This window comes from Spermophilus citellus (assembly GCF_964194105.1).
Source record: "Spermophilus citellus genome assembly, chromosome: 10".
Taxonomy (NCBI): domain Eukaryota; kingdom Metazoa; phylum Chordata; class Mammalia; order Rodentia; family Sciuridae; genus Spermophilus; species Spermophilus citellus.
In genome coordinates this window covers 1299422-1371510 of record NC_138197.1, presented here as the reverse complement: position 1 = coordinate 1371510, position 72089 = coordinate 1299422, and the positions used below count along the sequence as shown (strand labels likewise).

Here is a 72089-nt window from a genome sequence, read left to right as displayed (position 1 = left end):
ATTTGTTAAGCATTTTAACTAGTAAAATGCTTTTTCTTTGTCTATATCTACAGATGACTTTTGACTAGGATATTTCCCTAGAGATTTTTTTTTTTTTTGAGGAAAAAAAAGTGTCACCTGAATATCTATCAGAAACCACTTCATGGGGCTGGGGATGTGGCTCAAGCGGTAGCGCGCTCGCCTGGCATGCGTGTGGCCCGGGTTCGATCCTCAGCACCACATACCAACAAAGATGTTGTGTCTGCCGAGAACTAAAAAAAAAAAATAAATATTAAAAATTCTCTCTCTCTCTCTCCTCTCTCACTCTCTCTTTTAAAAAAAAAGAAAAAAGAAACCACTTCACAAATGTGACAATTTTAATGTTGTAATTTGCCAAGATGTATTTTCTTAGTTTAACATTACACATTTGTTTTGAATGCTAGACTATCAAGTAAATAGCAAATCTTTAAAACTCCTTTTAGTATTAAAACCAAGTAACTCTTGCATCAGTTGTCAGTAATGTGCTGTGCATTACTGGGAATCTCCATTGCAGCATGTTTATAAAAAGCAAGGCAAAAGATGATGCTCAGGTCTGTGGTGTAAGAACACATACATCTGAAACCAAGGTAAATCAATTCAGATATTGCAATCTTTAATAGCAAAACAAGAAAGGCAGATTACCCTTGTACCCTTTCATTCTTTACTTTTATAGGTAATTTAAAATATCTTGTATTTTTAAAGTATGGGCTAAATGGTACATGTCAGGTAAGATTATTACCAAGATTAAGGCTTAGTGTAGAGTTCACATGCATATTAGTGCTGGTAGGTAATTCAGATCCATTTCAAGCAGCCAGTTTCTGCTTAGTACTTACCAAAAATTATTTTCAGTAAAGCATATGATGTTGCAGACCCAACATAGATTTCTATTAACAATAATCAATTTGTAAGCTGATCAATGTGAGATTGACTATCTAAGGCATTTCAATATGTTATGCTTTCATGCCTCTTGATATTATCACTAGAAAATGTCTTGGATTTATTTCCTTGATGATCATTGCAACAGTCTCTAGAAAGCATAGCTCATTGAATGGTTTTAAATTTCGTCCCTTAATTCAGTTTATGGGGCCTCACCTTCAAAGTTTTTACATTCCCTTAAGACATATTTGTGCTCATCTTTCTTTTTGATGGAGTTGTAATTAGTCCTGGGGAGCAGTTGTTTCCAATTAAGCAGGAGGAGAAAATCACGACTGAAGTTCTATAACAAATCATTAGGCATTCTGATATCAGATCAGTGTATTTTGAATTTTTGTGATAAAACTCTGTATTTAAAAAAATAATTCTGCCCATTTTTATTTGTTCTAAGCACATTTTTGCACTTATTGGCATTTCCTGAGAAGATGGGTATCTTTTGGGGGCTTCCCATAGAGAAAGGTTTTTAACATACAAACGCACAGCATTTTGATGTAATTCATTTTATGCCACATAAACAATACAATGCAAAATATCTTTTCTAACATTACAGCTTGTAGTAAATGATCGCAGTATTAATTTAACAAATTTTGAAATGAAGAAAATCTAAGTCCTCTTTTAAAAACATGAAGTGAGTCTTTTAATGAAATAAGTGTTTGCATCTCATGATTGATGACTTCATGTTATACTTTTAGTAGTGCCCCTATTACTGAACCTAATTTATGAAAATAAATTTTTTATAATTACAAAAGTTTTAGATTCTTACATCTAGAATTATGACATTTATTTTTGTGTGTATTATTCACTCTCTAAATGACAAAATGTTCTTTGAAGATATCAGTAAAATATCCAAGTAAAAATATGTAAAAACTTATCTTTGATAATAATAGATTCTTTAAGGAGATGAAAAATGAAAATTGCTATATAGCATGAAATAGTTTTTGATAAGACACTGCAGGATATACAGAGTGTGGCTGCAGATTATTCATTTTCTGTAGTTAAAAATATAGATGCCCATGCACACAAACAGATGTAGACAATATATACGATGTGTAGCTCACATTGATACTAATGGAACATACATAGGCATGTCAAGATCTAAAAGGTGCCCCTCGGGTTTTAAAAAATTCTGCTAATGCTGGAAAGGGAAGCTAATGTTTCCTTGACCTTTGAAATCAGTTCTGACTTTTATAGTGTCAAGAGCCAGCAATATGTAAAGAAAATACATCTGAAAAGTTTATCAATAGGCATGTATTTTTTATATTCAAATTCCAAGTAAAATCCAAACAGTCTTTGGCTGAAGAAAATGGATGTATTCTGTACCTTCTAAGGAACACTGCAAACTATCAAACAATTTCTTTGCTATTTGGAAACAATATAAAAAGTTTTGTAGAGCTTGTTAATAATTGTGTGTGTGTGTGTGTGTGTATGTGTATGTGTGTGTATGTGTGTGTGTGTATGTTTCTATGTGCATGCATGTGTATCTGGGGATGTAGTTGAAAAATATGGTAGAAGGAGTTGTCAATCAACTGATTTTGCAACATGCCTATATGATAAAAAAATGTAGAATGTTACACTGTTGTTTTTCAGATATATCTCCCTTCCAGATGCAGCAAAAAAGTTTTCTTGGTGTCTAATCAAGCAATGCTGCTTTTTCAGATTTGAAGGAGAACTCAGAAAGTTAGTTTTTGTATTCTTCTTCATTTAAGTATTATTTTTTAATTGCAGCATATTAAACATAAAATCTGGTACAATCTTTAAAAATAAATAGGACCTAACTATAAATGGGCTCTGTTGTGTTTTTATCTTTGACAAGCAAGTAATTGCTTCTCAAATTTATCAGTTTGTTTATGCAAAAAACATTTACCAAGCCTAGCTCAAAAGCATCAATTTCATCATTATCATCTTATTAATTTAGCCAAGCTATAACACAGCTGATTATTCCTGAGTAATATCCTCTGCAGCACATCATGTGTGGCAAAACCATCTGTACAGTACCTATTTAATAAATAAACCCTCGGCTAAATGTCTCTGTTTATTGAGAACTAATGTTTATAGAAAATATAATGGAACTCAATAAATAACTCAGCTTCATCAACCTGCATATGAATCAGTGCGAAGAACGCTGACATCATCACCTTTCAAGTACCAGAGAAAGCAAAATTACCCAAAAGAGCTATAGAGTCAATATTAAGGCATTAAAACTGCAATGAAGGCATATCAATGCTTAAAACTTCATTGTTGGCAGTGGAACTGGCACAATGGACATATTTTATAACTCTAGGAATACTTAGGCTTTATGGCTGCTTCTTTGTTGACTGCCTTGCACTTAATGTAGTTTTCCACTTTAAATAAAAAAAAACCCTCAAGATCTTAAAAAAAAAAAGAAAATTGCTGATTTTGGCATTCATTTTTAAAATAATGCAAACTGCTGATTCCAATTGTTCAGATTTAAGGGAAAAAAAAGGCCAACTTCTTTAACTCCATGCTTCCTGAATTCATATTAGTAGTATCTAGATATTTTAAGACAAAGGTTTTTTTTAAAAAGTCACAGGTTTCTTTTTTTTCTTTTTTTCTTTTTTTTAAGAGATTATTCTGTGTGACATCATTAGTACTGAGAATGATTTGATCATTTTGCAAAGAAAATTCAACCTATCCTGTTTTGAACCATGGTTAATATTTAAAGATGCATGACTGTTTAACATATTCACATTGATTCTCATCAGTAAGCTTTTAAAAATGTTAGATTAATAACTCCATCATGCTAATATAAATTGAAAGAAAGCAAAGTCTCTTGAAAGGGATGAGAAAAATGGGTTCATTTCCTATAACTTGTTTTTTAAGTCTATCTGCTCACATTTTGCTTTCCAAAAACAAAAGTTCACTGGAAATATCAAAAATCATTTTTTTTTTTCATATCCCAGGAACAGCCCTCACTGATCTCTGAATGCAATTTTACTTTGGAGAATCAGTACAGTCTACTTCTACCTTGGTGCCTCCTTATTAAATAGCTTAAAAATCTTCCCTTCCCCAGTGCTCACAGGACTTCAGATTTAGCTAAGGTCAAGCCCTGGCCCTGATGTAGTTGTTAAGGGAGGGAGGTAGCAGGCTCTGACAAGTTGCTAGGGGCTCCTCTGCCTCACCAGGCTTTGTCTCAACCTCATCTTGTGCAGCTCTGAGACTCATGTGGCTTACTTTTCTCCAGGTGACCACTTTGAAGACTTTTCTCCAGGGTCTCAAGGTCTTGTGTAGTTTGCATGATCAGAGCAGGGAGTTGCTGATAAAACCTTTCAAATGTCTATCTAAAAGCAGGGTACTTTTTGTTTTGTTTGCTGCTATTGTTCAAAATAATTATTTTAAAGTCTCACAAAAGAAGTGGCAAAGTGTGATAAACCAAGAAGGTAAGGTCCTATAATCTGTAGACATTAGCTTTTCTCCCATTGTATCCATTATGCTAAATGTACAGGGGTTTTTGTTTGTTTGTTTTTGTTTTTTAGTTTTTCAATGTATGCAGTGAGCTCTGTGGTTTGCACAAAGACTATCCATTCCCTAAACTTAGGAGGGCTTGGGGATAATTCTAACAGAATCCCTGTATTGCCTAAATTAGGCAAATGCCTTAAGTGAAATGAACACCACATCAAAGAGCAGAAAGATAGTGAAATGGTGCCAGTAATTGCCTTGTGGGGCAACTCAGCTTAAACAATTTAAAGCTTGCAAACACTGCACCCACACTACCAAGAAGAATACTTTTGTTCGAGGGTTTAAATTGCAAACTAGGGAGCCAACAATTTGAAAAACCCATTTGGGAGCCAGAGCACACATTGTGCCTCTGACATGTGTCTATAAGTAAACCTACATCTGGCGTGCCAGCAGTTTGAATAGCTTGGGTTTGGTGACCAAAGTCAACTTCCCACATATTTTGTCACAATGAAGCCCAGATCAGCAAATAGGCTGTTGGATTGACTAACTGGGTATATCTACTTTAAGATGACCCCTGGTTTAAAAGAGTTAAAGTGGAAGAATGCCAGAGAACAAGCTGTGTGCTGTCAAGTGGCTCGCACCCAGAGGACTCCTGAGATTACGCAAAGTGAATTTTAATCTATTTGTTCTGAGTCCACTTCAGTGTCTGGCCTGCCATTGTGTAATCCATAAAGTCACTTTCATCCCATTTTAAGAAATCAATTTTAGATATTTCTGATGGGAGGTGATGTCAGGCCTTACCATTTTGAGTCAAATCAAAATACCAATTCCAGTCAGCCACCTTGAGATGGGTAACAGCGAGGCGAATGTCTTTCTGATGCACAGAAAAGAGGGAGAGTGTGCCTCCCATAAGACTTGAGTAATTTGGAAAATTTTGAATATATTGGCTGGACACAGATATTAAATAAATCTGCCTTGGATCCATTTTTAAAGGAATAGAAATTTAGCTTCTATCTGTTAAGTGGTCCCATTACTAGGGACTACTGAATACCGTAGATAACAATTCAAGGTTTACAATGCCAAGCCATGGATGCAAAATGGGCCTTTCTCATAGGCTGGGCATATTCTTGGAAAAATCAGGAATTGGCAAATCTGGTATATATCTGTAGGAGATTTGGGTTTAAGGAGAAAAAATTTGACATAGGTGACCATATTTTGGCTTTCCTTCATTTTGTGGTAGAAACATCTTTAAGAAGAGACATTACAATGAATACCAGTTAGAAGATGGTCATTTTAGTTGGGTAATTTTAGCCATAGTAAAATATATTCATTTGTTCATTCATCTTACCATGCAGTTATATTTACCAGGTACGTACATTGTACTAGGTATTGGGATGCTATAATGAACATAGGATATGCATCCCAGTTCTACAGATTGTACAATCTGGTGGGGAATTGAAAGATCATAGAAATGAATGCAAAATTCAACTATGAGAGGGTTATAAAGGACAGACATGAAGTGAAGGTATTGAGAATATTTCAGTAAATGAAATAGGTCCTTAAAAAAAGGGAACCATGATGCATGCAAGGACCTGAAAAAATAGTGTGATTAGATAATGGCGAGCAAATGAAATCTTGTGCAAAATGCTAGGGTTTGATGTTAACAACTCTTTTTTTTTAACCTGTGTTCTTTTTCTTTTTCTCTTTTAGTTGTAGCTGGACACAATATCTTTATTTATTTATCTTAATGTGGTGCTGAGGACCGAACCCGGGAGCCCACACATGCCAGCCGAGCGCTCTACCGCTGAGGCTGAGCCACAATCCCAGCCCTAATGTTAACTCTTTAGAGCAATGTTACAGTTAACCTATATCATCTTTGGTTCTATTATTCATTGTTTAGGGAACTTGCTACTGAGACCCCTGTCAGAAAATATTTTTTTTTCATCAGCCAGTATTAAAATATTATTCACTACCTCAACTGATATTTTATTAAATACCCGCTCCATGCCTCATATAGGCCTTGGAAGTACATAGGCATGGTTTCTGCTCTCATGAACTTTCAATCTTTCAGAAAAGATAATCTTTAAATAAATTCAAGGGTGACAAGTGTTATAAAAGTGTTATGTAGGTGTGATAAGGGAGCCATTGAGGTTGTGAGTCAGGGATGCTCTCTACAGAAATGATTGAAGCTGACATCTGAAGGGTGTAAGATGTCCACTAAATACTGAAGGAGAAAATGGTAGGAGGTGATTTAGAGAGAATTCAGAGCTTAAAGCCTTAGTAGTTACTATATTTTTGGTTGAAAATAAAAACTAATTTGATTTTTTTAAATCCTGGACATAACAGTTGCTCTTTTCACATTTTCATTCTGAACCTTCAGGAATACACAAGCTTTGAGGAGTGAGGATGTTTTCATGAATTAGCCTGTCCTAGTACATACAGTTTAATTTCAGTCAGGTTCCTAAAGCATGCTGCTTGCTATGCAAGGGTCATTCTCATCCCTCTCATCCCTCTTACCAGACCCAAGAGTAGGCTCTTACTTCATAAGCTCTCTTTTGTATTTGGATCCCAATTAAAACAGTTGCACACTGCCTCTGGAGTCAGGATTATCTAAGCTGAGAAAAGAATGGGGCAGATGTTTATGACTACCTCTTTTTTCCTCCTTTGTTCTTATCATTTGTCTTTTAGGGAAGCTCGCATAAAATATATGAAATCTCTTTCCCCCATTATCCTCTAAGGGAGAAAAGGGAAAAGAGATGTTGGGAATCCTGAGCTGAAGCAGACAGAATGGTGAACTGAGCTGAAATAGGACCCACCATGGTTTATAGACTTCCAGAATTTTGTCCTGTTCTTTTTACCATCTGATAAGCAGCAAACTGCCCTGAACGTCCCCACAATCTCCATTTCTGGGCTGTAGCTCCTTTTTATACCAGTGCTCAAACCAAAAACAGAAACTAGAGGGAGAGGTATTAGAAAATCCTGAAAATCCAATAATGGAGAATTCTAAGCAATTTATGTATGATGTGGCTCAGACACCACTATATCAAACTCAGGGGTTTTTCTTGTGTTTGCATCATCCTTTGAAGGAGAATAATGCTATGTTTCACACATGGACATGCGTGTGGCCTAAAATGTCATATCATCCTAGGCTTGTGTTTTAATATATTACATGTTCAGCATTCTACTCCTTATATAGAGAGGGATAGCTATATCAAAACATGTAGTCAGTTAGTTGTGGCCTAGGAAATTAGAACTCTTAAAAATAATTTAAAGAAGAGTCCCCACATTTTATAATTTTTTTTTCCTATATTCAAGACCCCTTAGTCGAGGAAAAGCTTCTTAGTATTTCTAGTTTTTTCCATTTCTTAGAACTGTTCATACTGCTGAGTCAAGTAATATGGATGTCAATTTTCTTGCAAAAAAAAGGAAGAAAATAAGATTTACAAATATTCACTGCCATTTTTGGTAAAATTTACAACACAGTTTAGTCCAAGGAGGCATTTCCTATTTAATGCATTTTAATTATTTGTGTTTATTTTAACCTCTTTCCTACAAATCTGCAGTCACTCTGGCAAGCTAAATCATGGGGAATTCTGGTGACTCAGTGAAGGCAGAGACAGATTTGACTAGACGGGAGGGCTCAGGTGAGGGGGGCCTTTCCATCTACAGCGGTGGTGTTCCCACAGCACACTGATGAAAAGCTTGTTGGAAATATACTAGGATATCCCTTCGTATCACTCAGTGTCCTCAGTGTCATTTTTGTCTCTTCATTTGTTGGTAGAATGTATCTAGTAATGCTAACGATGGGTTATTCCTACTGGTCCCGAATTTGCAAAACATAAGAGCTATATCAGGTGCCATTGTTTCGCTACCAAGGTAAGTCAGAGTAGGATAATTGTTTAAAGATTTTACAACCATGATCTGTCACATAAAAAAGGTAGAACTTTTCTAGTGTCCCTGTGATTTGGAATTCCAGCAAAGGAAAGGGCTCCTAAAGTCTAGAATTGTTATTGCTTTTTTAATAGAATCTGAGTAATTGTCATTTCTTTAACTTTGTCCTTTAAGAAAAGATCAAGAATGCCTCTATGTGTGGGATAAAGCTCATCTACCTTAAAAAAATATTTTTTGCTTGCTTCTGTTTAAATAGGGAGCTCTAGATAATCTAGCTCCATTTATATAGATAGTATAATTTGTGTTTGTGTGTGTGTGTGTGTGCGCGTGCGCGCTCATGTTGTGTAGTAATGGGGATCAAACCCAGGGGCCTTCTACATCTGAGCTACATCCCTGGCCCTTTGTATTTTATTTTTGAGGCAGGGTCTTACTAAATTGTAGAGTCTGTCCTCAAACTTGGATACTCCTCCCTCAGCCTCCCTGTCACTGGGATTATGGGCATGCTCCACTGCCCTGGACTCTGGCAGTTTAAATTTTTTAAAAGTCATTTAGAGAATGGTCACCATCTGGTTGGTTAGACTGTTCTCAGGGTGATGGAGTAAGCACTAACTACAGCCAACTCACTGACAAACCACAAAACATTTTGTTCACCTATATTACAGAGACATAATATTAAATATAGATTACTAATACATGCATCTGAAAACTGTGGAAATTTTATTGAGTAAAGAGAAATTTACCACATAATAAGGAGGTCCTTTGTGAAATTATATTGCTTAATCCCATTAAGCTTCCAATATTTGAATCTCCAAATTAGTATTAAAATATTTGCCAGGTCAGTGGTTTTTAACCATATTGGACCCAACACACTTTTTTTAAAGAGAGAGAGAGAGAGAGAGAGAGAGAGAGAGAGAGAGAGAGAAAATCTTTTTTGTAGATGGACACAACACAATGCTTTTTTATTTTTATGTGGTGCTGAGAATAGAACCTGGGTCGCCCCCGTGCTGGGGGGGGGCGGGGGGGGAGGACTCGGGGGCGGGGGGGGGCGCTCTACTGCTGAGCCACAATCCCAGCCCCCAACACACCTTTTTGATAACATATGTTTTGTGATGCCTAATTTAGTAATCTTAAATGAAAGTCAGAAAATATCTACTTATACACACCATTAAAATTCTAATGCTATTATATACAATAAATATAAAAGGAAAGGGTAAATATACATATACATGTACAATATATTACATATTTAAAAGGGAAGTATATGTAGTGTATAAATATATAATATATAAACATATATTTATATATATATTAAGTAATTTGTAAATGCTCTGCCATCAGTACTTTAGTAGACAAAACACACAACAAAAAGTCCAAACCATCCTTTAAGTACCGGGCTCCTCCCTCATGAAAATCATTCTTTGAGGGGTTTCAAGTGGTCTAGGAACACCCTGTTTTATTCTTTACACCATACCTGGTCCTAAACATGGAATTTGGCATGAAGGAAATCTCCAATAAAATGTTTACACAATGAACATTGAAAGAAAAACAACAAAATTTTTTCAGGAAATTATCACCTGGTTGACAGGTTAGTTTGGTAACACATGAAATGAGGTGTCAGTCCCCACCCTTCCCAAGAACTGGATGCTCTGTGCCCTCCATGGGAAGGATACTTGAGGACATAAGTACCTGCCCTGCGCACCTACCTACTGTGATGGACTGCTATGGGTCCTAAAATGTCAGGGCAGAGGATCAGTCATGCATTTTATTCGCTCTCTGTCAGCCTCCCTCTGCTCTGGATGCAGCTCCAGGTGCAGAGAACCAAAAGGTTAAGGAGGCCCTGTGCTTCTGAAGCAGCCAAGATAGGGTGCTTCCAACTTCCCTGGGTGCCAGAAGTCCTGGAGAAATGGTTAAATGCATGTTCCCAGGCCAGCCTTTGAGATCGTGATCTACATTTTAAGCAAGTTTTGGAGATAAATTCTCAAGTGGTTTGTGAGTCCCACTATAGGAAACACCAGACAAGGACAGAGAACCTAATGTGCTTCTCCTGAGAACTGTCATTATTTGGAATATGAATGGTAACCCTTATGTGAATTTTGAGAAGCATCATGAAAGGGAATTTCTTATATTCATTTTATAAATACGGTGCATACAAAGGATGAGAGTGCATACTTTTAAGACTTCATTTATAAGACATGCTGCTTGTAAAATAGTATTGTTTTAACATTCATGTGACAGTAAAAATAATCTTGATTATAGGTGGTGCAATTGTATTTGTTTTCTTTTGCGAGTATTGCAAATTGGAATGTATTGAAGATGGAAATATGCTGAGGAGAATAAAAAGTTGTTCTGCCGGTGAAAGATGAGTTGTTTGTGTGGGGGGAGATCTTTAAATATCTAATATCAATTTTATTTTTTTCTTTGTTTCTTATTTTCTGCTATATTTAGAAAAGCTATTTTGAATCAGTGATGTGAGGTATAATATAATAAAATAAATTATGCCTTTCATCAGAAACTCTAAAAGTTGTCTTATTAACACCATCATATACTAAAACTATTTCTAAGCACTGTTATTATTATTATTTTGCAGTGCTGGGGATTGAACTCAGGGCCATGTATGCTAAATATGTGTTCTACCACTGAGGCACATCCCCAATCCACTGGGTATTATTTTAAAATAAACTTATAATTGCTTTTTGAGAACACAGGATTATTAACCAAAAGTGCTCATAGTTTTCTCATCAGATTAATAGTTTATTTTTATGCCATATCTGAATTTTTAACAATTAAAATTATAATGCCTCTCATAATATATGCCCCTTTTAGTAGTATACATCTGACAAAATTTTAGAGTGGCTAACCTAGTTAAAAGTGGAGATGCTAACTTCTCAATATATCAAAAACTAATTCAAGTTTTTCTCCCTATATACTTTACCTTACTTTTTAAAAAGATACAAAATAAAAAACTTTTATTTTTTTAAATAAAAAAGTTTTATTTTAATATATTACATAGCTCAAAATAAAGGGGAGAATGGGCAGTTATTCTGGTAAATGAAAATCTACAGCTCTGGATAATTCTATTATTTCTTTCTCTGGGCAAAGGGGCCCCTATCCCTGTAACTGTTGAAGTCCACTCACCCCCAAACCTAATCTTCTTGAAGATGAATCAAGCAATACAACCCTAATTTTGAATTACAGAACATCATCATTGTTTATAACCATACCCAAATTAATCATAAATTTACGAACTACATAAAGCAACCAATTGATAGCTCAATTAGTATCTCTGTCTGCATGATGGAAAATAATGGGTTTTATTAATTTTACTGAACCTACCTACCTTCCTACCTTCCTTCCTTCCCCAGTTCTAGTGCTATGACTACCCAGGCTTTACTTATTTATTTTAATTAAGAGGATTTACAGAGCCCTGAAGATTAGTTTCCATTTAAAATTAGTTATTCTCTTAGCATATTAAAAATAAAAAGAATGATTGAAAAAAAATCAATGTTCAATTTATTGTGTTACGTTGTGAATTTCTTATCAGAATTTTTTATTTTCTGGGCTAATTGTGAAGGTTAGTTAAGAGAAAACGCAGAGGATTAGGTGTATCTTTAGTTGGATACATTTACAGAAAGATTTCCAAAGATAATATCTATGGGAGAATTTTTTTGCTTAGACATGCTATTCTGTGAGTATAAATTCATTTGGATGGAGAGTAATTCTAAATAATTTCTGATTTTCAATTTTATTTTATATGTGACTACTGAAAAACTACAAAACAAAATATGACTTGATTTCCATTTAGATCCTTTCTAAGGAGAATTAGTTATGAAATGAGCAAATGTTCTTTTTTTGAGAGAGGCATCCTCTTTCCTGTAATTCAGAGTGTGGACCACATTTATAAAAATGACCCAGTATATATTATATTCAAATAGGAAAATGACTTTTTAACATCACCATGGATAGATTCCCATAAATTTTCTGATACTCATATAATGAGTAAATACTGAAGAAATCAGATGCAATTACACTGATATAGCCACACAGGAGAACTGCACCCAAATAAAGTCACAGGCTGTGGACAATTGTGTATGGGACAGACCCAAACTGAACTGATAAAGTAGAAATGTGTGATCGCTGTGCCTCCAGGATCGACTGGTAGTTTCACCAGATTCAGTAACACGGCACAGGTGGAGGCCCTTCTGCCTTGGGTTGCACTGAGAGTCCAAGGAAGTTTGGCAAATAGACCCTAAAGTCCTGTCCAGGGGATCCAAAATCATCACCCGTGGAGCTTAATTCTGAATTTCCGGCCCAGACAAAACTCCGATTAAATTCAATGAGTGTTTCTCATTTTAGAAAGCTGTGCATGTGCAAGCCATGTTCTTTTCTTAGATAAAAACATACCCACAGCTCCTTCCATACAAAACGAAACCAAACACATTTAGAACACATGTAAGCCATTTCTCTATGGGAAAGGCCATTTGTGGTTAACACAGAAAGTATTTATGGTTTCACTGTTAATTGTGGTTTCTTTGTATTAGCCAAAAAAGGTAGCATTTTTCATGGTAGGAATAGTATGAAAGAAATTGCCTTTCTAAAAAATGCCCACATTTTCTGGGGCATGAGGAAGTGACTGAATTTATGATATCTTCTAAACACCAAACTTAAATTGTGTTTTCAATTTGAATAAAAGTTGATTCAAAATTGTCTTAATTATATTTTGGTATATTTCCATAAGTCAAGACTGTATAATTAACATCATATAATATTTAAGGTTTGGGCAGATTTTATTTTTTATTCAAATATGTTATCTAGAAAGATTATGATTTCTTTCTGGACAAATACTATTTTGGGAAATTGTTAATTCAATTTTTGAGAAAAAACGTTAATTTTTAATAATTGTTGTAAATGTTATGAATTTGTAAATGTTAGTTCATTTACCCAAGTCAGTGGGGTGACTGGCTTGCTTGGTTGCTTTTTTCTTTCTTTAATCTTATTGTTTCATTCTTTCTTTTCTACTCTTTTTTGGAATTAAAAATTAAGAAATGATTATAGTGTTGAAATATTTTATTTCATATTTCTAAAAGTATAATTTTCATTTTAAGCTGCATTTTGGGAAGGATTATATAATGTGGGTGAGTGGATTTGAAAGGTTAATTAAATATAAATGTACATTTGTGGGGCCTACACAGTAATGCTTTGTAAGCAGGCATTTGCACAAATGCTGCATTTTGACATCTGAATGCACCACATATATATTATTAGAAGGTGAAAAGAAGAGACAATTGTGATATATTGATTCAATAATCAGAATACTTAGGAAGAGTAACATATCAAGCAGATTTTCTTAAGTACACTATCTTTCATTATCTACAGGAAAGAATATATTTTATAATAAAATCATTACACAATTAAAAACATTAGAAGCAATATATATAAATATTATGTTGTGTTTTAAATTCCATGAGAAAAACAAATCACCAAACCATGACCTTAATTGCCTCTGAATGTGAAAAACATTCTTTTTGAAAATACTTATAATTTATCAATTTAATCACATCATTTATGTATATCTCATAAATATATGTGAGAAATTGAGTCTAAATGAATATTTTATGATGTTGAACGCTGTTTTCCAAAGATCTGTATTTATTCAAAGATCATGTAAAAGCTGTTAATTTAGATAAATACTACTTTGTCCATTGCTAAGCACTTATGTAATTTTAGGGTTTAATTTCCTAGTTACAGACACCAAATACATTAGTATATTTAGAGTACACTAATATTAGTACTCAAATCTTTCCATTAAAAAATTTTAAAGGTCTTAGTATAAGTTTTGCTCCTCTTTTCTCTTATAAATAGAAAATTAAACTGGAATTTATTATTATATGTGGAATTCTAAAACTTTGATTAGCCAACATACTATAAAACTTTCTCTTAAATATTATTGTAATATATTTTACACAGTGTATAAAACTGAATATTACTATAGTAATAGATTATGACATATTTATGTATAAATTTATGTATTATTTAAAATTTTATTGATAACCATATGATATGTTTTTCATGCCTTCTGGTGATTTTTATTTTTAAAATCATTAACATTCTAAACTATAACATTCATAGAAGCAAGTCTTCTCTGTGGAATCTTTACAAAAATAAATAAATAAAACCTCAAACTAGAACTCATCTAACTTCATTTTAATGAATATGTTGCATTTTCTTTTTATGTTACTAACATCAGATGCAAATCATTTATGATCCTAGATTCAGTCTTTTTTGCATAACAGAATAAAATGTATTTGTTTTTACTATTATTTTCACATATAGTTAAATATTAATGTGAGGTAACCAAAGAACAAAAACACATTTTATTAAAGCATTGTGTTTTCACTAGTTGGAGGCAATACGTAGTGGTAGTTAGAGGAAAAACATGCATATATTTTCATTTATTGCTGTTCACAAAATAGTAAAAATATGAATACAGGTTGCGTGCATATGTCCTAGGCTTTAACGTCACATTTCCTCTGCAGAGCTTTCTTACCTTTCTTTGATAATAATGCCTTCCGGAGAAACCTCAGCTTTGCTCTTTGCTCATCATCTGCTTGTGTTGTGCACGTCAGCCTGTAGGGGGCACTCCTCAGCTGCCACAAAGAGACTCTTGTGATAAGTCCTTTCTGTGGCTCTGAGATGTATTTAATATTCATTATTTTATCAAGGCATTTAGTTTAAAAAGAATTCATAGTTCATCTTTAAAGCACATATAGCCGTAATTGAATAAAAGTAATCTCATTTAAGTCTCAAAGCGGGCATTTGGATTCCTGAGGATGTTAATAAAATTTTATAAAAATGCATTGTAGCTGGTTAAATTTATACTTTTTAGTGATCTCTTCCTACTATTTTCTTCTTGGAGCTCAGGGTACAATTTTTTAATACACAGATTTTTATATTACTATACCCCAAGCTTCTTTCTTTGCTTCTAGAATTCCCAGAGAGCAGAGTGTAGAATAACCATGATTTACATTTAGGAAGAAGAACCACAGAGTTTTTACAGAAATTATGTGTCCCCCACTGAAGCTTATGAACAGCTTATATTTAATGGGGATAAAGTATTGAATTTAAGATTGTGTGTGGCCTTCTGCACTCTCTTCTATCCCCTTTCTCATCCCTCCACTCATCCCATCCCTAACAGAATCAACTTGGGTAGCAGTTTTAAGGACCCCTTCCACAAGAAAGGCAAGGTCGGATCAAAGGACTACACCTTGTAAGTTCACACTGACTGCCTATGCGACTGCTTTGGCTTTTTGTAGCTGTTCATAGCTGTCTCTCAGAGACCAGGAACTGTTGATAGCATGACATGTTTGGGACTGACTTTCTGCATTCAGCCTCTGCCTTGTCCTGTGCCAGTTCAGCCCCCTCCTGCTGTTGCTAGGACTAGGCTCTGCTCACTCTACATGAGACTAGCTCCTTCATTTGGTTCCGAGAATCCCTCACTTCTGACACGCTGGATACCACCTCAGCAGTTGCTTCATCTCTTTTCTGGTCATTAATTTTTTTTCTTTCCATGTTGTCATTTTTCCTGTTCCTTTTTACCCCATTTCTCCAACCAGCAGTCTCTCCATTTCTTGGTCGATTTTAGAGCAAAGCCCTTCTAGGGGTTCTTTGCCTGATACCTCCCTGACTTCCTTCTCTCCTTTCCTACTACTCTCCACCAATGTGCTCTCTCTCTCTCTCTCTCTCTCTCTCTCTCTCTCTCTCTCTCTCTCTCTCTCCAGTATTGGGAGTTGAACCCAGGGTTTCACAGAACTAGGCAAGCACTCTACTGCTGGACTCATCCCCAGGCCTTTTTAAATTTTAGTTTGAGACAGGGTTTCATGAACTTGCAATCATCCTGCCTCAGCCTCCCCACTAGCAAGGATTATAGGTGTGTACCATCAAGCCTGGTCTGATACTCTCTTCTAAAGTCACCAATAACTTCCGTACTGCTAAGTCTAATGGTCAGTCTTCAGCCTTCATCTTGATTGTCGTAGAAGAAGCATTCTTTTCATTCTTTTTTTCCTCACAGACCACTATTTCCTCCTTAAGTGTTTCTTTTGCATTACTTCTAGAACCTAGACTCTCTGGTTGTCCTCCTAATCCGTGGACAGCTCATTCTGTGTTTCTTTGTTAATTGTCTCATCTTCTTGAGTCAAAGCTCTTTGGCCTAACACCTCTTTCTACACTCACTTTTTAGGTTTATCTCATATTCTCAGGATTTAAGTGCTATCTCTACTCTGGACAATCCCAGATTTATATTTCCAACCAGGACCACTTCCCCAATCTCCTGACACATGTATTCCACTTTTTATTTACTGGCCATATACTACTTGGATGCCTAACAGGCTTCCAGTCTACCCTCCAAGACCAACCAACCAGCTGACTACTTTTTCATTGTCTTCTCCATCTTAGAAAAGGAATTTCCTCAGAATAAAACCTTCGTTATAAGATGGTAGTCCAAGACCCTGTCATCATGCATCTTGATAATTTTTCCCTGCTTTCCTTACTTGTCTCCTTTCTGTCTTTTGTAATAGCTTGTTTCCTGTTACAAACCAGTTCCTCAAATAGGTGCCATTTCATCTCATGCTTTTATATTTAGTTATTCTCTTAAATTGATTTTGGACACATTGATCTTTTTAATCTTTAATAAATACATGATGCAATAATTTGTTAGTGATTTCAAAACTCTTTATTTGTTGTTGTTTTGGTGAGATTGGGAATTATTAATATGGAAACCATCAACTGTTTCCAAGAACTTCTCCACTTTTGGCTTAATAATAAAATAAAAAAACAAGGAGATAATAGAATAATAGTATAAATAGAATAAATAATAGAATACAAGTAGAAATAGAAAAATAATAGAATAAAATAATAGAATAATGAAAAAACTCCTGATAGATAAACTTTCTTCAGCAGAAAGATATTGTATTTTGATGAAAAAAATTCCATAACAGGCTTCTCCTTTTAAAAACTTTTTGGGTATTTGGCAGAAATACTTGATCACAAGCCCCTATCTTTTCTGTCTTCCTGCAAAATACCAGTAACCTCAAGTTTATTGTGACTATGGAAAAAATTGGAAATATTATACATTTAAAAGGTAATATGTTTAATTCTGTGCATAAAATTATATGAACAAATGGTGCTACTTTACCTAAGTAAGTGTGGAAAAAGCTGTGGAGAGAGAAACCAACTTTTTTTTTTAGGTCAAGGATTGTAATGGGCCCTTTTTATATCTCGATTTATTTAATCCTTAATACAACCCATTATGCAGACAATGAAACTGAGATTTAGAGGGTTTGTATAACTTTCCCAAGATGTTACATCCAAGAAATTAGAGTATTGAGGCTCAGAGATTTGTTTCTCAAACTTGTATTCTTCTCAATTCATTATGCTGCCTTCTCTTATTATCAGTTTGGCATAATTTGCTATAAACTCTATAATGCTTTTTACACAGTTCTCAGCACATAATATGATTGTATCCTATGACAGTCAACAAAATTCCATAGCTGTGTGAGAAATTAACAACAACCATTACTGCACTAGGTCCTTTCATAATCTTTAACAGACAACCTTTGAAGCAATGGTATTGCCAGCATCATTATTTAACAGAAAAAGAAACCGAGGCTCACAGAAGTTAGGTCATTTTCCAGATGTTAAAAATGCTGATGCCTAGCCTGCTCCCCAGGATAATGAATCAGATTTTTGCATCTTTTATTCCCTGTCTTTATTCAGGCATCTTCTGTAATGTTATCTTATCAGAAAGGCCCTCTAACCAAGCTTTCTAGATAGTTCTACCTCCAGATTGTATCCTGTTAATCTGCTTAATTTTCCTTTAAAACCTATTACCACCCTTAAAACCTATTACTTTTTTCCATTAAAACCTATTACTTTTGTGTTTATTTGGTGTTTGCCTTTTCCAACTATAATATAAGCCATGTGGGAAAAGGATGTTGTTGATTTTTGTTCTCTGTTAGTCAGCTTTTCGCTGCTGTTACCAAAATACTGACAAGAACAACTTAGAGGAGGCAAAGTTTACTTTGGGGTCATGGTTTGAGGTTCAGTCCATGGTTGGCTGATTTCATTGCTCTAGGCCCCAGGTGAGCAGAACCTCATGGCAGAAGGGTGGCAGTGGAGGAAATTTGCTTGGCTCATGGCAGCCAGCAAGCAAACAGAGCAAGGGAAAGGGGCACAGGGAAGATGAAGCCTTCCATGGCAACCACCAGTGATGCACTCCTCTAGCCACGCCCCACCTGCCTACATTAGGCTGCAGCTCTCATAATCTAGACATTTTACCTCTGAATATTCCTTCATTAACACAGGAGCTTTTGGAGGACACCTCATATTCAAACTGTAACAGTTGTACCAATATTAGAATACACAATAGTAGGTCCACAATAAATATCATTAAAATGAATGCAAAAAAATGTAGAAATGAAAGTTTAGGTAAGATTAGATTAAAGAGGGTGAAGTGAATGAAGGCAACAAAATATTTTTTGAATAAAAGAGAATAGAATAGGACAGAACAGAATGATCAGGTAAGATAGACTGAAGAAGCATGAGGATTTAGGTCTCAGAACAGATCTTGTGAAAACAAAAATCTTGTTGTTTTACATTAGGTGACAGAGTTTCTAGAAGAAGGTAATGAATTAGAAAATTAATAAATTCCCCAGTATCTGTTTAGAAAAATAAGATTTCAAAGGAGAGGGATATTCAGAAGCTGGGATTGTACTTTGTGGAAAGATGACCATTTTAGAGGCACTTACAGGAAGATGTTTACATTGTAGCCTTTATTGTGAAGATATGTAAGCTACTACAGAAATGAACAAATCTCTAATATGTCATAGAAGAAAATGTATCATTGCTCTTAGTTTTTAAGAAGTTGCAGGAAAAAAGTTCGTGGGAAAGAACAATTAATAGGTTTGCTATTGACAGATTGTTTTGGTTATTTTTGTGTATGATTTTCTCTTCATATCTTGGGTGAGGGGGCAGGGCATAGATTCAAATTAAACATAACATAGTGTCAGAAAGCAACTATCGAAAGTGCCAGATTCTCTCATCCTCCTCATTCTGAGCTTTCCTGTGTTCTTTCTTGATCCTATCTTTTCCTTTTTGTCCTTCCTTCAAAAGTGATATCCTTAATAATAATGATAATAATAATGGTTTTAACATTTATTTAGCACTTACTATATACTAGCACTATTCTAAGCACTTCATATGATTTGATGAATTTGCTTCTCTCATTAACTCTATTATACCCATTTTATAGAGGAAATTAGAGCAGATTGAAACAGTAAGTAAACTACTTAAGGTCATATTCCTAATGAGTATCCTAGGCAGGTGGACAAACCCTAGCATATGGTTGCCAGGATCCTACTCTTAACCACTAGGTCATCTCCTCTTTTTTTTTTTTTTTTTTTTTGACAACACTCCATTTATACTAAAATCTTAGCCTTTTAAAATCTATGATCCATATACTGGTTTTCTGTTTTCTCCCCTGGCTGGGGACTGCCTTCATATTGCTTAGCTCCTAGTTGACATTCAGCATGAGAGAGCTTCCCTGCCTTGGCTCTCTAGGCCCCAACATCATCACAAATTTCTTGAATGATTAAATGATAATTATTACTTCATCATTTGGCAGTAGAAAATCAAACTGAAGCATTAGTGGAGGAAGGAAGCTTCTGGGATAAGTGCTTTAATTTTTGTTGGTAGGACTCAAAAAAAAAGCAGAGAAAAAGGCAATGTATGCATTAGGGATATGAATTAAAATCCAGGTAGTGGAAGGTACAATTGAGATTCCATGTGCCGTGCTTTAGGAGCTACAGAATCCCAAATATATTGGATGTATTGGGCAAGGGTGGAAGAAATAAACTTGAAAATTAAAGAGAAGAAATAAAGAAATCAAAGTTCTTTAAAGAAAATAAAATAAATGGTCTTTGAAGATATCAAAGAATATATTTAAGACAACAGTGGAAGGTTTGGAATTTTAAAGAAATAAATGTTAGGGAGAAAATATATAATTAATCATAGCTAATCATCCATCTGTCCATATCTGCCCACCCATCCATCTAATCATAATTAATACACTTGGGGACTGGCAAGAGAAATGGACACCATGAATTGATCAAGAATGGCATTATAGGCATGAGTGATTTACTTTTATACAATTAAAAGTATATTTGTTTTATTAAAAATAAAAATTTCAATATTTTTATAAATAAATATAAATAGATGCTATCACATATATATTGTTTTTGTCTGGTTTTATAGACTAATATTCAACAGGGGACCCTTTCTATTTCTCATTTTCAGTATTAAAAGCATGCACTGGCTGTGGAAACAGATTTGGGAATTTTTTTAAGGTAGAGTGTTGACCCCACCTTTGTGGACACATACTTAGGACTGATATATCTCTGCTCCCTGTATTTGTAAATTGTATGTATGGTGTGGCCTGCACTGGGAATTCATCCATTATCATGTAGGATTCCTTTCCCATGGGTTCTCCCTAGCAATGGAGAAACATTTAGAAACATGTAAAGACAACTGTGAAATTAACACACCAGGAAAGGAATGTAACAGTGATGTTAAAGTCAAAGTTTCTCTGCTTCCTGCTAAAAGCAACTTATTAGCAGACCTTGGTATGAATTACAGACCTAACATTCAGTATTAAGTGAATATCTGTTGAAAATTGACTAAAAAAGCAAAGAGCTCTTTCTTCATGTAAGAACAAGACTTCATACATTTTGTGCCTTTCATGTTCATCTGGGAAAATACCCAGAAGCCGTTACGGTTGTCTCCTTGGCTTTGCCACTCTGCCTGATGATATTGTCTCCCATTGCAACTAGATAGCAATCTTTGCCTGCTATACAACAAATGTGTTTCTCAGCTCCTTCTTCTTGCTACTGTGGTTAGACCCTATTTCTTAAATTGAGCTTGAATTTATTCTTAGAGAATAGTTTTTTCTAGGAGAACACATGACTTGGCAGGTATTTGGGAGTAGCCCAAGATGCCTGTGGCTTCCTGTTCTATAGCATTACCCTTTGTGTTTGGAGGTGCACACCTATATCTCAGGGCTTCCATGTTGTTGATCTCTATTTCATTTCCGTTAATATTTTGTGAAGAGGAAGTATTTTTTCTACCCCCTCCTACCTAGGACTGCAAACTCCTTTTGTTTTCTAGGTTTTGGAGAACAATTATAGAAAACAATTATAGACTCATGTTAATATATGAGTCCATGGCAGCATGACTCCAACACAAAGCTGCTTATTCTTCTTCTGTTTTTTCTATTTAGGAAAAATGTCAAATCCTCTCTGTTACTCTTCCTATGAAGCTCATTGTGTGAAAGAACAGTGACTCTTTTCTGGGTCTACCCTGGATTTGGTTGGATGCCAGGCCCATAAGGATGTAGAGAAGAAATAAACTGATGAGGTAGATGGCCTTATCTACTCCAATAAATCCTGAAATTTGGATGGGAGAAGGGAGCAGATGTAAAAGAGCAACATGAGGCGAGAGAGAGAGAGAGTGAAGGAAAACTCTGTCCCTGCTAAGAGACAATTAAGTGTTTGCCATGTAGCATGGGTCCAACCTGAACTTTTGACACTTTTTCCCATGAGAGAGCAAAAAATAATATTTTCAAGGGTAGTGGCTGGCTTTGGAAAGGGCATCTCCTACACTCTCCATTTAGGAACACTGTAATAAAGAAATGAATGGATTCAAAGGCTCATAGCTATGAACATTTTAGGAGGTTGTAGAAGTGCAGTATAAAAATAGAGAACACTTTGGAAATAAAATCACAATTCATCCCAGACATGGAGAAGAGCTAGTCTGACAGGGCCTGTATCTTCCAGTGATATCCAGACTGTGGGCTGAGGATGGGTTTGCCATGGTTAAAATCAGTACTACAATACTTGTGTGTTTAAAATGGAAAAAAGACTGGTGGTTGGAAACCTCATTTCTCTTTGTTACTGTTTTTGAAACATCAGGACATCAGCTTGTCTCTTGGGCCTGTGCCCAGGAGGTCTAATTTTGCTGAAGGGTCCAGTCAAGCCTTTGGAGTTAGTTTAGTATTGTAAATTAGTTATATTTTGATTTTACTTGGATTTGTGGAAAAACTAAAAAAGTCATCATCTAAGAGAGGCAACTCCAGGTTCTTCCTACCTCCCCTGAAATTGTATTTTGGTTGTTATGTTGAACACACAAAAGTAAAAAATATCTCTCTGAAAATGTTCATGCAGCACAAGCAATTCCTCTTTGAGAACTAACTCATATTCCCTTGGACTGAACGGCATAATTTCATTCTGAGAAGCATAATAGGGATTCCCTTCTCTTGCTCAGTGATTAGAATGTTGGAATAAATCCTTGCGGCACTATAGTGTAGGTACCTGGAATGCTGTGTAGATGTTTCTGCATCACTAGAGAAATGGAAGGGAATGGAGAGTGGGGAGGGAAACAGAATTAGATATTCAAGTTACAACCACCCAGTGAAGCCAGGAAAAAAGTGAATCAGAGAAAGTCAAGACATAAGAGATGTAGGACATAATCAAAAACTGGAAATCAAAGTGGAGATCTGACTCAGAATCAAGATGGCAGTGAATGTGGAACTGGAAATGGAATAATATTTATAAAATAAGTGAACAGAAACATACATAGTTTACTAGACCTATCTACATGGAATTCTGCCTTACCTTATCATTTTTCTGACAGAATGAGGACCAATGACTGGTATGAGGAGACTGATATGAGGCTCAAAGGCCTTGCAGCACATAGCCACACACTGTTGTCTGAACGGGTGAAGGGTTCTGAAATGCCCTAGAGGTTTGATTTTGGAAAGGATGATTATGCTATGAATCCTTGTACTTTCTGTAAATTACATCAGCATTCCTTGGTCTATGCTATTCGGAAATACGTATTGCAAATTTATTTGGTTAATTCACAAGCCTATTTTTACCTGTTCAATTTAATACCATTCAAATTTGCCAACAACTGATATACCAGTTTCCTGCCAGACTGCTCAGGAAAAATGTGAATCATCAGTGGCTAAATGGCTTTTCTTGACATTGAACAAATTTCCAATTTCCTATTTAGCAATGATGCATGTATATCACTGACCTTAATAGGAAAATAAGGTCTTTCTATACTTTATCTAACTCAGGTCTTCACATAATTCTGCTCCACTGTAGACTTTTGTGAGTGCCAGTACAGCTTGTTTTATATGTATATACACATGCATCACATGGTATGAATACATATAGATTTACATATAAAATACTCATGGATATGTATAATAAAATTATCAACTTATAGCTTTTATTTAATGTTAATTTTTTAATGTGCCCAAGGAATAAGCACTTTTCAAGCTTATTTTACTTAATCCTCTTAACATCAGAAGAAAGATATTTTGAGAGGTTAAATAACTTTCCATAAAACTCTGATTCAAACTAAATTAAAGCTTATATTTATTTCTGTTTTCTCTTGTTGCCTTCATTACTGTGTTCTTATCCTTGCTGGAAACATGGATCCATTTGCTTCATTGTTATACACCACAGATCCTGAATCTAAGTGCTAACCTATTGCCATGCTACATTCATTATACCTGTTGCCCTCCGTTGCTGATGCGTGGGACTGAACCAAGTGTATGGATAATACATATTAAGCATAAATTCCTAAGAATACCAAAATGCTTGAATTCTTTCTTGATAACCACATCAAAGGTAATTCTTGTGGTTTAGAGACAAAAATATTCTTTGGAAAAACAAAAGAAAATTAGCGAAAATTAGTCCAAGCACAAACACCACAAGGAGAACTGTATAACTATATTCCCATAAGTATATGTCAATAAATTTAGCAACAAAAATATATAGTGCTTCATGATGTGACTCATTAAAAATGAATTTAACTAGATGGTGGTAGAATATGAAGGCATGTACAATGGTTACAGTAAATGTGCAAATGTAGTCTTTCTTTTAGACCAAGTATTAGGGAAGGAAATTGCATACTTGATGTCTCGTGGTTTCTAGAATGCTGTTTTTGTTTACGGGTTGGGAAAATGCCAGTGGTTTCAACAAAATAAGAATAGAAATCGTACATTATTGTGAAGTTATTTTAAAACAGCAGATGCAAGGCAGGTCACAGAATTTTTTTTTTAATGTTGGCATGAAAATGGAACTAGACTCAATAAAACTCCTGATGGATTGAGTGCATAATTTTCATTTGGGTATCCCTATACTTAATATTGTTAATACTTCCCCTGATAAACAAGTTATGGACAAATATAAGATTACTAGAATATTTGACCTAATAAGTAACTGAAAACTGGATATTTTTATTGAAATATAGGTGGAAGTTTTTCATTTCAACAACCTCCATGAAGCTAGAATGATGTGGAAATCTAAAAATCTGTATTTTACCTTTTGAAATTTTTCTTAGTGCTACGCTCACTGAATCCATGGATTGCATTTTAGTGTCACACAAGTAGCATCTTAACTTGTCTTAACTATGGCTAAGACCTTCTGAGTCTTTGGCAATGTGCATATTTCATCATCTCAAAGATTGAGATAACGTAGTTGTAGTTTATGGAAAGGAATGAATCACAAGAAAATATTTTCAAAAGTGTGTTCCTTTATTTTCAAGCCCATACTATTCATTGGAAAGGACTGCTTTATGTGAAAATTTGCAGAACTTAAATCAGTAAGAGTGATTCACAAGGTGAAGGCTTTGGTGATCAGAGGTCTTATGCAGTTTGGGATATTTTATATATAGCTTATGGTCTTCCAAATGGGTCACTGTCATGGCTATTTCTTGAGAAACCATTGTTTAGGTGTTTAATTCATTTCTTGAATAATCTACTTACTGTAATGATTGCTTTCTGGTGACATTTAAAGGTTAAAATGTAATATATAATTTTTCTTTTTTGTAGGAATTTCCAAATGTGTGTGGTTATTGCAATCTTTCTTTTAAACACAATTTCTAAACCATTGTGCTATTTTCTTCAACTCCTCCCACAAACAGACATTTAAAATTTTTATAAGTCATGTTTTCATTGCTCAATGTGATCCTCTAATGGTTCCATGTACTTCCTGTTTGGGACATCTCTGGTAAATGAACTCATTTTTTTCCCCTCTGAAATCTGTTTGTGTTATCTTGGTTTATCTGTGCCAAGATAGCAAAGGGCCATGCTGTGTCACCTGGCTAATACAGGCCAGGCATAGACATTCAGGCCTTAGTTCATTCCATTCCGTTCTCAAAACCACCAACCAAGTGTCCTAACACATAAACTGTGTCCTTACTGAAATCCTTCAAAAGCCTTTGGGATGAAGTACAAACTCCTCATAGGGTACACAAACTTCATGATATGGCTCTGGGCTCATCCCTAGTGGTCTAGAGAACTGGTTTTGACTGCTCTGAGTTCATGGCCACTAAAACTACCTTCCTAGTGCTACAAGGACCTGGGTTGGTTGCAGCTGCTTAGCAGTCCCTGCTATGGTGAGCAGAGAACTGTCCCTTCTCTGGATTTACTCTCACTGAGAGGTGTTTACAGGAAGTTTTCTGGGGCTCTGACTTGCTGCATAGCCTATGGACTTATTTCACTTGATCAAGGATCCTCCTTTGTCTAAGGCACACACATACCACTACATTTGCTGAGTCTGAATGGTAGCAGGCACAATGTTTTACTTTAAGCCATTCCTCCCCACTGATACCCTTACCAGTGGAATCTGCTCACTCTTCCAAATACTTGTCCATATGATACATTCCTTCCTCTGGGGATATTTTAATACCTACTCAAGATTTTGGCTTCCCCTCAACATTCAGATAAGACTAAACACCAATTGTAAATGCAGCTCAAGTTGATTTATCTAGTCAGAATTTCTTTAGCCACCATATGAATCAGTGGAAGCAAAATGGGATATTTGGAGAAAGGGATGCACTTTTACCACATGGCTCTGCATAACTACTTTATATTGCACAATATATTGTATTAAAATTGTCTATTATCTTTCTCTTTCACCAATCTATAAACTCTTTGAGGGCAGGGATTGTTTCAATTCAATTTTGTACAATGGAAGTGGAATACATGGCACAAGAATAATTGTATTTGGAGATAATGAACAAAGAGGAACAGTGTTCTGTCTCTAGGAATGATTCTTCAAGTCATTTGTTTGCTAGTTCATTTTTTTCAGAGCAAAATGATAAAATTTCTATTGTACAGACCCATTCCGAGTGGTTTGAGTGTACATGGAAGATTAGTATATTTGTTGCCATTGTTTATACTGTACCTGCTTGGTGGCAATAAACATTGGTGTTCTTGGAAGTGGTGCTTGCCTAAAAATCTTCTGTTAGTCTTTGTTCATGAGGTCACACTATGATAAGGAAATGGGCATGAGTGGATTTACCAAATCTGCCATCATGTGACAGATCTATGGTCAATATATATTTAATGCTGAATGATTAATGTATTATGGCATGCATGTAGAGTAATGATACTTTAAAAATGTCACAGACAAGCAAACAGGACACTTGATATATGTCTACCCTGTCTTTTGTCTTCATGTAAGAATTACTTTGTCAATAATTTTAACAAAAAAGAAAAAGTACACTACATTAAAAAACGAAAGAAAAAAAAAGAATCATCAACACAATGGTTGATGGTATCAAAAAGATCCAGACATCTGTAGTTATAAGGCCTGATTTGTAGGGTAGTGTATGGTTTCTGAAGTCTCAGACACCTAAGTGACAAAGGTCTTGTTTTTCAACACTTCCATCCGAAGTGTAGTGATTAAATGTTGTCTGATAAATAAAACTTATTTAAAAATGAATGTGAGCCTTTTCTGGACATCTACCGTCATTTTTCTTCAGCTGGCAAATTTTAGAGCCTCCTCACTGACACGAACTCTCAACATTTCCTCGCATTTGTGGTGGCCCAGGACCACCTGCGTCCCCCACCTGCGCCCCCCACCCGGCCGCGTGCACACGCCACTCTGCGATGGGGCCTTTGGCATTGGGGATTTGGGACGTAACCTGTGCAGGCCGAGCGGGTGCCCCAAAGGTCGGCCCTACAGGGAGCCTGGGCAGCGGCGCCCAGGGTCGGGATCTGGTCGGCGCAGCAGCCGGCTCTGCCCATGAGCCGAGCCTGGGCCCGGAGGGGGAGCCGCGCTGGGGGCGGCAGCAGGCGGGGGCGGGAGCCTGGCGGCAGCTCCAGAGCCCATGGGGGAGGAGCGGCGGCGGTGGAGCTGCTGTGGCGACCGACGCGAGGCAGTGGCAGAGAAGACCCACCCCGTCCACATGGACAGTCGCGAGGGCCTCCGCTGATGCATTCACGGCTGGGCGGGGTGGGCGGACAGCCATAGCAGCGGCGGCTGCAGAAGGAGCGAGTGATCTGGAGGCGCCTGACGGTCGCGGAGACCTAGCCGCCCAGGCGCGGCGGGTGCGGCCATTTTACGGCCTGGGACGGAGGGAGGCGTGTTTGAGTGCTCCCCTTCCTTCTCCCTTCCTGGGGTCCCGCGGCTGAGCGAAGCGTCCCTGGCGGCCTGGGTGGGCGGTGGATGGGGAGTCGTGGGCCGAGAGGAACTAGGCCCGGGAAGCGCCGTCGCCGTCGTGGCCGCTGACGTTCCCCCGGAGGAGCTTGAGGAAAAGCCCAGGTCGCGGGCCTTGCTCTCGCCCGTCAGCCTGCGGATAGGCCCGGGCGCGCCTGGCCTGCTTTTGTGTAGGCCCGTTTGGAGGTGGGAGCGCCGCCTGCCTGCTGGCTGAGCCCGAGGCCCGCAACCCTGCGGCGGCTACCCTCCTACGGCGTGGCCCCTCATCCCGGCGAGCACGGCGGCGGTGTGGGCCATGGATTAAGAAGGAGGCGTGGGAGGAGGAAGATGGCGGCCGGCAAGAGCGGCGGCAGCGCTGGGGAGATTACTTTTTTGGAAGGTACGTCTGTTTCGGCCTTTGCGGGGAGGGTAGAGGAACGTGGCCCCGGGACTCCGGATAATCAGTTATCTGCGCTAGGTGGGTGTGGGGGCGGCGGAGTGCAAGGGGTGGGCCAGGGCAGAGAGGGAATGTGCCGCGGAGGCGCCGGGTTCGAGACTGCCGGGGCGCGGGGCTTGGCCGCCCCAGTTCGAGGCGGCGCGGGTGGATCGGGCTGCGAGCCCGAGTTTGTAGGCGTCTTTCCAAGAGTTTGTAGGCGTCTTTCCGAGAGTTCGCACAGAAGTCTTTGACATTAAAAAAATTTTTTTTTTTCTTCTGACGGTTGCCTAAGATAAGAGCAGACTGCACTAGGGTCTTGTTGGCGTTCGTGGAAAGTTTCGAATTGCTAAGGTTGTGTGGAATTGGGGGCCGCGCGAGGGGAGGGGAGAGGTATTTTGGTCTTAAATACCCATCCGTGTGTTCCACAGAGCTTGGGGCTGGGCTTCCTTTTGCAACCGGCGTTCAGATTAGGCCTGGCTGTGTCCTGTAGTCTTAGGAAATGTGTGTGTGTGTGTGTGTGTGTGTGTGTGTATGTGTTTTTTGCTAAACATATTTTCTAAAATAATTTATTTGGAGAAAGAGATCGAGGTTCACAGTGTCGGTTTTGAAACAGTCACTAAAGCTAATAGACGAAGTTTAGGTGTTTCCATTTTGATTCACTTGTGAGGAGAAGTTAAACATTTACTGTTAGTAACTCTACTAGTCTTAAGAAAAGCTGTTTTCGTTGGGGATGGTGTTAGTGGGTAACCATTGGCTTATTGCCCGTGTATATAAGGACCCTCAAAATACGGCTGAATTTCGTTATAGTTGTGGACCAAGAACTTAAATGTTCAAGTTACTTATTTGACTAAGGGTTCAGTGTTTACACTGGTAATCGAATTTGTAAATATATTTAGGGAAATGAGTCTGTACTGTATGTAATTAAAAAAAAATCACTCTGTATAATTTTTTACTTTTAAAAATGGAATATGTAGAAGTGATAACTTTTTAAAATAACTAGAAGCATTACTGAATTTTAAAAGTACAATTTAAGCAAGATCCTTAGTGGTAGCAGGAGGTGTTGGGATGGATGTGACTTGTATACTGCTTTAACAGCATACAGTTACGGGAACACTTAGTACTCAGTATTAGTCTAACAAATGAGTAAAGGCTAATAGAGGTGGAGAAAAGAAGTTTGCTTAATTCTTCCTACTTACATATAGAAGTGAAAAAGTCTTAACCTTTGTGCAGGTCAGCCTTAGAAATTCCTAGTAAGAAGATAATGCGGTGGGGGGGGGGGGCTGGGGTTGTGGCTCAGTGGTAGAGAGCTCACCTAGCATGTGTGAGGCCCTGGGTTCCATCCTCAGCACCACATAAAGATAAATAAATAAAGGCATTCTGTCTATTTACAACTTAAAAAAAGAAGAAGATAATGCTTGTGAATTTTTATGAGTTCATTCTCTATTATCCATCCTAGTTTGGGTAGTATATGTACCTGTTAAGAGAATGAGAGTGGTTTTTGTGTGATATGTGTGTTATTTTTTGTTTTGTTTTGAAGTAGGAAATTGAAAAGATGACTTAGGTATTAATTCAGTATGCAGATTATACTTTTGTGTCAAAGTAAGTTTCTGGCTTCTATAGGCTTCTGGTTTACTTTAGTTCTGATTGGATGAACATGAGGAGGATAAAAGTAACACAAAGGTAACATGTAACAAAGCTGACGGGAATTTGAAACTATTGCTTTTCTTTTATTCTAATTAAGGTCTATTAATATACAGGTGAGATAAATTAGAGTTTCACCTTATCTCATTCAATATTTTCTAAATAAACAAATACTATTTAGTCCTACTTCTAATACTAGTAGTGGTACTAATTTCCATGATTTTTTTTGGTTTCTCACACTTTTATTTTTTGTTATTTATTTATTTATTTTTTTAATATTTATTTTTTTTTAGTTTTCGGCGGACACAACATCTTTGTTTGTATGTGGTGCTGAGGATGGAACCCGGCACTGTGCGCATGCCAGTCACACTTTTAATAATGAAATACTTTACTGTAATTTGCATATAATTTGTACTATGGTGTTTAAAGATTTCTAAATGTTTTCCCACAAGTTTTTAGATTTTAACATTAAAACATCTACACATTACACTTGGTGTTCTTTCCAACAGAGCTCTTCAAAAACTGAAGTAGGTTTTCATTCACTCATCAAATATTTATAGTATCGTACTCTGCTAGGCACTGTATCAAGTTGAATCCAACAGTGCATAAGATAGTCAAGGTCCCTGCCTTCATAGAACTTTAATTTTAGTGGGAAAAACTGTCAGTAAACAAGTAAAAAATAATCCATTTAGAGCAGTCTTTTTTCACATAGTTCACTTTTTCACTTTAGTCAGGTGTGCTCAGACCTGACAATCTAAAAGTGTCATAGTGCCACATGTGCTCATGTGCTCATGCGCACATGTACAAATGTGGCATTACTTTTACTGTTTTACTTTTCATGTCAGCCCTTATTGCATGATAAATTTATTTCTTCCCATTTTTCTATACTACTAAAATATAAGCTGTATACTACCATATTTATCTCTTTAATGTCATATTTCTGGTACTACCTGGAATGTGTTTGTTATTGATGAAATAAACCAGATTATAACTGTTATAAAGGCTGTGGGAAAAGGTACAAAGTAGTGGTCCATAAGCTGTTTTACAGTGTTCAAGTAAAGGAGAGGCATCATTGAAGAGGTGATGCTGACCACCTTGACTATGAAACACTTCCAAGGGGATGATAGGTGTAAAGGCTCAAAGATGATATATAGTTCTATTCATTAAATAAAATGGAACTGATTATGACTGAAATGTAGCAAACCAAGGAGAGAGTGATGTAAGAGGCAAGAGATCTATCGTGCAGGCTAGTGAGTTTTTCTTTCGTTCTAGGCATTGGGAAGTCATTTTTAGAATTTGGGGCAGTAGGAGTACCATGATATTTATGTTTTTTAAAAATCACTGACTTCTCTATGTGGAATAAGAGAAGAGCAAGAGTAGCAGTACGGAGATAAGTTAGAACGTTGTAGCAGTCTAGAAGTGGTGCTAGCTTGAAGTATTGCCATGGTAGCAGTGGAGATTGGGGGAAAAATTGAAAATACATTTGAATGTAGAGTTTGTAAGACAGAATGGATTGTATATTGAGGTGCAGAGTAAAGGATAAATCAGTAAGGTTTTGGCTTGAGGTGTTGGGAGATAATGCCATTTACTTTAGTGAGTGCAAAGAGGAGTTAGCATTGCTTGATCATTCAAAGTTTGAGGAGCTATATGACCTTTGCTCCAAAATATATTTTGCTTCCTTATAACTACTAAGTGGAATTTTTTTCCTTTTATGACTTTTTTTACGGAAAAGGAGACTTACTGCCTACTTTTGTACATTCTTTGTTTTGTTTGTATATTATCACACTAAAATTATATGAATTTTATTGGGCCATGGGTTGTTGAATTTATTTATCTAATTAGCTTTTCTCTTTTGAGCTCATTTCTTTTGCATCTGTTTACTGTTTGTTGTCTCATAGCTTTTTCCCACTTATGATAGATGGTTTTACCATTTTTCTTATTATTCCTTCAATAGATATTTGTTTAGCACCTGTTATTTTTTTTTTAAATTTTTTTTTAGAGAGAGAGTGGGGGAGAGATAGAGAGAGAGAGAGAGAGAGAGAGAGAGAGAGAGAGAGAGAGAGAGAGAGAGAACCTTTTATTTAATATTTATTTTTTAGTTCTCGGCGGACACAACATCTTTGTTGGTATGTGGTGCTGAGGATTGAACCCAGGCCGCACACATGCCAGGCGAGCGCGCTACCGCTTGAGCCACATCCCCAGCCCTGTTTAGCACCTGTTATGTTACAGGCACTGCACTGTGAGGCACATGGTGAGGGGGAAGAAAGGGTTCTCCATAGAATTTCCAGTATGGTGAGGAAAGTCAATAATCAAACAATCACTTGTAAAATTAAAACCATCAAAATTATATATATATATATATATATATATATATATATATATATATATATGTGTGTGTGTGTGTGTGTGTGTGTGTGTTTGTTTTTTAGCTGGACACAATATCTTTATTTTATTTATTTTGATGTGGTGCTGAGGATGGAACCCAGGGCCTCACACATGCTAGGCGAGTGCTCTACCACTGAGCCACAACCCCAGCCCCAAACCATCATGTTTTAAGAATTAATGATAGTTGTTTAAAATAGGATTTGACCTAATCAGGGTGGTTTGAAAGATGAATAGGAGAAGGGGAAGTAGGGAGATAAGAGCTTTCCAGGCAGAGGGAATAAAATAGGAGTGTGGCATATTAGGGGAACTAAGAAAGGACAATATGGTTCTAGCAAGAAGAATGGTGCAATATGAAGCTAAAGGGACATCATCAGAATTGCTGCAAAAAAGGTCACCCGAAGATAGCCTTAGAGGGTCAACAGATTATCAGGGAAACCAGTTAGGAGATGCTTGCAGTGTAGGGCAAAGATGATGATAGCTAGCTCGTTCTAATAATTTTTTTTTAATATTTTCCCACTCTTCTCCTCTATGGGAACTCCAACAAGTCTTATTTTTTTCTCATGTTAGATCTTTTTGTACTGTACTTGTTGATATCTAGCTTTCTTTCCTGTTGCCTTTTTTCTACCATCTGAATTGCTTTACCTCTATTTTCTCCTGAAATTTTTTTTTCTACTTTCCCTTCCTAGGGTACATACATTACTACTTAAGTTTGTTTTCGTTTCAAGCCAGTCTCCCTTTATGGATCTTGTCCACTAGGTTGGAAAGATAGATTGTTAAACCATTTCATTGTTGTCTTCTAAAATATCAAACATGCTTCTGTCTCCAAACGAAAAATGTTTTCTCTTTCCTCTTAGCCATATATGTAAATTTAGTCTAGAGCCCATTTGCCAGTTTTACTGGCAATTTTACTTGTAAAATTAAATTTTACTTGGGATTAGTAAATATTTAGTAAAAAATTAGTAAATATTTTATACTATCTCCTAAATGATTGGCATTCCATGGAGTATGAGCAAGGTCTTTTCTTTGGGCCTGTCCAGGTACTATGCCTCAGTTCTTCCATTTAGTCCTCCTCTTTCTTCTGATTGTCCTACTGTTGGAAACTGCATCCTGATGTTATTCTTTATTTGCTCCTTACTCAAACACGTGTATTTCCTGATTTTATGCCAGTTGAAGTGATTTGATTTCATGAATTCTTGATACAGGAGATATTAGAACCTTGCTTAGAAATGAGTGTGATTTTTTACTAGAATACTGAGGTTCAACATAACTCTACTACTTTAATAATTCTATGATCTTGGACAGATTACTTACTGTCTGTATTTTCTTACCTGTAAACTAAGGGTAATAATTGTAGTTATTTTGTTAGTCAGCTATTTGTCACTGTGACAAATACCTAAAATCATAGCATTTTAAAAGAGGAAGGATTTATTTGGGCTCACGGTTTGGAGATTCAGTCTATGGTTCGTTGGCCTATTGCTTTTTTGGGCCTGTAGTGTGGCAGTATTTTCATGGTGGGAGTATGTGGCAAAGGAAGCTGCTCACTTTATGGAGGCTGGAACATGAGAGAGAAAGGAGAGATGGTGACCAAATATCCTCTACAGTGGTGTTTCCCCAGTTAGGTAACTTCCCATCTCCTAAAGGTTTCACCACCTCCCAGTAGGGCCACAGACTAACTATCAAATCTTTAAAACTTGGGCCTTTGGGGGACACTTAGGCAAACTATAACAGTTACCCCTTGAGATTGCCACCATCAGGATTAAGTGAGTTTATATTAAATCCTTTTTTTGGGGGGGGAGGAGGCGATACTGGGGCACTCAACCACTGAGCCACATCTCCAGCCCTATTTTGTATTTTATTAGAGAGAGGGTCTCACTGAGTTGCTTACTGCCTCACTAAATTGCTGAGACTGGCTTTGAACTCATGATTCTCCTGCCTTGGCCTCCAGAGGAGCTGGGATTACATTTCTGTGCCGCTGCACCTGGCCTATATTAAATTTTTAATGCTTTTCCAGGAATATAATAAGCAGTATGTGTTAATTGGTATTACTATTATTTAATTTATTCTTTTAGTAGGGAGAGAAGAGAAAAAAGAACTTCCCTGATTTCTATTCTTTTCTAGTACACCTTCTCTATTTGATTTTTATTCTATTGTTTTTCTTTCACTTACTACCTTTTCTTCTAGGTTGTTGCTGATCACAATATTCTACCTTGACTGGTATAGTGAGAAAGAGAATAAAATTATGTGTTCTGGGTGAATGGTCTCTAAGTTTATTGCTCTTCTTGAGGGTCTTGGAACATATCTTTAAAGATGGACGGAGGCCCTGCATTTCTCAAACTTGAAAATGACAGTTCTTCAAAACCTACAAATTTCTAAATTTTGGACAGTTTAAGACATTAAAAATAGACAAAGGTAGGAAACACAATTTATGATTTTGTTTCAGAGGTGTAACTAGCAATATAAGCAATCATTAGTTTAACTTTTCTTTGATCAGGACATGATTGAAAAATTTCTGAAACCAGACAGGTGTATGAAGAAAAAAGGAAGCATAAAAGAAACATTTCCTTCCTGCTCTTTTATTGTTGTTGTTCAGTGAATGTATGTAATTGTTTTTATAATAATTTTCATTACCTAAACTCTTGGAAAACATGGTCACAATATAAAAATTAAAAAATCTTGATACAAAGACTGTTAAATGCTCACAGTTACAAAACACTTAAATTGTATACCTAAGTCACGTTACTTGGAAAGATGCAATAATGGATGATCCATTGTGAACTGTAAATTAAGGTTGTCAACTGTATTAGTTTTTCATTACTGTAATGAAATACCTGAGGCAGTCGAGTTATGAAGGAAAACATTTGTTTAACTCAGTTTTGGAGGTTAAAAGTACAAACAGTATAGCCAGTGAGCATTCACAAGGGCTTTATGGAAGATGGCAGAGCATGTATGTGTAGAATGAAGGATCAAATTTCAAAACTAGGAAGCATAAGAGAGATCCCACCATCTCTTTAGAGGGCTCGCCCCTTATGTTCTAAGGACCTAGACTCCATGTCTTGAAAAGGTCCACACTATTTCTCAACACTGCCACCATAGAGACTAAGTCTTTAATACCTGAACCTTTGGGGTGGAGGGCGGGCTTCACTTAAGTCATATTCAAACTTTAGCAACAATATCAGGTTATAGAAAGAGGTGTATAATCTGTATTGTATTCATTTGACTCTAAAACAGTGTTGCTTTCAGCCTCTGTTTGGCTACATTAGGATATTTTTACTTCCTAGAAACTTGTGCATCTGTTGAAAACATTAGGACCTGTCCTCCAGTGTAGACAGGGGACTTTCAATGCTAAAATTAAGACAGTCTCAGACAAACTGAGATGCCTGGATGCTCTGCCTTGTGCCAAATTAACAATAGTTACTGTCGCCTCTAGAAATACATGCCCTTAAGTCCTGGGCAAGAGATACTAAACAATTATTGCACCCTGCAATAACTTGGGCTTTACCTCTGCTGAGATAATGAGGCCTGGCTCCAGGAGTAGGTGTCACCCCATGGGGTTGAGTTACACTTACCTGTTCCTTTGTAATCCTACCCTTGCCCTTTTCTAAGAAACAGTTTCCCCAATAAAATCCAGCTCCAGAACACACACACACACACACACACACACTCTCTCTCTCTCTCTCTCTCTCTCTCTCTCTCTCTCTCTCTCTCCCCCTCCCCCTCTCTCCCTACCTCCCTCTCTCCCTCTCTCCCTCTCTCCCTTGTGGGAGCCTGAGGCCCTGAGCCGGAAGCCATCCTGAAGCTTATAAAAAGGTATTCCATGTCTGTGGTATTTTGTGTCACCCCAGATTCACACTCACACGAGTGACTTTGGTTCAGTTGCCCTCGCTGGATGTGGGCAGCAAGTTACCTTGAAGCTGTCTAAGGTAGTAAGACTAACCATATTCTGATTTTGCCTTTGAAGGTTGTTATTTTGGGTATATGGTGGGGGTGAGGGGTGCTGTTTCAGATGAATATGGGATTTCTTTTCTATCTTCAAAGTTTGTTTTGTCCAAATGATTTCAAAGAATATCAATAGCAATTTCATTTTGTTATAGTAGCAGTTAAATCTGAGGAACTTCCTGAGCATTTCCTTCACAGGTTTAGATGTCAGCTCCCCATTCTCCTTTGTTTTCACCACTTACAGTCTTTACTTGTTTCTCAAGTCTCTTAATTTTATCATGAAGGGATAATTTTTTTCCTGGTTGAATTGCATTTGCTTCTTCAGATTTAAAGTGTTTGTCACATTCCATTGGTCCATCTCACTGAATACTGAATTCCCCTGCCGCCTGCATAATCCTTGTCCTCTCACCTTTTTGGAGCAGAAGGGACATTTTCTGGCTTTAGAATATTGTAAGCATCAACTTGAGATAATTGTCTTTTTAGAGATTGTGTATCCTATGTAAAGGTAGAACCAGCTGTGTGTAGTACTTTAGATAAAAGTACCACCACTTGTTTCTGTTCCATTGAAAGTCAAGGACTTTCCAGTAAGACCACCAGTGCCAAACTGCTGCCTGGCTGATGGACTTGAACTGAACTGACTATATGACACCACAAAAGATCTGTAGAAACTCAATGGAATGAAGAAGTAGATGACTTAGTGAAGAGTGAACAATTGCTGAGTCCTAAGGGAAAGAATATTGTGGATTTTGTGACTTACAAGGGGTATAATTTAATATCATTCCCACAAATATATTTTAAGACTTCATTTTGAGGTAGTATTGGACATTGTATTTCTTTGTCTTCTTTACCAACAGGTGAAGATTTGATAGATCATGAATGAAAAAGGCTCATCAGGTTGATTTTTTTCTGCTCGGGTAGCAATTGCAGGCATGATTTGGTGTCTTGACTGGTCTGGAGACACCAAGATGGAATTGGATGTCTAACTGGCTGGGTCCTTCCCTCTCCATGTAGTCTAAAGGCATCCTCAAGTGGGCTCTGTCTATAACAGCATACTCACACTTGTTAAATAGTGACTCCTGGGCTCTGAGAAGCTTTGCCTTTGGGGACTCTTGACAGTTCTTGAGAAAGACTGGCTCTATATAACCCTACAGAGCCACCTAAAATTGCTTAATTGAAAGGTTTCCTAACTTTTGCATTTAATTCTTTCTTTGTAGTTTATTACTGCTTTTTTATATTTCTAAGTTGCAGAAGTTAACTTTTCTCTTAGTTGTTCTTTAAAATGTTTGTCATTTTTCATTGCTATAAACACTTACCAGTGATAGTTTTAAAAATTATTAGAAAATATTTTACTCGTGTGAAATGAAAAGGATAATATGGCATACACTCATGTTCTACATCCTGACTTAAAGAAGAAAACATTACCACTACAGTTGATGCTGAGGTGAACTCTTTGCTTTTTGTATACTTTGGAGAGAAGTTTAATAGATTTGGAAAACAGTAAATTTAAAAGTTCCTAAAATACATTAATTGTAAGTACAGTAAAAAAATACGTATGCACACATACACTCACTATATATACTTACATGTACAATATGTACAATTACATATAATTCTGCATGTTTTCAAATTTTTAATCATGTCATTCTGTATTTGTTCTTCATATTAATATTAATAAACCAGTGCTTTCATTTTTATTGTCATTTATTATTCCATGTTATGAATATAGTTATCCCTCTGTATTCTCAACATGTGGGTTTCAGGACCTCACCTCCCAATGCCAAAATCTTTTGATACTCACTTCCTTATATAAAATGATATGGCATTTGGGTACATTGCCCATTCTGTGTTATACTTTCTAGGTTGTAATACCTAATACAATGTAAATGGTTACATAGTATCATTTAGAGAATAATATTTAAAAAAGTCTGTAGTTGTTGAGTACAGGTGCAACTTTTCCCCCCAAAGATTTTCAATCCATGTGTGGCTGAATTTGTGAATATGGACCATGAGGATTTAGAGGGTTGACTATGATAGTTCTTTTTTTTTTAATTCTAATTAGTTATACATGACAGCAGAATGCATTTAAGTTCATTGTACACAAATGGAGCACAGCTTTTCATTTCTATGGTAGTATACAATGTAGAGTTGCACCATATGTGCAGTCATACATGTACCTAGAGTAATGTTGTCTGTCTTATTCCATCATCTTTTTTACCCCCATGTCCCCTCCCCTCCCCTCCCTCCCCTTTGCCCATTTTCTTGTGCATATAAGATTTTCTTTCTAGGACAAAGGTCAGAAACCTTTTTCTGTAAAGGACCAGAAAGTATCGTACATTTTGTAGTTCACACAATGTCTGTCACAGTTAACACTTGTGAGCATTCATAGGTAATACAAAAGAGTATGACTGTGTTCCAGTAAAATTTTATTTATGGGCATTGACATTTTGAGATTTTCATTTGTTATGAAACATTCTTCTTTTGATCCCCCTTTCCCCCACCATTAAAAATGTAAAAATCCTTCCTACTTCATGAACCTTATTAGAAACAGAGCAGGCCAGATTTGGCTGGGCCATAGTTTGCTGACACCTTTCCAAAAATATACTTTAAGCAATGGAATTATTGGAACCTAGAGCATGTGCAGTTACAGCTTTGCTCTAGGTACTGCCAAATTGACCTTCAAAGTGGTTTCAGTGGCATTCTACCCTCCTCTACTCTGATACTGGGGATTGAATCTAAGGGTGTTCTACTACTGAGCTACATCTCCAGCCCTTTCTAGTTTTTTTTTTTCTTTTTTGAGAGAGAGAGAGAGAGAGAGAGAGAGAGAGAGAGAGAGAGAGAATTTTTCAATATTTATTTTCTCGTTTTCGGTGGACACAACATCTTCGTTTGTATGTGGTGCTGAGGATGGAACCCGGGCCGCACGCATGCCAGGCGAGCGCGCTACCGCTTGAGCCACATCCCCAGCCCCCTTTCTAGTTTTTGAGACAGGATTTTGCTAAGCTGCCCAGGTTGACCTTGAACTTGTGATCCTCCTGCCTCAGCCTCCCAAGTGGCTGAGGTTATAGGCATGAAAGTGGTAAGCTTGTACAAAGATTTCTCATATATTCTTCACTTGTTTCCTGAAATGTTAATTTTACCACAACTGCTTTTTCATATTTTTTCCTTCAGATATATATTTATATTTACATAAACAAACATTTTGGGGAACTATTTGAAAGTGAATTTTGAACATGATGCTCATTTACCCCCACTTAATTCATTAGTCCTCTTCCTTTTGCTTTTTTTCCTTTTTTTAAGAAACTGTACACTCTTTTATAACCATTAATGTACCATTATCAAGAACAGAAAATTAACATTGATATCATGCTGTTATCTAATCTACAAACTTTTTCCTTCAATTTTTTTTACCACTTGACCTAAAAATATTCCTTAATAGGAAAAGAAAATTTTCTTACTCATGATCTCATACAGAATCTATATTACATTTATTTGTCATGTCTTTTATCTCTCTTAATCTAGAAATAGCTTTTCAGTCTTCCTTTGTCTTTCCTGACCTTTCTGTTTTTGAAGAAAATCAGGTAGTTATTTTATAGTTTGGGTTTATCTCAATTTGAGTTTATCTGATTTTACCTCATGATTAGATTCAGTTTATGCATTTTTAAGTAAGAAATGCCCTTTGCCCCTCTCAGTTTGTCATATCTATGACCCAGGATGCCAATTTGTCCTTTTACTAGTGAAATTACCTTATCACGTAGGGTGTTGTTTAACAGATTTCTTGACCTAAAGTTCTCTTTTTCCCTTTTTAATTAGTAAGTATTGTGTGGAGAGATAGTTTGAGATACATTTGAGACAAATCCTATTTTTCATTAGAGTTCACCCACTAGTTTTAATATCCATTAACAATTCATGACTGAATTCAATATTACTCTAATGGTTCTCAAATTCTGATTTTCCTATACGTTTATTCTAATTTCTTATACATTTATTTCTTTCTACTAAAAATATTTAAAACAACCAATCTTTTTTTCTATCAGATACACCTACTGTCTACTGTCTACTGTCTTCAATTTTTGAGCCTTTCTGGGGTTTTTATACATGAATGTTTTGTTCTTACTGGTTTTCTTCACCTTGCAAAGTGCCCCACCTCCACCCCCAAATGGGACCTTCACTACATGATTGAATAGACTTGTTGATAGCTTTTTGCAAGGGGGAAAGTTGATGAAGGGTTTTATAATTATTTTGTAGATTAATATAGTTCTCTTTTTTGGCGGGGGCTGGGAGAGTGCTGGGAATTGAACACTGGGCTTTATGCCTGCTAGGCAAGTGCTTTACCGCTGAGCTGCATTGCCAGGCCTTTTTTTTTTTAAAGTTGAGATGGTCTCATTAAGTTGCTTAGGGCTTCAGCCTCCTGAGTTGCTGGGGCATGCACCATGGTGCCCAATTCAAGGAAATTTTCTTCTTTTCCTAATAAAAGTATTTGTTGTTTATGGTAAATGGGTATCATGAATTACAGTCATAATTTTCAAATGTTAGCTTGCTTTTTGGAGTCAACTCTGTAATTGTAATGAATTGCTCCTTATAAATCATAGGACTTGATTGCTAATTTTTCCTTAAGGTTTTATATCTGTCTTCATATGAGATTGCTCAGTAATTTTTCTTTTTTTCATGCCTTTAGTATCAAGTATTCTGGTTTCACAAAATGAACTGCAAAGTATTCCTACTCTTTTATTTTCTGGAAAAGTTTAGGTTAAGATTGGTGCTGTTTTCTTAAAAAGTTGGAAAAAAATACTGGCAAAACTTTCTAAGTCTTAAGTTTTTCTTTGTGGGAAAATTTGTAATACTTATTTGTTTTATTGATATAATGTTAAAATTTTCTTTTGTTTGGGCTTGATAATGCGTGCCTGGAAATCCCAGTGACTTCGGAGGTTGAGGCAAGAGAATGGCAAGTTCCAGATCAGCCTTGCCAATGTAGCTAGACCCTATTCAAAATAAAAAATAAAAGAGGTGGGAATGTAGCTCAGTGGTAGAGCACCCCTGGGTTCAGTCCCTAGCTCCACACAAACAAAACAAAATATCAATTTTTGCTTCTTGTTAGTTTGGTAATTTGTGTCCTCATAGTTGCTTAGGTCTTTGCCTTCTTTTGTCAAGTAAGTTCCTACTCATTTATCAAAATTTCACCATTCATCACTTTTGTTACATCTCTAATCTACTGTTATCTCCTCTCTGTTGTTGTTTTTTGTTTTTATTTTTTAATTCTGATGGGTTTCTGCTTTTCCCCTCTTTACATTATTGTCATTTTAGTGAAAAGTATGTAGAAAAAATATATGTGTTAGCTGAAAGTTTAGGAGTAGAACATTTGCCTGGCATGCACCAGACCCTAAGTTTGATCCCTATCACTGCAGTTGATGAGTTAGTAAATGAAAGAATAAAAAAGTATGTGTTTAATTTGTTATTAACTGGGGTCTTTCCTTAACCTTTTTATTTTCTTTCTCTCCTTAATTTTGTAAGCAGAATATAGTGTATAATTTTCCACTCATAATCACAAATGTCAACCATAATAGTTTGTAAATACGCTCAGGGACTTCTGGGGGTTTTAAGTGTTTTTTTTTATATTTATTTTTTAGTTGTAGTTGGGACACAATAACTTTGTTTTATTTATTTTTATGTGGTGCCAGGGATGGAACTCAGGGCCTTGCATGTGCTAGTTGAGTTCTCTACTGCTGAGCCACAGCCCTGGCCCCAGAGTTTTAAGTTTTTATCCCTACTTACTATGCTAGGAATCAAACTCAGTTTTTTTTAATTTATTTACTTTTTAGAATTAATTTTTTTACCTCATTGGCATTTATTACTTTATGAAGTTGTTGTTTTGCACTTATCTGTAGCCTTTATTCTATCATGTACTGGGATACTGTATGATTAGGTTTGTAAGAGTTCTGTGTATAAATCCCTAATTCCTTTAGTGGGTTTTAACTTTTTGAAACAGGTTCATTTTACATTCAGTGTTTTAACATTTATTTAGGAATACTTTTAAATTTATAGAGAACTTTTGAAGATGATATAGTTTCTATATATCTTTTAACCAGCATTCACTAATATTGCCACCTAACATAGCCTTTGTATATTTGTGAAGACTTGGAAATTTAACATTACAATACTAATACTTTATTACTGATTTAATTTGAATTTCTCTAGTTATTCCACTAATGTTTACTAAATGTTTTTGAGTCCAATTTGGCTTGGAATGTTTGTCATGTCTCCTTTATCTACTCAGATTTTTGACAGGTTCCCAATCTTTCCTTATTTTTCTTACCACTGACAGTTTTATTCTTGTTTGTTTGTTACTGGGGATTGAACCCAGGGATGCTCTACCACTGAGCTACATCTCCAGTGCCCCCCACCCCCCGTTTAAAAAAAATTGACTGGGCTGGCGCCGGGCTTCCTCCTCCTCCGGTCTGGGCAGAAGATAAAGTGGGCCCTAATCTTCATCACGTGGGGGCAGGCCCCAAATTTCTTAATAAGACACCTATAGCACAAGAGTTAAAACCAAGAATCAACAAATGGGACGAATTCAAACTAAAAAGTTTTTTTCTTAGCAAGAGAAATAATATGTGAAGTGAATAGGGAGCCTACATCCTCAAAACAAATTTTTACCCCTCAAACTCTAATCTCTAGAGTATAAAAAGAACTCAAAAAGTTAAACAACAAAAAAGCAAATAACCCAATCAACAAATGGGCCAAGGACTTGAACAGAAACTTCTCAGAAGAGGATATACAATCAATCAAGAAATACATGAAAAAATGCTCACCATCTCTAGCAATCAGAGAAATGCAAATTAAAACTACTCTAAGATACCATCTCACTCCAATAAGAATGGCAGCCATTATGAAGTCAAACAACAACAAATGCTGGCGAGGATTGGGTGGGGGGAAAGGTACACTCATACATTGCTGGTGGGACTGCAAATTGGTGCAGCCAATTTGGAAAGCAGTATGGAGATTCCTTGGAAAGCTGGGAATGGAACCACCATTTGACCCAGCTATTCCCCTTCTCAGACTATACCCAAAAGACCTAAAAAGTGCATACTACAGGGACACAGCCACATCAATGTTTATAGCAGCACAATTCACAATAGCTAGAATGTGGAACCAACCTAGATGCCCTTCAATAGATGAATGGATTAAAAAATGTGGCATTTATATACAATGGAATATTACTCAGCACTAAAAAATAACAAGATCATGGCATTTACAGGCAAATGGATGGCATTAGAACAGATTATGCTAAGTGAAGTTAGCCAATCCCTAAAAAACAAATACCAAATGTCTTCTCTGATATAAGGGGGGTGACTCAAAATGGGATAGGGAGGAAGAGCATGAGAAGAAGACTACCACTAAATAGGGAAGAGAGGTGGGAGGGAAAAAGAGGGAGAAGGGGAGTTGCATGGAAGATGGAAGGAGAACCTCATTGTTATACAGAATACGTATATGATGTTGTAATGATAAAAAGAAAAAAAAAGTGTGTCACATTAGATTGGATAGAGAGAAAAGATGGGAGAGGAGGGGAGGAGTAGGGAGGATAGGAAGGGCAGCAGAATAGAATAGACAATATGATTGATGTATGTACATTCCATGTATGTATTATATGTCAAAATACATTCTGTCATGTATGACTAAAAAAAATTTAAAAAAATTGAGATAGTCTTGCTAAGTTGCTTAGGGCCTCTTGAAGGTGTAGAGGCTGGCCTTGAACTTGCAGTAAGTCCTCCTGTCTCAGCCCCCCAAATTGCTGGGATTACAGGCAGCTGCTACTGTATAGAAGGTACTTCAGTTTGATTTGTCTGATTTCTTTGGTGATTAACCTGGCATTATGAATTTTGTAGATGAAAACCAAGAGAGCTGAAGTATCATCTTCATCATATTGTATTAAAGGATATAAGTTAGGAATAAGACATATCAGTGTTGATGTTGACATTGATCATTTATTTTGGCCAATGTACTATTTATCAGGTTTCTCCACTTTCAGTTTTTTCCCCTTTTGGTTGTCTTTTTTTTTTTAACAAGTTACCAAGTCCAGTACATACTCATGGGAAGGAGAATTAAGTTCTCTCTTATAGGAAGGAATGTGTGACTGCTATTTGAAATTTTCCTATGAAAATTTCTCTGTATTTATTTTAATTGTGGGATTATAATCCAATGCTATTCTCATGTTTTACTAAAATTGTGCCAATTTTGCTAGACTTTTGGGGAGTTCTTTCAGGTTGGTTCCTCAACTCATCTGATGTTGCGTTGCAGCCCCCCACCCCTTCCTTTTTTTTTTCTTTTTAAAGCACTTTCTTATATTCTGGCACTATAAGATATACCAGTTTCAACTTGTATTTTTCCTGCCTCTCCCTTAAAATTAGGCATTTTCCCCATTAAGATCTCTGATTCCTTTATTGGAGAAAATGGTATATAAAATCCAAGATTGGATTGTGGGCATGCTTGTTGCTACTGGGGTATTGCTGCTTCTGGATCCTCTTATAGGACAAAGTCCTAGCCATTTATACTAATGTTATAACACATCTATATTTACATCTGACTATCTGTATGTATATACTAAATAAACATGAGTTCATATTGATATCTCTGACTCTAATTCAGCACTACAGAGAATAGTTTAGCTTTCCATTCTTGCTTATTTGTGACTTCTTTCTCCAACAAGAAGAAATCTTGTTCTCATTATCTACTATTATTTATTTATATTTTTAACACAGTATATATGTAAAGAAGTTTCATATTAGGTCATGATAAGTTGTTTCCTCCTGTTTCATGGTATTTTTGGTTGTGAATTCATATTTGAAATTAATTTTTGAGACTTGCATTTATGTTTTATGTATTTTAAGAGAAAATTTGTTTGCTTATGTAAGTCACATTGAGTCTTCCCACTCCTTTAAGAAGAGGTTTTTTTGTAATAAAATTACAACGATGCCTACTTTTATTTCTGTTCTATTTTCTGTCTCATAAGTTTGTTTATTCCAGCTATCTTAGATAAGTGGAATAATACAGTATTTGTCTTTTGTTTCTTGCCTGTTTGAGTAGTGTTTTCAAGTTTCATCTAAGTCGTAGCATATATCCAAATTTCATTCTTTCAGGAGCTGAATAATACTACAGAGTGTGTATGTGTGTATACATACACCATATTTTGTTTATCTGTTCTCTTAGGAATAGACATTTAGATTGTTTGCACCTTTTCACTTATTATAAATGCTTCTGTGAAGGTTGGTGCACAAGTGAATCCATATTTTCAGTTATTTTTGAGTATATGCCCAGAAGTTGAATTGCTGGATTATGTAGCTGATTTACTTATTTTTTCCCTGGTGGTACTGGATATTGAATCCAGGGCACCTTGCCACTGAGCTTTACCCCAGCACTTTTTTTTTTTGAGACAGAGTCTCACCAAGTTGCTGAGTCCTGCCTCAACTTCCAGACTTACTGGGATTATAAGTGGCATCACTCCATCTTGCATGGGTGTTTAACTCTTTGAGAAACAGCCAGACTTTTTCCACAGTGACTGTACTATTTTACATTTCCACCAGCAATGCACTGGAGTTCCAGCTCACTACTTTACATTAATAATAATAATAATAATAATAATAATAATAATAATAATAATAATAATAACAGCAGCCATCCTAATGGGTGAGAAGTAGTTTCCCATTATGGTTTTAATCTGCATTTCAGTGATGGCTAATGATGTTTTCATGTGAGGTTTTACTTATTTTTGGAATTATTTTTTTAACCAGAACATTTTATTGCTTGACTAGTTGTTGAGATTCTCAACATGAACTGGATATTTCAGTAGCTGCCCTCACAGATTTAGGTGTTCTTTAATGGAGTCTCTGCCTTAATCTGTGGCATATGATTTTTAGGTGCCTCATTTGAATAGTAGTATTTTGTTCTTTTAGCCTTGACATACAGTTATATTTTCTCTTGTGCCTAGTAGGGTAGCCATATTTACCACAGGTCAATTTCTGAAGGTGGTAGGCCTTAGAGCAACTGCAGTGGCAGTGTGGGTATCTTAATTGCTTTCCAGGTGATGACATTCCCTTCATTATCATCCTTTGCTTTTTGAAACAAAAGAGAGGCTGTTTTAATTATGTACTTTGCTGGGCCATGTAGGTTGTGAAATTCTGGCCTCAAACCTTAATAATTATGTGCTTATGATTAGGAATTCCCTAATGGTTTTAGTTCATTTGGGCTGCTATTAACAAAGTACTATAGACTTAAACTATATATATAAAGTTCTGAAGGTTGGAAAGTCAGATTAAGGTATCCAGATGCAGTATTTGATAAGGGCTTGCTTTCTTTATAGATGTGTTCTGACTGTTCTGTGGTTGAAGGGCAAACAAACTCCCTTATGCCTCTCTCTTTTTTTTTTAAATAAGGACATTAATCGCATTTATGATGGCTCTACCCTATGCCTTCTAAAGGCCCTCCCTCTTTTTCTTTTTTTAATTTTTAGTTTTAAATGAACACAATACTTTTATTAATTTATTTTTATGTGGTGCTGAGGATGAACCCAGTGCCTCACATGTGCTTTACTCCAGCCCAGGCCTTCCTTTTAATACCATCACCTTGGGGTTGGGATTTCAACATCTGAACATTTATGCTATAACACTGACTGTGAGGTAGACACACAGATAATTTATTTGTCTTTAGTTCAACTCAGAATCCTAGAGTCAAGGATCAAACATTACAATTATTCTTTAGTGAATCCCTTTTTTCTCTTTTTCCCCCCGGCTCACCTCGTTGGAGTGTTATCCTCCTGGTTTTCTGTTTTTTAACCTTATGTGTCATTGTGCAAAAATTCTGAAATTAATCTCCTTAAAGCATAGGCTCTAGGACATCAGGCTCTTTTTTGTCATATGGCTCCAAGACATATGCCAGCTTTGGAACTTTATTTATCTTTCTGGATTCCTACTTTCTAGTTATTTATGACTTCAGGGGGGTTCAGCTATATGCTTACTTTTTTTTTTTTTTTAAACATACCGAGCATTTTTGGTATTCTGATTTGAAGTTTTTCTGGACATCGAATTAACCATCTTGCCAACACAGGAAACCTTGTTTTATTTTTCTTCTGTTAAAAGCAGAGATGATGGAATTTAAGGAAAAGGCTAGAGGTTTGGATATAGTTCTCATGAGTAAAGCAAGCAAACTATTTTTAAATTAGTCATTAATTTCTAGAATTGGTGATCAAAGGAAACTTAGGGGTGATTTTATACATTTGTACATATTCATGTGATTCTCCCCATTTTTATTATATCTTACTAATTTGAGCTTCTTTGTGTAGCAGATACATATAATGATTAGAAAAAAAAGAACATTTTAATGTGTTTTCTCTTTGGAGAAAATAAGATGTTTACAAAAAATAGTTTAAAAAAAAGAAGAAGAAGAAGAAGAAGAAGGGCTCAGGATATAGCTCAGTTGGTAGAGAGCTTGCCTTGCATGCACAAGGCCCTTGGATCAATCCCAGCACCACCAAAAAACAAACAAATAAAGAAACAAAAAAAAAAACACCACCACCAACAAAAAAAAACCCACAAGAAATTTTAGAATAATCAAAGAGCTTGGGAAATGTTCAGATTTGTTTTGTATTGAATAGCTCTATTAATAAATACTTATTTCAGTTTGTTTTTATTTCAGCTTTGGCTAGATCAGAGTCTAAGAGAGATGGAGGTTTTAAAAATAATTGGAGCTTTGATCATGAAGAAGAAAGTGAAGGAGATACAGATAAAGAGTAAGGACTTTTTTCCCTCAGATATTTTATAAGAATGAAATTTCTCATTAGAAAATTAACCTTCAATGGAAAGATTTTTAAGAGTATGGTGTTTACTTGAAACATTTAACTCAGTAACATTAAGGAAAGACAAAGCAATTCTTTATTGGTAAATAATTTTACTGTTACATTTGTCAGTCTTTTGAAATTCCTTTGAAATATAGAAATATGTGAATATAATATATGTAACCTCATGATTAAAAACTGATCATGCAATAGAAATTTTCAGATTAAGAAAATTATTATTAAAGAATAGGTACGCTGGGCAGCAATTTGAAGAGCCACCATTTGTCATGAGTGACCCCAGATTAAGAACCTTGAATTTTGTATGAAAGCTTTAAGTCCTAAAGTTTCTTTCTTTTCCCTTTGTGACCCTACCACTACCACATTCATTGTAGATCATATTTCACTTGAGAAAGTAGTGCCATTGTAAATGATAAGCACAGATATTTACCCAGGCATAAGTTTAAGCAGAGTGTCCATTAGACTTTATTAGTGTACTTGGAATGAATGCTGTGTAAAGATTTTAAATTAAGCCAGGTGTGGTGGCGCATGCCTGTAATCCCAGCAGTTTGGGAGGCTGAGGTAAGATGATCATGAGTTCAAAGCCATCCTCAGCAATTTAGTGAGGCCCTAAGCAATTTAGGGAGACCCTGTGTCTAAATAAAATATTTTAAAAGGGGCTGGCTGGTGTTGTTGCTCAATGGTTAAGCAACCCTGGATTAGATCCCCAGTACCAAAAATAAATACTAGTTTTAAATTTTAGTTTAATATTATTAGTACTTTTAGCACATCATGAGATTTGTATTGCACATTTGATGCTGTTTTTATTTCTTGATTTTATTGCCCTTGTGTCCCACTGGTTAAACGAAAGAAATCCTGGTATACATGAGTATACACACAAAGTTCTACCAAAAATATAAATATTTTTTGGAAATCTTGATGCAAAAATTATGTTGACTAAATATTGTAGGTGCTTTATTTCTATCTGGGAAATAGCTCTGTTCATTATTACCACTTTATGTGCCTTCAAGTTATATTTGAAGAAGAGCTTTGAACTGGTAAGTTTCTTAAAGTCAGTTTTTTATGGTCTTTTTTTTTGTCTTCTGATTAATTTTCAATTTAAATTTTCTTCTTATAGACATTTAGTATTTACATAGTTTTGAGAAAATATAACTAAATTATGAAATTAAACTAAAGAGAAAGTATACTGCCTTTCAAACATTTTGGTTTTTAGAATTTAAAAAGTTAAATAAAACATAGCTGGGCATGGTGGTGCATACCTGTAATCCCAGTGACTGGGGAGGCTGAGGCAGGAGGATCTTAAGTTTGAAATCAGCCTTAGCAACTTGGTGACACACTGTCTCAAAATAAAAAAAATAAAATAAAAAAAAGGGCTGGGAATGTGGCTCAGTGGTTAAGTGCCACTGGGTTCAATCCCTGATTAACCTTTCCCCCAAAGTTAGGATATATATAAAAGTAATGAAGCAAAATATTTTTTCACTCTTAGTTATAAGTAACAAGGATTTTTTTAAAATTATAAACAGTTTAGCAGAAGAATTGTCTTTAAAAATGTATGTTAGATTTTCTTTGTTGGAAGATTTGCCATGGTTATGTGATTTAAAAAAAATATTTTAAAGTGCTATACTGTGCAATTAATTTATGAATTGTACTCTGGTTCATCATGATCCTTGGGCTTCAGCTTTTTGATCATGTTACATATTGGTCTGATCTTTTAAAAATCTCAGGCCAGTGATTCTCAGTGGAGGGTTGATATTTTCAGGAGTGGTGAAATCATAAATATTTCACTGTGGCAGAAGCATTGAAATTAATTTTTTTCATTAGCTGATTTTTTTTTCCTTTGACAGTGTTTCTTCTTCTGCATTTTGTTTCTCTGTTCTTATTCCCTAAATGTCAATCCAAGAGAGAAAGGAAAAATGAATGAGAATATATAAAATTCATTGTTAAAAAAAAACACAAGATTTTCTGTTCATTTATAGTAGGAATCAATAATTCATGACCTATAGTTTCAATCTTGCCCACTACCTGATTTTTTTAATAATTTTATTGGTACACAGCTACATATGTATTTTATGACCTATTTTCACACTACAGTGGCAAAGATGAGTAGTTGCTACAGAGACTATATAGCCTGCAGAGCCTAAAATATTTTACTATTTACGAAAAAAGTTTTATGATTAGGAGGACATAAAGAATAAACCTTTTAATTTAATGTTTGGATTATAATTGTTAAAGTTTTTCCCCCTTATTTTCTGTGTAGTTGGGCAAATCTACTCAGTGTAGAAGAAGAGGAGGATTCTGAAACCTCAAAAGGAAAAAAGGCAAGTGTTGCTTTTAAATTTCTTTTCTTTTAGGTTATATACTAAAAGCTGTTACTTTAATTAAAAGACTTATTTGTTTGGTGAACTTCAAAATCCCCACTTCCCACCCCAGAGGCAAATAGGTATTCTTAGTTTCTTGTTTATCCCTATGGAAATGTGCATTAGTCGGCTTTTTATTAAAATAACAAAATATCTGAGATAATCAAGGTTATAAGCAAAAAGGGTTATTTGGTTCATGATTTTAGAGGTTTTATACCATGATTGCTTGGCCTTGTTGCTTTGGGCCTGTGACTGCATAGTACATTGTAGCAGGAATGGATAGTAATGAAAACGGTTTTCCTCATGACAGCTGGAAAACAGTAAGAGAGAAAGAGGGGAGCCAGGATTCCATGTACCTTTCAAGGGCTTACCCCCATGACCTAACTTCCTTCCATTAGGCCCCATCTCTAAAATAGTTCACCATCTTCCAGTACTACCACAGGCTCTGTCTAAGCCTATAACACATGGGCCTTTGGGGAACACTTATCCAAGCAATAGCAAAATATGTTACACATTATAAAGATGTATATTCCTACTCTATTCTATATGGTTGTATATTTTATACAGTTGAGGAAATATTATACGTAGTTTTTCTGATCTTGCTTTAATTTAATCTGGAGACTATCCATGAGAATTCATAAAAAGCACCCTCATTCTCTTCCATGGGTACATAGTATTCATTTGTATGGGGTACCTTATTAACACACATCATCACACACATCATCACACTTATTACAAGCTTATATTTTTTTATTTCTTAAGATAATGTTGAGTAAATTAGCCTTCTATATGGGTTATTTTTCATACATGCAAGCACATCTGTACGATGAGCTCTTACGCTCTTGTAAGTAGAGCTGTTGTTATCAGAGTAGGTGTGTAATGTGTGTGGGTGTGGTGTTCTTCCCCCACCCGGCTTTTTTTTCTTTCTTTCTTCTTTTGTTTCATTTTGTTATATGCTGCTGGGGATTGATCCAAGGACTTGCTTTTAGTAAGTGCTCTGCCATTGAGCTACATTCCAGCTCAGGACAGGTTTATTTCTAATTTTGACATACCTCATTACACTTAGGTGGCAGTGTCTAAAAGCATCTGTTTCCCCATACTTCTCTCACAATGTTATCAACCTTTTAATCTTTGCCAATAGAAAATAGCATCTTAATTTGCATTTCTTTTATTGTGAAAGAAGTTGAACACTTTTTCATTTAAGTAATCCATTTTTATTTCTTTATTAGGTAATTGTCAGTTAATATCCTTTGCCTGTTTTTTTTAATTTGGTCTTTAGAATATTATTGAGAATTTTGGGGGCTAGGGCTGGGGCTCAGTGGTAGAGCACTTGCCTAGCATGAGTGAGGCACTGGGTTCAATCCTTAGCACCACATAAAAATTAATAAACAAAATAAAGGCATTGTGTTCATCTACAACTAAAAATTAAAAAAAGAATTTTGTTTATAGAGACTAAGATGTTATTTCCATATTTCAGCTTCTCTCAAATTTAAACGCATCTTTAGCAGCATGGGCTAGTTTAATAATTTTTTTTTCAGAATACTACATACAATAATGGTGCATTTTACAGTGGATTCCAGTGCACAGGCTTTTCTCACTGTACTCTTGAGTCTCCCTGTGGTATATTTTTGAACAAAAGAGAAGTGTGAAATATCAGCCTTTTTAAAAAAATTTATATATGACAGCAGAGAATGTATTACAAATTCTTACTATATAAAAATAATTTTGTTTTTCTAAAACAAAAATAATTTGTCATCTAGTTATTGAAATAATAGGCTTTCTGAATTTTAGGGAATGATTTCATTAGGATTTGAGTGGCTAATAATTATATTTGTTACTTCTAGTCGCCATCCCCCCACTTTTTTAGGAAAACCCAATACTCTAAGAAATTATTAATTCTTACTAATACTTATTAATTTCACCTTTTTTGGGGGGGTAATCTGGGGAGTGAACCCAGGAACCACATGCATGTTAGGAAGTGCTCTACCACTGAGCTACATCGCCAGTTTGAGGATACAGTCCTTACTATGGTTTGGTCAATACTTCCTGTAAGATATTTTATATTTTGTGGGTTTTGTATTTTATTTAAAATATTGATATTGCATGTTTAGTTCATTTAGCTTATGCAGAATGTCTACATAAAATTATTTAACGAGGTCAGTTACATTGTCCTACCATTCTTATATCTGTAAAGGTCTATTGTCATTTTTTCACTTCATTTATATTTCATTTGTGTATTTATTAAATGTAAATATGCATCTTCACAATAATTGTTTCACTTCAGAATTCTAAGATAAATACAGTGTTGGTTTTGAGTTGAATTTGTTACCTGGTTGTGATAAGACACAGCAGATTTCAGTCTTTTTTAAAAGCATTTTTTATACCATGTTGTCTTTGAATCCTTTTCCTTTGATTTTCCCCTTGAGCAATATTTTTCTGAATATAGTCAGTAAATGCAAATTTTCATAACTTTTGCTTTTCCATTTTGCAATAACCCAATAAAAATCCTACTTTGGCCTAATATATCCAGTTTCTAACTCATCCTTCAAAGACCTTTGATAAAAGTGTTCTTAAAACAAGGAAAGAACCAACATCCTGCCATTATTTTACTTACTAAAAGAGAGTTCACATACCCTAGTATTTCAAATTATTTCTTGCAGAAATTTTTTTTAGATTCTAATACAGTAGAGAATTATATCTTTCTTTTGTAAAGTAGAAAAAGGAACTATTGTGAAAAGGGAAATGGGAAAGAGCTATTATATTAGTACCTTTCTCAAGATGATTTTAAAAGTAATTCAGTTTTAAGGAAATGTAAAACTATAGATTGAGATTTAGAAATTGATTTACTTAAAACTGTCCATAACTGTTTATCCTTTAGAAAGTTGTGTATTGGGGCTGAGGCTTTGGCTCAGCAGTAGCACACTTGGCTGGCATGTGCGAGGCACTGGGTTCAATTCTCAGTACCACATGTAAATAAAAAATAAAGGTTTATCAATAACTAATATATGTGTGTGTGTGTGTATATATATATTTTATGTATAAAATAAAGTTTAAAAAGTTGTTGTGTATCCCAGGAGTTTACATATCCTAAGATTTTGAATGGCTTGTGGTAATAAGAAGGTCTGTATGGATCCTTACTTGAAACCAATTTCTATTTCTATTGGAAAAAGTTTGTAATTCTGATGGAATTAGGAAAGACCTTTTATTTTTTTTTATTTTTATATTTTTTAAAATTTTTAATATTTATTTATTTTTTTTAGTTCTCGGCGGAAACAACATCTTTGTTGGTATGTGGTGCTGAGGATCGAACCCGGGCCGCACGCATGCCAGGCAAGCACGCTACCGCTTGAGCCACATCCCCAGCCCCAAGACCTTTTATTTTTGTTCATAGTGTCTTCATATGCTTTTTTAAAAAAAAACAGAATAATCTCTTTGCCTTTGGGCTTTGGTCTTGAATAGTTTCACTGGTCCTCTATAAAAAGACTTATGTCTTGAAGTTGAGCTATTATCTCCACGGATATTGCCTTTCTGCATTATTCTTTTGGGGATACTTAGTAGACAGCAGACTATTGTTTTTTTTCATATCCTTTATCCTGTGTTTTAAGTTTAATAGAAAAAAAAGATAATAAACAAGAAAAACATCACTTTCATATTCTAGGTAATATTCTTGGTTCTTTTTTCCAAATCACTCATTCTTATCTTCAGCTGTCTCTAATCTGCTGTTTAATCTGCCCTTTGATTTCTTTTATTTTCTTTATTCCTCCCACCCCCAACTACTGAGGACTGAATCTAGAGCTATAGCCCCAGACCTTTTTTCTTTTTTAATTTTGAGACGGGGTCCCTAAGTTGCCAAGGCTGGCCTTGATTTTGCAATCTTCCTATCTCAGCCTTTCTTTTTTTACATTTCAGTGACATTTATCATTTGTAGAACTTCTGTTGGTTCTTTTTCAAAATCACATTTTTTTTTCTCTTGGTATTTAGTGCTTTCTTTACTGTTTTAAGTTTTTGTTTGTTTGTTTTGTTTTTTAAAACCTTTTTTTTAGTTGTAGTTGGACACAGTATCTTTATTTTTATGTGGTGCTGATTATCAAAACTAGTGCCTCACACGTGTGAGGAGGGCGCTCTACCAATGAGCTACAGCCCCAGCCCAAGTTTGTTTTTTTTTTTAAGTTGTTGATAGACTTTTATTTTATATATTTATATGTGGTGCTGAGAATCGAATCCAGTGCCTCACACATGCAGGCAAGTGTGACAACTGAGCCACACTCCCAGCCCTGTTTTTATTTCAATTTTGGGATTTAAATGTTTTTAAACTTTTTTTTTTAAAGAGAGAGTGAGAAAGAGTGAGAGAGAATTTTAATATTTATTTTTTTAGTATTTGGCGGACACAACATCTTTGTATGTGGTGCTGAGGATCGAACCCGGGCTGCACGCATGCCAGGCGAGCGCACTACCGCTTGAGCCACATCCCCAGTCCCTGTTTTAAACATTTTTAATGCCAGTAATCTTTTAATGTCTTTTAGGGCTCTCTTATTGATCTGAAATTATTATGTGTTAAATTTCCTGAGCATCTGTTCTCTCCTAAAATTAACTATGTGATGATTTTTGCACATTTAGTAATTTCAATGAAATATTTATTCATACAGTAAATTTATTTTTTATTTTTTTATTGTTTTGATACTAGGGATTTAACTCCAGGGCACGCGACCACTGAACTGTATCCCCAGCCCTATTTTATATTTTATTTAGAGACAGGGTTTCGCTTTTGTTGAGGCTGGCTTTGAACTCAAGGATCCTCCTGCCTGAGCCTCCTGAGCTGCTGGGATTTCAGGCGTGCAGGGATTACAAGTGTGCACCAGTACACCCGGCTAGTAAATACATTTTGAACACAATGTTCTTGGTGCTAGCAAATAGATAAGTTTATTTTTCTTGTGGAACTTATTTTGTAGTTATTGGTTATGCATTAGTTACATAATGATTTATGTTATCATTTAGGGATTGGCAAATGGAAGGTTTATGAGTTGAATATGGCCTGCAAATTTTGGTCCATAAGCTAGAGTGGTTTTTACATTTTTAAATGCTTTAAAAAAAATCAAAGGATACTATTTCACAACAAGTAAATATATAAAATTGAAATTGGTGTCCATAAAGTAAAATTTTACTGGAAAACAACCATACTCATTTATATATTGTATTAACTATTTTTTATATTATAACAAAAGATTTGAATATTTGGATAGACTTTATATAAAATATCAGATTCTAAGTCTGTTGACAACTATCCACTTTTATAGCGTTTTGTGACATTTTATATGAAACTATGTAATTCATATAATGCATGGCACTAGCATTATATCTTCCCTAATGGCTACATTTTGTTAACATTATTAAATGTAGTTATTTAATAGTTTTTCTTTGTTAATGTGTAACTGACCTCAGTGAGGCCTGTGTTTTAGTTGGCTTAGTTTTGTGCTAATCCATCTGTTTTATAGCGCTCTTGCTTTTTTTTTTTTTTTTTTTTTTTCCTTTTTGCTTTTGCATTACCGGGGATTGAACCCAGGGGTGCTCTACCACTGAGTACTTCACCAAGCCTTTTAATTTTTTATTTTGAGATGAGGCCTCGTGAAGTTGCTGAGGCTGGCTTTGAGCTTGTGATCCTCTGCCTCAGCCCAAGCTGCTGGGATTACAGTTGTGCACCATTGTGCCTGGCTTTTAATTTTTATTTTGAGACAAGGTCTTGCTAAATTGCTCAGGCTGGCCTAGTTTGGGATCCTCTTGATTCAGTCACTTTAGTAGCTAAGATTATAGGCAAATGCTACCACATTTGGCTGAATGTATCATTTTGATTTTGTTAATAGTTATGCTCTAATTTGTAAGATAATCAGCCATAAATGGCTCCATTTTGTCTTATTTTCTCACCAATAATTTGAGGTAGCTTACCAAATTAAGAGTTCAAATAAAGTGATGGAAAATAAAAACTTTTAGGAAAAGTTAAATGTGGCAGGTATCTAAAATAGTTTATGTGTAGTGTTTTAATTCAGCAATTATCTCTTGAGTTTTTGTGCAGTTAGAATTATGTGATAAGATAAGCTTTACAAATTTACATTATGTGATTCTATTTTAAAGTGATTTCTTTTTCTTGGTGCTCTATTCCAAGTATGACAGATGGTAGGAAACTTTTTTCTAAGGGAATTTGACAATACAATAAAAGATCTTTTTTTTTTTTAATGAGATACATAGTTATCTGACAAAGCTAAAATTACTGGTTGTTTTCTTGTTGACTAAAATTACATAACCTATAAGCAGTGTATAGGCAACAAAATTGGAAAATGAAGAATTTTTAAGATCCTTTTGCTTATGATGGTGGAGTTTGTGTTGTCTATAGCCATCCTTTAGCTAGGGCTTTTTATGAGAGATACTTCTTGAGGTACTGTGGGTTTCTATATAAATACTTAGGGGAAAATCAAGATACTATCTTATGTTTTCTTTTTTTAATTTTTTATTGATTTTATTTCTTTTAAAATACATGACAGCAGTGGAATGCATTACAATTCTTATTACACATATAGAGCACAATTTTTCATATATCTGTATATAAAGTATGTTCACGCCAATTCATGCCTCTATACATGTACTTTGGTTTTTTTCTTTGCATTACAATTCTTAATACACATATATACCACAGTTTTTCATATCTCTGTTTGTGTATACAGTATGTTGACACCCAATTCAAGTCTTCATACATGTACTTTGTATAATGATGTCCATCACATTCTGCCACTCTTATGTTTTCTTGAAGAAATGTAAAAAAGAAAATAAAAGATTGTTTCAAAAATGAAATTAAGTCAGTGTGGTAGCACACACCTGTAATCCCAGCATCTCAAGAGGCTGAGACAAGAGGATTGCAAGTTCAAAGATGGCCCAAGTAACTTAGTGAGACCCTCTCTCAAAATAAAAAATAAAAAGGGTTGGAGATGTGGCTCAGGGCCTCTTGAGTTCAAGCCGTGGCACCAAAAAAAAAAAAAAAAAAAAAAAGAAAAATTAAACTGCTTGGTATGGTGGCACTCACCTCTAGTCCCAGCTATTCAGGAGGCTCAGGCTAGCATGGGTAACATAGAAGAGATCCTGTCTTAAAAAATAACAACAAATGAAAATTAAAGTGCATAAGAATGATTCAGAATGTTATTTTGGGAAAATTATCACTAAGAATTTAGGACCTTTTAGCCATAAATTGTTGGAAAACAGCTTTTAAGTGTCTTGTAAAATGACTATAACAAAGATTGGTGTCTTCAGTGACAGCTTAAGGAAGGCCATTATGTTATACTGATCTCCCCAAGGTGATTATAATATGTTTATGCTAACATTTGCATCCATGAAGGTATAAAGACATTATCTAAATTTCTGTGTTGATATAGAAACTTTCATGTAAAGCAAAAATCCTTACAGAAAAGCCTAAGTTAAATTGACTATTGATTGCCACATTTGGCAGTACTGTCCTTTGGATAGCAACAAGACTTTTAAGCATAGGAATTATTTTATCTTTTTCTCTCTGGAGAAAGCTATTCTAAGATCCACTATCCTCATTTTTTTCAACTATGTTTGGAGAGATTTACAGAAGAGAAAATATACTCCCCTTTCCTAAAAATATGCACTGTTTTTAGGGAAAAGTACTGTAATTGAATTACTCTCAGGTTTATGCCACTGTTGTTGCCACCCCCCTATCCCCAATAACATTTTACTTATTTTTTTTAACAAATGAGTTTTTAAATATTTATTGATAAATTTTATTTTTATTAACTCTTTATGTCTATTAACTCTTTAATATTTATGGATTTTTTTACAGTTAAATCAACCATCTGAAACTGTTGCTGCTAGTTCTGGTGATTTCATCTTGAAGACATATGTAAGACGAAATAAGACTGAAAGTTTTAAAACTTTGAAAGGCAACCCAATTGGACTTAACATGTTGAACAACAATAAGAAATTGAGGTATAAGCACCTCACCCCAGTACCCTACATAAAACATAAAGGGTTTAACACCAAAAGATAACTATCTTTTAACTATAAAACTACCCTGTACCTTTTCTTTTGAATTTGTCAGTAGGTCAAGATATACGATGGTCTTAATGTGTAGATTCTTTGCTTTGAATCTTGGGGGTAGGGTTGATTGCAGTGATGTCTTGATTCGGAATAGAACACTGCAAACAACATTTCAATAGGCAGTCATCTGATGTGTTTACTTTGATTTAGTTAGTGGAATTTCAGTGATAATATTAGAAATAGAAGGCATTGTAAGGTGGGATGGTCATAATGTCTTTTAAGATATTCTAATTCAGATTGTCTCAACAAGGGAATTTTTTTTCTCTTATAGATTTCTTATTCCTCTTCCAGATATAACCCAACTTTCATAGCGCTTATAGTGAACCACTGTTAACTGATTAGGATTGGACTATCAGTAACAAACCAGAAGTGGGGTTAAAAAATTGCTCTCCTCTATCACTTTATAAATAGCTGAGATCCATAAAGGTGAAGTAACTCTCAACTTAGTGGCAGAATCAGAAATAAAATTTAGGATTCTGGATTTCCGTTCTAGTGTTCTATTTATTATTTTTCCCCTGAAACTGTATGGGAAACATTAAAAAAAAAAAACCTTCCAAGTTACAATTTTGTACAGTTAATTGAGCTTATCTATAAATTTTTTTAAATGGTAAAGATTTTATTGTGTATACTTAGATTTTAGAAGAATTTATTTTGTCATTGTGTATGTAATTTTCTCTTGTTTAGATTATTTTTGTTTGTTAAATTTTGCAGTGAAAATACACAAAATGCATCATTATGTTCTGGAACTGTAGTTCATGGTAGACGTTTTCATCATGCTCATGCACAGATACCAGTAGTAAAAACAGCAGCCCAAAGGTAAGGATTCTAATTCTATTTGTTTTTAACAGGAGTTGTTTTTCTTTTTTTTTAAACAAACTTTTTTTTCCTTTGTGGAGAGAAAAAGAGGTAGATCTCTGAAATAATTTATGACCTGAAATTTTCTTATTTTATTTCTGTTTTTGAAATAATCACATTTTATAAATAGAGAATTTTAAAATACAAGTCACTGTATTGCATTACAATTCAATATCTAAGAGATATTTAAATTAAACTGATTTATGATATTGACCATACAGTGTTTGACTTAAAAATGCTCAGTTTTTGGTATTTGAGCTCTGGAGAGTAAAACTATAGCTATTACTTTATTTGCTTTGTAAGGTTTCATAGTAATAAAACAAATTATGCTATTTTTTAAATGTTTGAGATAATCTTGATTTTAGTAGATTTAGGAGTTCTCATTGATCTTGAAAGTCTGGCTTCAACATTGAAATAATGAAAACAATAGTTGAGGAAAGCCTGGTATGCTTTTGAGTTTTTTCAGAATGATTTTTGAAATGTTAACATCCCTTTCATTTGATTCTAGCAGTTAAATAGTGTACTGCATTATAAGTAGTCTTTTATAGCTGATAAAATTTAAAGACACATTTTAGATGCTATTTTTTGTTTTTAAAAATGAAAATCAAGGCTGGTACTCGTTTAAAAAATGTGTCTGGAACCTTAGGATTCCTTCTTATATATATTCCATGTTTATATAGATTTAAAAACCTTAAATCTCTCATAATTTTTTTTTTACTTAAATGTGTTATCAGAGTATCACATAAGATACTTGATAAGTTCAATTAAGACAAATTAATGTACATACCAGAAATTGGCTTTCCCTAATGCAAAGTACACAAACTCTTTACCTACATGTGGGACAAACATGAAAATGTGATAAAAGAGTAATTGTGGCAAGGGAAGAAGAGGAAACACATGCCCACGCACCGATCACACTAATAGAAACTGTTATTGATTAAAAATCTATATTCTTGATATTATGAAAATCTGGTCTAAGTGGAATTACTAATTTAAAATTTATTTATTTTATTTTTTATAGTGCTGAGGATTGAACCCAGGGCCTTGTGCATGCAAGGCAAGCACTGCCAACTGAGTATATCCCAGCCCTAATTTAAAATTTATAACAACATTGATTATATTTTACAGCTTAAAGTATTAAATTATTATTGCTTTTGAAGTTATCAGTTTGGTATTATTTACACCATGACCTATTCTCCTTCCTTTATGTCCTCATTGGAATGTTTGAAAGATGATTATAGTCTGGAAATTGGGTTGTGTTTCATTTTATTCTTTTTTAATATTTATTTTTTAATTGTAGGTGGGCATAATATCTTTATTTCATTTTTATGTGGTGCTGAGGATAGAATCCAGCACCTCACGTGCTCACTAGGCAAGCACTCTACTACTGAGCCACCACCCCAGTCCCTTATTCTTAATCTTTTATTTTTTTAACTTTATTTTTGGGGTTTGAGGGTACCAGGGATTAACCTCAGGGGCACTTGATACTGAGCCACATCTCTAGCCCTATTTTGTATTTTATTTAGAGACAGGACTGATTGCTTAGTGCCTTACTTTTGCTGAGGCTGACTCTGATCCTTCTGCCTCAGCCTCCCAAGCCACTGAGTTATGGGGGTGCTCCACTACGCCTGGCTTAACTTTATTTTTTTTCTGTGATGCTGAGGATTGAACCCAGTGATTCATGTGCTAGGCAAGTGCTCTACCATTGAGCCACATCCCCAGCCCCCATTTTATTCTTAATTTTGACACCTATTCTACCTTGCATATGTATCATTGCTCATCTTTGTAAATCATTAGATTCATTTTATAAGAACTAGTGCTTAGTAATAAAATATTGTTTCTTCAAAAACAGCAACAACCTAAATTAATTTCAAAGAAACGATCAAAAGAAAACAATCCTGAGTGAAAATATTTGACAAGAGTGATTAGGAACAGTAAAGAAAACATTTAGAGTCAAGTAAGCAGAACAGATTCTACTTAATGTTTTTCTTTTATTTATTCTGTATAAGAATACACATGTTTTATTCCAACTGCAGTGTGACTATCATTGAAAAGATTTTTGAGGTTCAAAGACAGTCATTAAGAATTTTTCCAATTTTCTTTAAGATGAATATTAAAAAAAAAACACTAATTTTATGCAATAGACATAGGTAAGAAACATATTCAAAGATATGACCCAGTTCTTGCCCTTGAAGTTCAAATTTAATTAGAGCAAATGATAGAAAGACAAAGAAATGGTTACCTAAGTGCCTTAGTAGAGAAGTACAAAGTATTTGTAATAATATTATAAAGCACGGGAAACGTCATGAAGGAGGAGGTATTACAGGTACTTTTGAGTATACCAGATAGAATCACATCTTCAAAGTGTGAAGAAAACTTTGCTTAAAATGATTGGCAACAAGCAGTTGGCACAATTGTCAGGCCTCAAATGAGGGTAAACACAGGGTTTTGAAGATAGCTTCTCCTAAAATTTATTTTTTCAGGTCTTAATTTGAATTTTCAAGAAATGCCCTTTTCAAGAAATGCTTGTAATTCACAGATTGTTTTTCACACACACACAAACACACACACATGCATATTTAAGATTTTCTAGCGTAGGACTTTATAATAAACACATATTAAAGCTTTTTAAAATATTCCATGACTTGATTGTTAAGACATCATAGTAGATTTATTTTTCCCAATAAGAAAAGTGAACGTGCACATATGCACACTTATACTCTCATGTCCATTTTTCTTAAATATGTATATGTGTGTGTATATATATATATTTTTGTTTTCCTTTTCCTAACTAACTTGGTTTATTGGGAAGAATCAAACCTAGGTTTCTTTTGTTTTTATTCTATATTGTCTTCTTTCCTGTGTACAGGTGAGTTTTTAAAAAAAGCAAAATGAGAGTACTAAGCTCTTCTCATTTTGGCTCAACAGTGTGAAGTTGGAGATGACTAGATTAGGTATTAATGCCTAACTTTTGCTTTTTATTTTGCTTTTCCTAGAAATATAACTCCATATGTAGGGTAAAACAGGCTGTATTTAAACTTATATAGTTTGCTTCACTTATTTTAATAGGAATGTGATGAATTTGTCTCATTTTTTTGTCATTTGTCCAAAATAGTTTTATATGTTTTTTAAATAGCAGGGGTAAAATTTCAAATGTATTATGTAAGTTTATGATTTTTTATTGTTGAAAAAGATTTTGTTTCTTTTGAGTGTGTTTGTATACAAATAAGTTACCATATTTTTTCCCATAATTTTCTGGAATTAAATTATTTTATGTGCTCCACATGAATATAATAGTATGGGAATTTGGGGATTTTACAAACTGTGCTTTGCTTACAGTTAGTTTTATATTTAGTTGTTTTCATAATAAAGATAAAATAATTACAGGATGTCAATCTTGTATAGATTTGTTTTTAAGTGAAGTTTCTTTTTTTGAGCTTCTAGGAACTGGAGAAATGTGGAGTTTTTATACATAGTACTTATGATAAGAGGGCATGGTTTTATTTTTTTATATTTATTTTTATATTTATTTTTTAGTTTTAGGTGGACACAACATCTTTATTTTATTCTTTTTATGTGGTGCTGAGGATCAACCAGTGCCTCACGCATGCCAGGGGAGCACGCTACCACTTGAGCCATATCCCAGCCCAGGGCATGATTTTAAATCCCAGACCTTTTTTTTTTTAAAAAAAATTTTTTTAATTAATTTATTTATTTTAGTTGTAGTTGGACACAGTACCTTTATTTATTTTTATGTGGTGCTAAGGATCGAACCCAGGGCCTTGCACATGCTAGGTGAGTGCTCTACTGCTGAGCCACAACCCCAACCCATAATCTCCGACTTTTTTATTATGTCTCAAATACTGTGCAGCCTCAATTTTTTTCTTAGTTGAAAGCAAATATTCATACCTGATAATAGAATGACTAAAAATTTTGTAACTTTAAGAAATGTTACTATTCTTGGAAACTCTATAACTGTCCTAAAATTCCTAAAATAATGAGTATCTTCAAATGTTTGATAAAGTCCTTTCAATAATTTATTTTCATATTTGTGTATATCCATCTTTCTTCTTGTTAAGAACATAAGAAGATTGTTTAAATTATTTTGGGTATTAACAAGAAATGAAAAATAGCTTGGATAACACTTACAACATAGTACTTAATATACATAAAATGCCTTTAAAACAAATTGATCACAATATAGTTTTGCCTTATTGAATACAGTTAATGCAACTACAATGATAAATCAACAATGAGGTCTTGCCTCTTACATTTTTTTTTTCTTTTTCATGTTTTAAACAATCCGGACCAAAAAAGAAAGGTAAGCTTGATATTGTTGAAATTAGAGCATGGATATAGCAGTAAAATATCAGACTTTTAATATGCTTTGAAAAATATCCATTGAATTAGAGTTCATCATTAAAGTATATTATTAATTTTTTTTTTTTTTTTTTGGTTATTCTGGGAACCAAACCTAGGGCCTCATGCATGCTAGGCAGGTGTTTTGCCACTGAGCTATATTCCCTGTCTTTAAAAAGTATTAATTTTAATAGAAGGAAACCTGTTTATAGTACAACATATTATTTGGCTTACATGTGTTCAGCATAATTTACAGTAACCATTTTTCCATGAATGGTTATTACATATATATGATGATGTGTCCTATTTTTCTTTAAAAATAGAATATTTCAGTACTTTGGTAGTAAAGTTGCTTTCAGTTTTATTATCAAATTCTTTCATGTTATAATTCAGTGATAATGATCCTGCTTTTATACTTTTCTATAGTAAACTAGGTACAACTTAACTTGGAGTTAGAACCTCAAACTGCAAATGTTTTCTATTCTAATAAAAAAATTTGTAACAGAATTTTATGTTCAACTTTCTATCAGTATTTGTTTCCTTTGTAAGAACTGTGGTGACCACATAGTGTTTAGGAGAAATATGAATAATATAAATGACATGGGAAAACGTTTTCAAGAATACACATTTCTTTGAATAATGAGATGATCATAATCATTCTAAAGCAAGTGTCCCTAAAAGTAATTTCTCTCCCCTGTGATGAGAAAACTTTTTGTGTATGTGCATATCTTTTTCAAATGTTCATGAGATTCTCAAAAAAGTTTTTTTGTGAACCCTGCCTTCTGACCTTACAAACAGGTTAAAAACCCTTATATTGAAGCAATACTTTTATATAATTGGTGAGTGTGAAAAGGAAAATTATATAATTTGATCTATAATTTCACCTGTATAATTTTAAAAAAAATATGTAGAGAGGGTAAAAAGAAATCTGGAATATTATATAAAATTTATTATATCTTTATGAACATTGAGTTCCAGGAATACTTTTTTGTTTTGTTTTGTTTTGTTTTGTGTTGCTGGGGATCAAATCTAGGGCCTCATGCATCCTGGTTATAGCATTCTGTGACTGAGCACATCATCAGCCTGAATTTCTTTCTTTTTGTGGTATTTGTGATCAAAGCCAGGGCCTCACACTTGCTAGGCAAGTGCTTACCACTGACCTATATTCCCAGCCTGCTCAGAAATACAAATTCAATGATAATCCTTCCAGTAAAAAAGATTTAAACATATAATTCTGAACTATTTCACACGTGTTGTGTGTTTTAAATGAATGGGCTATGAAAATATTTTATCACCTATTTCCTAGGAAAGAGACACTTTCCCATCAGTTTTTTCCTGTTTGAGTAAATTATTACTTCTAGATACAGGTGAATCCTTTGTATCTTTTAAATGTTTTACTCATAAGTGACTGCTTTTGTAGTAAGACCATTAATATTTTTGGTAAAATTGTTAGAGTTATACTTTAAATAGCTCTTCATACAATCACACATTTAGAACAGACATTTGTTTTGTCCAAATAAACATATTCTTCCCTTCATGCCATTGTAATTTAAATTCAGGTGCTGTTATATTATCAGAATAATAGAAAGATCTTAGGTGTTTTTTTAACAGTAGCCCTGTAGGGTTGATGCTAATTGTTTTCTACTGCTTTGACTTACACATAATTTTTGTAATGGGAGTTTTATTTCATGATATATTTTAGCAAATATTTAAATGCCTTTATATGTCAGGCACTCTTCTTGGAGTTGACAAAAATCCCTACTCTCTTGTAGCTTACATTCTTATCAGTATAATGCTAGAATAGGAGTTAGAAGATCAACAAATAAGCAGTATAGCTGTAGGCTTATTAATTGCCATAAGTGGTTAATTTTAAAGTTTTGTTGGGAACAAATGAGATAATTATTTAAAATTGATTTTGTACACTGTAATAAATGGAAAATTTTTGAGTACTAATAATAATAGGTGTTAATTCTTTTAATCCTTTGTTGCTGAGATTACCTCTAAGGACTAAAGCTCTTGAAAACTAGATGTGAAGCAGAAACTGTTTATGAAAGTCCTTGTAACAGATATACCTCAGTGCTTTACATGGCAACTTAGTTACTGTTAGGGTGAATTTAGTACATAATCCTTTGGATCCTTACATAAAATTATTTTGTTAAACAGAAGAATGTTTTTGTTATCAGATTTTGTTTTGTTAATTTTTTTTGTTGTTGATAGACGTTTTTTAAAAAATTTGTATGCGCGTTGCTGAGAATTGAACCCAATGCCTCACACATGCTAGGCAAGTGCTCTACCTCTGAGCTAAAGCCCCAAGCCCAATCACTTTGTTAATTTTTTGTTCACATAGCCGTTTCCTCCCTTTTAGGAATAGTAAGCCACATTTTTACCCCCTGATGTGTTAGGAACGATAGTTTTCTTAGCTTTATTCTTTACTACTTAAGGAACTATAAATCTCTGAAATAAATCAATATTTATAAGACAGTGGTTTATCTAATAAAAGTCAGGTAGTTGTAAAAGCTTAATCTCTCCCTGTTTTTTCTACTTTTACTATTTGCTGGGCACATTGAGATATGTTATAATCTTAAAACTAAGATACAGTAAACAAATTAATTAACAGTATTAAGCTCCAGAGATTTAGCCTTTAAAGAAAAGAAAAAGAAATTGCTACCAGTTTTTCTACATTGTGGGTAACTTTGACAACTTGAATAAAACAAAGTTTTTTCTGACTCTTGGCCATATGTATTGTGAATATAGTGTATGTGGTAGCACCAACAACTCAGAATATATAATCTGATATTTGAACTGTTTTATTTTGTTCCTTATATAAATAATCTGTTGACACATTGTAAAACTAAAGCGTACAGTGATTTTTAAATGTAGAATTTATTTTTAATATTTATATTTAGTGTATAAAGTGGCTCCATAACTATAGAGAAATTTGAAACAAAAGTACAAAGGTAAAGAGAATAAAACAATAAAAATAGGAAATACAGGTAGTGTTTACTTATAGGTTGTGTTTAAAAAGACAAGAATAGTTAAGGTTTATATAATTTTTTAAAAAAAAGTTCTCAGAGTAGAAAACTACATGTTAGGATCTTTATTTTATTTATTTTTTGGTACTGGGGATGGAATTCAGGGATGCTTTACCACTGACTATAGCTCCAGCCCTATTTATGTTTCATTTTGAGACAGGATCTTACCAAGTTCCCAAGGCTAGTCTAGAACTCAAGGTCTTCCCACTTCAGCTTCCCAAGTTGCCAGAATAACAGGCATGTGTACATACCTCATACAGCATATGTTAGAATTTTGATGCATTTTCTCTCTTTATTTTTGTATGCCCTTTTTAATATGCTTAACATGTGGTTAATCATAATGAAAATACTTTTAACTGTGTGTTCCAACAGTTTGGAGCAACTGTGTTTACCTAACAGTATGTTCTGAGCATTTTCCAGTATTATTAAGTTAGCTTCTAAAGAAAGATTTCTGTTGAGGTGGTGGTTGCCCAGGGGTACTCTATCACTGAGATACATTCCCAGCATTTTTTTAATTTTTTATTTTGAGACAGGGTCTCATTAGGATGCCCTACCTGGCCCAAACTTGTGATCTTCCTACCTTAACCTAAAGAGTCACTAGGATTACAGGAGGGTGCAACCATGCCCAGCTCTTAAAAATAATTTTTAATGTCTGCATAATAGCTTGTCTTATAGATACCCATAATATATTTTACTCATTTGCTCATTTGTGGCTGTTTTTCACTATTATTAAAACACATTGGTGAACAATATTGCTTATAAATCTTAAACTGCATTTCTTAGAATAAATCTCTGGAAGAGGGTTCATTTGGCCATGTTACAAATGTTTTTAATTCTTTTGATAAGTATGGCTGAATTGTTTATAGGGCAATGGAACTAATTGATGATAACACTGTTAATTGTTGCTTCAAGATGTATAAAAATAAACTTATATTCAGATGATTTTTTTTTCATTCTTGGAATTATGAGTCATCTGAAATTTTAGAAATAATAAGAATTGATCAAGATGATAGGCTATAAAACTATGATTATTTCATCCCTAATCAATTGAATACTCTAATTCACCTCTAATCACGTGAATTTGTCCCCCCCCCCTTTTTTTGGTGGTGCTGGGGTTTGAACTCAGGAATTTGTCTTTGAAAAGACAAAAATTTCATTTATGATAGTATCTACAATTATATAAATATATCTAAAGAAACTAATTTGAGACATATATTTTGTTCCTATTTGGTAGGAGTTTATACCATGTGGGCAGCTACTGCTTAAAATAAAATGAATGTAATTTAATTCTATCCAAAAGAGTAAATATTTGAGAATAGAAAGTTGAAGACTTATTTTTAAAAAAGAAGAAGAAATGGGGATAGAGAAGAATGACTTGCTACATGATAAAACCTACTATTAAGAAAATAGAGATTAAACTTGAAAACACTAGGAAAAGAGTAAGTGGTAAAACAGTAAACAGGCTAGACAGTCTTGAATGTATTGAATTCCCACCCAGTTTCTTCAAGTCCACAGCTAGGTATGGTGGCACATTTCTGTAATCCCAATGGCTTTGGAGACTGAGGCGGGAGAATCACAAGTTTAAAGCCTAACTTAGCTTAGACCTTAAGCAACTCATCAAGACCCTGTCTCCAAATGGGTTTGGGGATGTGGCTCAGTGGTTGAGTGACCCTGGGTTCAATCCCTGGTACAAAAAACAAAAGGTCACAGTGCCTTTCAGATGCCTGAATTTTGATGTTTGATCATAAGCTGCAAAATCAATATTTTGATTCACTATACAGAAGTGCTGTGTAGTGGCCAGTGGTTCACTTTTAACAGCCATTGCCATACTTTACAGCTGTTTGTAAAGTTGTTTGACCTGGTAAATATCTTCTCTGATTACACACTGCTTTTTGTATACATACTTCTATTAATTGCAAGTATTTGTTGAATGCCTACTATGCTCTAGGCATAACGATATCATGAGGAACAAAACACAAGATCACTGGACCCCTGTAGTTGATATTCTGATGGGGCAAATATTAATAATGTACAAGTGAAACTTGAAATATGTTGTTCTATGTGTAGAGAAGTATAATTGGATGATGATGATGAGATAGAATGACAATATGGTTTCTTTAGATTCCGAGTTCAGGAAAACATCCTTTACTATTATGAAGCTAATGTTTAACTAAAGAAGGAGTCAACTATTCTAAGAATGGCTTTTCCAAATAGGGAAAAGGTAGTGGTAAGTTATTAATGCAAGAATAAATTTAACATATTCAGTGAACAGAAAAAAAAGGACCACTGTAGCTAGAGATTAAAGTGGAAGAATATTACAAGATTGGCTGGGACTTAGATCACGAAAGGCTTTTGTAAGCTGATCTGAAGAATTTGTATTTTATATTAATGGAATAGAAGACTTCTAAGCATTTTAGGTAGGGAAGTGTTATTCTCTGAAATATAATCTTTTTTTAAACAATATCTTTGTTTATTTAGTTTTATGTGGTGCTGGGGATGGAACCCAGTGCCTCATGTGCTAGGCAAGTGCTCTACCACTGAGCTACAACCTCAGCTCCATGAAATATAATTTTATTTATATATGTATATATATATATATATATATATATATATATATATATAATTTATAATTGATACAGTTAAAGGTTAAGTTAATGACAGTTCAGTTAATGCTAAACATATTGCACTTTCTAAATGGAGATATGATGCAAAGGAAAATCAATATTGAAAACTATCTCAGCAAACTATCTTTCTACTCTTAGGAGTTAAGGAGGTAGAAAGATAGAAGAAAAACAAGCCTTCTGGAAGGGTTAAAGGGAAAATAAAAGGCCTTATTTGGGGAGAGTCCTTATTTAGGGAATGGTTAAGTGAGAAATTAAAGGATATTGAAGGTCTCATTCCATTAGAGACGTATAGTGCTTGTGCTGCTATATTGTGTTGTGTTTGAGAAAATAGTACTTTTTTGTTGTTTTGTTTTTGATGGTGGGGATTAACCTCACTCAGGGCCTTGCATATTCTCTACCACTAGACTACTCCCTCAGCCCCTAGACTGTTCATAACATGTTAAAGCAAAGCAAATTAAATGTGCAACTGCAGTAAGGTTTGAGGGAGAGAGAAAATATTCTTTTGTTAAATTAACTGGAGGAGGAAATGAATAGTGAATAGGAAAAAAGGAAACATACAATAAATATAAATCTAAAAACCAGCTAATACAGATGAAAGAAAAACATGAAGTCTGTCAGCTATTATAAATATAAACAGTTTGATGATTGATTGATTGATTACAGTACTGGAGATTGAACCTGGAGCCTCTCTAACACTAAGCTACATCCCCAGCCTTTTTTACTTTTTATTTTGAGATAGTCTCGCTAAGTTGTGCAGGCTGGCCTCAAACTTGGGATCCTCCTCGGCAGTTGGGATTGTAGGTGTGTGGCCACTGTGCCTGGCTGGTTGAATACATTTAATAAAAGACAAACTGGTTGGATTAAACACTGTTCTACTGTATTTTTTGTAAGAACCATACTAAACAGTTTGCAACTAAAGGTATGTTTAGGGTCACAGAGAAACGCAAACAGAAAGCAAGGGTAGAATATTAATTAATGAGACTGAATTAAGGAGTAGAAGCACTAAACAAGATAAAGAAGGACATTTTATAATATGCACAATTTATAAAAGTATAACATATGAGCTCCCCGAAAATTTTTAGAATGCAAGTAGTTCTTAATTGGGGAGATTTTGATACATCTTTTAAATTTTTAACTGCTCTATCAGTTAAAAAGTATCTGAAATAATGAATTCTAACTGTGTAAAATGAATAGATTTATTTTTTATAGAAATATACATCTTTTGACATTAGTTGATAAACAGTGCCCAGGTTCTGGTTTTTAAATATCACTCTCTAATAAAAGAAACATGGAGAAATGATTGATTCTAGGGATGTACTGCGGAAAACACAAAATGAATGTTGCCAGAAACCAGATAATTATTCCAAAAAATGAATAAGTAAGTGAAAGGGTGCCTGCTTCAGCAGTTAAAATTGGAACAGTTCAGAGATTGTATTGTACAAATTTGTTTTATCACAATTAGTAAAGTTTTCCATATTTTTCTAAATTTTCCAATTATGTGTGTTACACAGTGAAAACCAGGATAGAATTACATCAAAAGAACACAGAAATAGCTGAAGGAGCTCCCAAGGGCCAAAATTTCAATAAAAACTAGAACCTTAAGGAAAAAATAACTTCCCTGAGTCATACTGATGTAAATAATTATGTATTTATTAAACCATCTTAGTAGTCTTGAAATAAACATCACCTTCAATACCATGCCAGATTTGCTAATAAGATTTTACAAAGTGCATAAAATGAACTGGAAGATAACTGTTCCTTACAGAAGAGTTTCAAGTAATAATATCTACCACCTTTTCCACTATTGTTACCACTAATCTTCACACTTTGTATCATCTTTCACAAATTTTAAAATCTTGGCAGAGTGGAAATTGCCCAGCTGTACCAGATATTGCTGTACTCATCATGATTGATAAGACTTTGCTAATATTCAGCTTCTGGTATTGCCATTTAGTAGCTATGTGACCATGAGGAAGTTATTCTCACTGTGCCTCAGTCTTCTCATTTATACATTTGTAAAAACGTATACTCATAAGGTTATTGTGAAAATTAAAGGGATTAATAGAGAAAAAGCAGTTAGAATAGTACCTGACATATGATTTTCAATATTTGCTAACTTCTAATACAAATATATTATTGTCACCATTCTTTGATAATTTCTTCTTTTGTAATTTTCACATTTTATTTTCATTTTGGTACTTTTGACTTTTATAGTGTAGGAATATGAAATCCTTGCAAAAATGTGCCTTTGTGATTTGTGATGATTAGAAAATATTCATTACTAGTGTGAGCAGATTTGTAGATAAATAGAATAGCCTCTTTTTAATCCCCCAGTTAAATATTAGCAGGAATATTTTGGAAGCTTTCATTTAGGGTGGGAAAGTATCTAACTATTGTAGCTCCCTGGCCTATTTATACTTTTTGTAATTCTCTGTATATAAATGTTTTTATTCTACCACTACCTGTAGGGCTTTTGTTTTTTTTCCCCAAATTAGTGTAGTTTGGACTTACATAGATATAGTATATAGGACATTTAGTTACTAAAAATTAAGTTTAAATCAATTGTACATGAACTCTTGACAAAATTATATTTTAAAACTAGTGTATTTATTTTCTCTGCTATAATGAAGTAATAGTACAAAAACTAAAACACTTGTTCCATAATTGATGGTTTTGTACATAACAGTTTTTGTACTGATTTTGTAATTATCCTCAAAACCTATAT

General features: G+C 34.8%; 1 long non-coding RNA gene across 1 annotated transcript; it reads left to right on the top strand.

Moving 5' to 3' along the window:
* Positions 1-27634: 27634 nt before the first annotated feature.
* LOC308658719 lies at positions 27635-59310 on the top strand. Its single transcript, XR_014024228.1, has 3 exons — positions 27635-28200; positions 58238-58383; positions 59206-59310. It is a non-coding gene; the product is annotated as an uncharacterized lncRNA (long non-coding RNA).
* Positions 59311-72089: the final 12779 nt, after the last annotated feature.